At 35.8% G+C, this 72,089-nt stretch overlaps 1 long non-coding RNA gene across 1 annotated transcript; it reads right to left on the bottom strand.

The window, feature by feature from the left end:
- Window positions 1-13,674: 13,674 nt before the first annotated feature.
- On the bottom strand, window positions 13,675-31,152 carry LOC138843379 (uncharacterized). The gene is made up of 2 exons (XR_011378038.1): window positions 30,983-31,152; window positions 13,675-13,969 (listed from the first exon to the last, which is right to left on the bottom strand). It is a non-coding gene; the product is annotated as an uncharacterized lncRNA (long non-coding RNA).
- Between the last annotated feature and the right edge of the window lie 40,937 nt (window positions 31,153-72,089).

Here is a 72,089-nt window from a genome sequence, read left to right on the forward strand (position 1 = left end):
TCTCTCCATCTTTCCCTCCCTCTTACCCACTTTCCTTCTTCTTTCCTTTATTGTTTTCTTTCAATTTTTGTGATGAAATACTATCACTTTACTTCATAATCACAAGCTTAATCATCCACTGAGTAACAAATTCAACAAATACTAAGTAAAGGTCACTGTTCCTCAAGAATATAGACAGAAAATATAAACAACAATCAAATCTTAAGGTTTCAATTTCACTCATATGCATTACATTTCAAAAATTATATAGTAGTTTAAAATACATATATTAGTTATCACAAATATGAGAAAAACACGATAATTTTCTTGTGGATAGGCTTATTTTACTAATTATAATGGTCTCCAATTACATCCATTTTGTTGTGAAATACATGATTTCATTCTTTTTCGTGTCTGAGTAGTATTCCATTGTATATTTATAGCACATTTCTTTATACAGTTTTGTAAAGTCGGTGTTGAGAGTTTGAGTGGAATTTGTTCATAAGTACATACCAATTGAGAACTAGTTTTAACAATATAAAGTTTTTGATTCATGAATATGTTGTATCTCTTTATTTATTTAGATCTATCTAATTTTTTCACATAAACAATTTATCACTTATAAAGCATAGAGTTTTTACATCTTTTGATATGTTTATGTATAAGCAGATCATATGTTTTGATGCTGTTATACATGCTGTTGAGCCTAATTTTAATTTCAGATTAATCATTGACATAATTTGGAAATGCAGTTGATTGTTGTATGACCATATTATTTTTGTCACTCCCTTATAGTTTTAGCATTCAATGAACTTATTGTTTCACCAATAAGTTCCATGGAACCAGTGCTTATGCCTTGTGTACAAAAAGACACGTAAAATTATCAGACAGAAAAAAAAAAAAACACTTTCTTTTATATTGAAGGCATTTTCTTTATTTTTTTTACCTTATTGTATTGACTCAACTCTCTAGTAAACATGAATGGATTTGATAAGAACAGCTAAGCTTGTTTTCTTTCACATGTTACTGTTAGGTATGATATTGTGTTTAGATTTTTGAGCGGATACTCTTTATCAAGTTGTAAACACTATTTTATTTTAGTCTCATATTTGATATTTTGGGAATTTCTGTGTGCATTGTATATATACTTGTGTTAAATGTTTTATAAGCATTTATTGAGATTATCATATGATCTTATTTAATTTTTTATATGGAATTAATTTATTTTACAATTGGTAAATAAATTTGAAAAAGCCCACACATGGTAATTATGTGCTATATTATTTGTAGTGGTGGATTTCATTAAGAAAAATTTTGTTTCAGGTTTTTACAGTATTGTTCATGAAAGATATTGTAACTGAATTGGTATTACTTGTGATATAATCTGGTTTGGATGTCATGATAATTCTGGTTTTCTCCAGTGACCTGAGGCACGGTCCACATGATTAACTTTATGGGAGAGTTTGCATAGCATTCACATTACTTCTTATACATGTTTGGTTGAATTCATGAGTGAGGCTACCTATGGCTAGAGTTTTCTTCGTGGATGTTTTGTAACCATTAGAGGCAATGTCCCTTACTGGTTAGTCGGTGACACTTCACTTTTAAGCTTTAAAAGATTCTTTAGAACAGAATGTCCTTTTTCAGCTCTGAAAATTCTGAAACATGGAACTCCTTGACCAGGAACCAAGTTTCACAGAATAAATCCAGCAGCAGGATGTCAGCACAATGTCCCAGTGACACAGCTAAAACATATGAGGGGGCTGGTACCTAGAAATGATAGTACAGGAAGACCAGCAGGAGTCTGAAACTGTGGCAAATACAGAGCAAAATCTTCTTCTGCCGTACTACTAGTTTTGGAAACTTGACTGTTTCCAAAACAAATGTGGACTGAGTGAGACTATGGAGTTCATGCTGTCAGATACAATCACACTCAGTTCTCATTTTGAGGTGATGGATGTGTAACACAGGGCCAAGAGTAAGAGACTGAAGTAGATACACGGAAGATACTGCAGGGAAGAACAGTGAAGGGAAAATCATTGATAAAATTTGTTTACGAGCTGCTAGGACTGCAGAAAATTCTGACATGTGGTAGAACCCTAAAATGTTTCAAATTCTGTTAAGTTTAAAAGCAACAACTAACATGGTTATACTCCTCTGATGCTAGAAATATGATCAAGTAAACTCCTAATGAGCAATTTCTTTAAATTGCTTATATTTACAGATTCTGAGTTCTGAAAAACTGGCAGATGCTATTGAAACATTGGCAAAGTTGAAACCAATAATATTATATTTTTGTCATGTCTAGCAATGGCCACTTTTCCTTGTGTAACATAAACTCTCTACTATTTTCCTTAGTTACCATTTACCAATATCTGGTCTTCTCTACATGACTCTTTGATGTTAGAAACCTAAAAGAGAACGAAAATTTGTCTCTGCTTCTTAAATGTTTGTGTCTTGGAGTTAATGTACATAAAGTTTACTACATGAATGAAGAGAAATAGAAGAGTAGGTTTTTATTTTCTTGCATGCAAGCAGGTAGAGTGAGACTGATTAAAAACAGACACATTAGATAAAGATGGACATCAGTCCACTCTCTAATATTTAAAGAAATGTATTCATTCAAAAGACAAACTTAATATCTACTCATTCTTTTATTTATATATTTATATGACAGGTAGAGTTATAGACAGAGAGAGAGAGAGAGACAGAGAGAAAGGTCTTCCCTCCGTTGGTTCACTCCCCAAATGGCTGCTACGGCCCTAACTATGCCAAAGCAAGGCCAGGAGCCAGGTGCCTCCTCCTGGTCTCCCATGCAGGTGCAGGGGCCCAAGCACTTGGGCCATCCTCCACTGCCTTCCCCGGGCCGCAGCAGAGAGCTGGACTGGAAGAGGAGTAACCGGGACTAGATCGGTGCCCATATGGGATGCTGGTGCCGCAGGTGGAGGATTAACCAAGTGAACCATGGCACTGGCCCCGATATCGGCTCATTATTTTCAAAAATTACATTTTGAGAATTCTATGTTTTTTTCTCAAATAATAAAAAGAATTGGAATTCTAATTTATCTAATATTGCTTTTGTAAAATCATATTTTTCAATAAAACAGGTTAATATGTAGAACAAGTTTAAGTACTGCTTATTTTAAAACAACAGAGTTGTACAGCAGAAAAAAAATGGTAAAGGGACCAATATTGTGGCACAGCATTTTAAGCCACTTGTTGAAATATCTGCATTCCATAGAGCAGTGTTTATTTAGAATCCCTTCTGGTCCAGTTCCAAACCAGCTCCCTGTTCATGCATCTGTGAAGACGGCAGAAGACGGCTCAAGTACTTGTGCTCCTGCTACCCGTATGGGAGACCAGAATGGAGCTCCTAGCTCCTGGCTTCAGCCTGGCCCAGATCTGGATTTGTGGCCATTTGGAATGATATCTCTGTCTCTCTGTCTCTGTCTCTCTCTCTCTCCCTTTCTTCCCTTTTCCCTACCCCTCCATAATTCTGCCCTACTAGTAGATAAATAAATATTTCAAAAAAAATTTTTTTAACTTTTATTTAATGAATATACGTTTCCAAAGTACGAATAATGGATTACTATGGCTTCCCCCCCATACCGTCCCTCCCACCCACAACCCTCCCCTTTCCCACTCCCTCTCCCCTTCCATTCACATCAAGATTCATTTTCGATTATCTTAATATACAGAAGATCAGCTTAGTATACATTAAGTAAGGATTTCAACAGTTTGCTCCCACACAGAAACATAAAGTGAAAAATAATAGATGATTTTTTTTTAATGATGATGAAATCAGATCAGACCTATTGTCATGTTTAATCCCAGTGAGAGTCAAGTTGGGAGTTGATAGTTTCTTTTCTTTTCTTTTCTTTCTTTCTTTTTTTTTTTTTTTTACAGAGGATCAGTTTAGTATGCATTAAGTAAAGATTTCAACAGTTTGCACCCCCATAGAAACACAAAGTGAAATATATTATTTGAGTACTCATTATAGCATTAAATCTCAATGCACAGCACATTAAGGACAGAGATCCTACATGAGGAGTAAGTGCACAGTGACTCCTGTTGTTGACTTTACCAATTGACACTCCTGTCTATGGCATCAGTAATCTCCCTATGCTCCAGTCATTAAAAGAATAGTGCATGTCTTACTCATTTGATGCAGTACATCTGAGTGGAAAACATAAAGACAAGAATAGCAGACACTTGCTGATTCTTTAATTGCCAAACAGTCTTGCAGCATAAATTATTGGCTATTTCATTAAATAGCTCTTATAAATGTATAGTATTACAATAGTCCTGCTATTGACTGAGTGTTTATGTCATTACAAAATTTTATGTTGAAACCTAACCTCCAAGGTGATGATGTCATGAGGAAGGGGCTTTGGAAAGTGATTAGGTAATGAGGATGGAACCCTCCAATGGGATTAGTGCCCCTGTAAGAAGAAACATGAGAGGGTTGATTTTTCTCTTGACTGTGTGAGGGCATAAGACAGATAACCAATGGCAAACCAGGAAGAGTGTCCTCATTTCATGACTTGCTGGCAGAAGCCTTGGTCTTAGAATTTTGAGAAATAGATTTATATTGTTTAAGACATTCAGTCTATGGAATTTTGCTAAAAATCCAAAAATGACCAAGAAAATCACTCAGGGATAAATTATCACAATATATTGAATATTTAATATACATATTAAGTATGTATTAATATATGTATATAGATATTTAATATGTGTTGCATTTAAATATAAATATATTATATTAAATATTTTTGAAAGGCAGTTACATAAAAAGTGAGGGAGAGATACATACAGAAAGGGCTTGGCTTCTGTTGCTTCATTCCCTGAATGGCCACAATGGCCAAGGCTGTGCCAGGCCAAAACCAGGAGCCAGAAGCTTCTCCTGTGTCTCCCACCTGGGTGCAGGTGCCCAAGGACGTGAGCCAGATCCTACTGCTTCTCAAGTCCATTATCAGGGAGCTGGATCACAACTGGAGCACCCAGGACTCAAACTGGCACCCACATGAAATGCTGGCATTACAAGTGGTAGCTTAACCCATTACGCACAATTCCAACCCTACTGCTTTATTTTAAAAACCTGTTTCTTTTTTTGAGAGAGAGACAGCGAGATAGAGATCTGCCAATGCACTAGTCCACTCCCAAGCGTTTGCTAAGTCCTCAGCCTTGGCCAAAATCAGAAGCTGGGGACTTAACCCAGGTTTCTCCTTCTGGTGGGCAGGGATCCCTCTACCTGAGTCATTATCACTGCCTCTCAGTGTCTACAATAGCAGGAAGTTGAAATCAGGAAATAGAGTAAGATATCAAAGTCAGATATTCTGAGTGGGGTACAAGTGTTTTAACCAACATCTTAACAACTAAACAGCCACCCTCTATTCGTAATAGCATAGAAAAATCAGAGTTTTGTGATGTTAAGTAAATTGTTGGGATCACAAGCTGGTCAGTTGTGGTTTGAATGTTCCATTTGCTCTGCATCTTGAAACTTCACATACACCATGAATCTATGTCATTCCACATAAAATTTGGAAGCTTATTTGCATAAATTCTATTGGTTCTAAAATAGTATAGGGGAAGTAAAATATGTATTCTCCTTCTGACAATAACTGGAAAATAAAGTTCAAACCTTTAAAAATAGCATTGAAGTCACAGTGTGATGCATCAGGGTTATTGAATCATTTATTATCCTTTATTACCTCTCACATGTGCTAAAATACTCCACTCAAGGCTTTGACATTCAAATCAGCTATGATAATATATACCTGAGCCTTCCTTACATGTTTTTATCATTTATCTTGTAAATATCAGAAAAAGCAGAGTTTGAAACTAAAATAATTCAAGGCACCAAGAGGGTAATTCTAAAATGATGAGAGATATAATTCAGCTTGTGGCTGTAATTGTCATAATTGTATTTACAAAATTCTTTACTAACAACATTGTACCAAACCAGTAGAAATCCATGAAAAACTTTGTTCAATTTTATGAAGAGATAGAGTATTCACTTAATGCAATCCAGTACATTTTAAATAGCCCATTCAGTAGGTATAAGATAATTTTTAAAAATTCTAAGTGATGTGAAAACACTTTGACAATTTAATTGTTTTTGGTAACATATAGAAAATAATCTTCAAGGAGAGGACACTTAATCAATCCAGTAGTGTAAGAATGTCCCACGCTGCAGTGCCTGGCTTCCATGCCTGGATCTACTCCTGACTCCAGCTCCTCACCTATGCAGAACCTGGGAAATAGCCATAATGGCTAAAGTAATTAGGCACCTGTCATACATGTGAAGACCTGAACTCCATTCCCAATTTCTCCAGCCTGGTTCTGGCTGTGGTGGACGTTTGGAAATGAACCAATGGGTAGGTATTCTCTTTGTGTCTATGTCTATCCTTCAAATAGATAAAAATTTCTTTAAGAAAAGGATGAGTTTATAAAAATGTCATATGCAGGGGTCAGCACCATGGCATAGTGGGCTAAACTTTTGCCTGTGATGCTGGCATACCATATGGGTGGCGATTGGAGAAGTGGCTGCTCCTCTTGTGATCCAGCTCCCTATTATGGCCTGGGAAAGCAATATAAGAGGGGTCAAGTGCTTGGACCCCTAAACCTTGTGGGAGACCCAGAAGAAGCTCCTGAACCTGGCTTTGGATTGGCCCAGCTCTGGCCCTTGCCGTCATTTGAGGAATGAACCAGCATATGGAAGATGTTTCTTTCTGTCTCTCCCTCTCTGTGTCTGTACTTTACCTCTCAAATAAATAAATAAAATATTTTAAAAATGTCATATGCAGTTTAACAATTTAAATCACCATTCTAATATGCTATACTACATAGGTAATAACTATAATATGTGGGTTTGGAAAAGAAAGGTAGGAATAAAATTGACTCCCTTACCATCATTCTAAATAACCCTTGTGTATGATTATATGCTACTCATTTCACTCCAAAAAACAGATAAAAAGTCCAAAGTCATAGGGGGTGGGGGGAAGTAGGTTCTCACAGAGGGAACATCCTGCTGAATGTGAGGTTGCCACATTCTGGTTTCGATAATCCTGGCTCCAAGCAGGCTAAGGAAAGACTAGGTAAAATGGCAGTGGTAACGAATCCCAAATATGATGAGAGCTGTAATTGCTGTTATACAATTGAGGCAGAAGGGAAATATCTGGAACCTTGAAGACTGATTGAACATCTCTGAGAGCATCTATGTCCAATGATAGTAAGCAATGTAGCCACAGAAACTGGGGTCTAGTTTCTGCAAGCAAGGATTTCTGACTTGCTTTACAATATAAGCAATGCTGACTGACCAAAGTACTGCCCAGGGGTAATAGAAATATAGAACATGTAATGGAGAAGGGAGATACTGAACATAATTTTCAGACACAAGAGTTGTTGCAGCAGCAAGAATACAACTTGTTTTTTAAAGCCACTGTGTTGAAGAGGACTGTGTGACTGATTGCATCTGCTATCTCAAAGATGGAATAAGAGCGTCTTGTACACATACAATGTGTCCCATCTTGTAGCATTAGAAAGGGTACTATGACAATACAATGATATATGGGCTGTGGAGTGGACTGTTTCAGACATTTCTGTTTTAGAAAGTTAACCCTGTTTTAGCTTTCTTTCGTTGTATCCAATGACTCAACTGTGCTGTGTTATTATAGACCATGCTGATACTAGACCCTAATAATCATCAGATGAACAAAGTGATCTGACTTTTCCTTAATCATACATATTCATTTCTGAATTAGTGTTAGCATACCTTTATTTGTAAGCAGGAATTATATCCATGTAAGCATTAATTTGAATCACATAAAATCATACAAAATCTAATGTATTTTAGCATTTAAATACAGGTGTATTTTAAGTTATTTACTTACTTCAAAAAGAGAGAGCTAGAGTGAAAGTGAGAGTGAGAGGGGAGAGAGAGTTTCCATCTGCTGCTTCTCTTCCCAAATGCCTGCAACTGCCAGAGCTGGACCAGGCTGAAGCCAGAAACCAGGAACTCCACCCAGATCGCTCACATGGGTTGGGTGGCTGAGGCTCAAATACTCAGGACATCTTCTACTCCTTCCCAGGGACATTGGCAGGGAACTAGATTGGAAGCAAAGTAGCCAGGACTGGACGTGACACTGATTTGGGATACCGGCAACACAAGTGATTGCTTAAGCAATGTGCTGCTGTGTACACCAGCCTAGAAATGGCAGTTGCCATGGAAATACCCTGGAATCAAGAGTGAAATAGAAAAAGAGAGGTCAGGAACTTAAAGTTGACATCCACTGCAGCAATAATTATAACCAATCATTTCATCAGTTTTAAGAAATGTTTAAAACTATATACATAAGAAATGCTGTTTGCAATCCTGTATCCATTAACAAATAAATAGATTTACTGGATATGTATAGATGTATTGCAAATGTGTCCTATTTAACTCTGTCAAGGTTAGGGCAACAATAAAGCTAGACAGAGCAAGGCAAGACATGATATTTTACAAAGCTATATTTCCCCCGTATTTATATGTTAATGGACTGTTTTAAATTGAAGGTAAATTCGTATATCACATGTTGTATGTGACATGAACTTTATAAAAGTTATTTGCTTTATAATTCCTGTAAATAAGTAAAATAGTTTGAGAAATTTAAAATTGTACATTAGGTCAATTATTTTTTAAGTTGTTTCCAGAGTATGTGTTAAGTTCTTGAGTATTTACAAAATTATCTTTCATACATATATGTAGTATAGGTGAAGCTTGATTATTTCGTATTCATCCACTACTTGTGTTCATATATAAAATGACTGAAACACATAAAACATTATTTTAAAAGATTTATTAATTTATTTTATTTGAAAGTTGGAGCTACAGAGATGGAGAGGCAGGGGCAGGAAGAGAGGTCTCCCATCTCCTGGTTCACTCCCCAAATGGTTGCAATGGCCAAGGCTGGGCCAAGCTGATAGCCAGGAGCCAGAAGCCTCCTCCAGGTCACCCACATGGGTGCAGATACCCAAGCACTTGGACCATCTTCTCCTGCTTTCTCAGGTACATTAGTAGGGAACTGGATCAGAAGAAGAGCAGCCAGGACATGAACTTACACCCATACAGGGTGCCAGAGCTGCAGGCAGCGACTTTACCAGATATGCCACAATGCCTAACCCAATAAATTTTTATTACAATAGACAGACACATAATAATTTCATCATTTCAGTCAACAAAGTATAGTATAAGAAGAAACATTTTGGGGCTCACGCTGTGGCACAGTGAGTTAATCCTACTCCTGTGATGCCCACATCCCATATGGGCACCAGTTCTAGTTCTGGCTGCTCTTCTTCCGATCCGGCTCTCTGCTGTGACTTGGGAAAGCAGTAGATGATGGCCCAAGTAGTTGAGCCCCTGCACCCATGTGGGAGACCTATAAGAAGCTCCTGGCTCCTGGTTTCAGACCGGCCAGCTCCATCCGTTTTAGCCATTTGGAGAGTGAACCAGTGTATGGAAGACCTCTCTCTCCATCTCCCTCTCACTGTCTGTAACTCTGTCACATAAATAAATAAAATCTCAAAAAAAGAAACGTTTTTGTTCCTATAGGTAAAATGAGAAAGGAAATGATAGTTTTAAATTTTCTGGATTGTATACACAGTAAGAGACAATAAGATAGAACATCATTAATAAAAATAGGTTGGCTCAATTATTTTTAGATGTTAGTGCATCTTTATCTCACTTTCTACCCTTCCTTCCTTCCTTCCTTCCTTCCTTCCTTCCTTCCTTCCTTCCTTCCTTCCTTTCTTCCTTCCTCTTTCCTATCTTTCTCCTTCCTCGTTTTCTTACCAGATCACTGATGAATATTGCTTTCCCAGGACTGATGCTAACTTTTAGCTATATAAAAACAATTAATAAGAAGCCTCCTTTTGCAAAGAGGTAATCACATCCTAAATGGGAAGCAGACCTTTGTTTTGGTGCTCAGGGAAAGAGCCAGGCTTCACTAAGCAGGCAGTGCATTTAGGTTTCACTTTTCTTCTTTTTTTTGTTACTTCAACTCATTAAGAAGAACATGGGTACTCTTTTCTCAAAGCACCTGCATTTAATTGTAGGTTATTGCTTGTCCCACAGGAAGACATGAACAGCTGGATTAAAATACACTGTACTAGTATGAGAAGGAAAAAGAGAGAAGGGAGGGAGTGGGGGAGAACATTCTGATTTAGAGAATGATGTATATTGTTCAGGGGAATAAAGCAACCAAATTAAATAGAAGCCTTGAAGTGAAATTACTTAGGTGTTTAGGTTTGCTGGGATTTTATTTTTACCTCCTTTTTCCTTTGACTCCATCATGTTAACAGTCTGAACTAAAAGCACTATAATCTGAAAGTCAATATCCTGAAAAGTATCTATTAAAACCTCACCTTAGAGGAAAAATACTGTAGTTGACTGAGCTTTCAGGCTCCTGTTTGTTTATTAGTAGAAAGATTTCCCACACAGCCTTGGCTGCTATTCAAAGTCTACATTGAAATTCATATAATTCAATAGGATCAAGGCACTGTCTTTTCTCAGGATGGCTTACTTAGAATATAAATTTTGACTTAAGTTATGGCAATAAAATGTATTTTTTGTCTTGCTATCAATATGAAGTTTTAATTGGTTATATATGAAAGGTTATATGAAAAGCAGGAACATTTTAAATTTCATAATACTTTCTTTCAATCTTCAAAAGGAGTGTTTTATGGAATAGAAACTGCAACCAGAAACTTGTAAACACAATTATAGAAATACCTTTCTCCCACATTTTATGTTGAATATTCTCATTGACTATGTACCTGGAGGGCAAGGAAAGATAATAAAACTGAAAACATAGTCTGGTCTGAGACATGTATATTGGGTGTATCTTTCTTAGGCACATTAATCACAGTTCAAAAATAATACAGTATATGTTTTCCCAACATAGGACAGGGAAATTTGGAGTTATGAATGGTCCTTTTCACTGCCTCACTCTTACTGTTAGAGCAATGCTTACTGACAATATGAAATTATCTAATTTTACAACTCATAATATTCATAATAGTACATGAAACATCCAAACTACATGATTTAAATATTAAATAGCAGCAGGATAAAAAGAACAGTGAATGTGAGCCTACCAGAGTCATGTAAACACTGGCATGTCAGAGAGCACTTTCCTTTTTTTCGTGTTCCTCTTGGAGGGCAGTCTCCCCCATGCCATCATGCAAGAAGTACTAGGATTTGGAACCCTCTCAGTGTTAGTGCTACGATAAGATTATCTCTGCTTTCCCGAATAAAAAGAAACTACAGCACCTAGTGATGATGTCTTATGGATATTAAGAAAACCTGGAATGAATTGAGAAGGGAATGGAATGAATACTTAAAAAAGATTAATTTTTGAACATTTTTTGAACATTAACAATTTTTTTAGCCATGGTTACTAATTCTTTACTATTTTCAAAATATATATCATATTCTACATAATTGACTATTTTTTAAGTTAGCTTTACATGACAGTTAATAATTACTTCTCAATGTTACCCACAACATCATTTCCTAAAATTCATCTATAAAATTATATGAGTTCTCTGTATTTTTGATTTGTTTTTGTTCCTTTGTTATTATAGTTTTGTTCCTCTGTTGTTACAGTTATGATATTTAAAATTTTATTTTATTTGCATTTATTTTTTGTAGAATATGTATTTTACTTCCCCATTATTGTATGACAGTATTCGTATTATGTATACAATTTTAGAAAATCCGTTTACTTTAGGTATAATCTTATTTATGTGATTATTACTGGCATTTGCTCAGATTTATTTGCTATTAAATATATTCCATAATTTAATATTTTAATATTTTTATTTCATTTTATTTATTTTTTTGACAGGAAGAGTGGACAGTGAGAGAGAGAGAGAGAGAGAGAAAGGTCTTCTTTTTGTTGTTGGTTCACCCTCCAATGGCCACTGCAGCTGGTGCACTGCAGCCGGCGCATCGTGCTGATCCGAAGCCAGCAGCCAGGTGCTTCTCCTGGTCTCCCATGGGGTGCAGGGCCCAAGACTTGGGCCGTCCCCCACTGCACTCCCGGGCCACAGCAGAGAGCTGGCCTGGAAGAGGGGCAACCAGGACAGAATCCGGCGCCCTGACCAGGACTACAACCTGGTGTGCTGGCGCCGCAGGTAGAGGATTAGTCTATTGAGCCACGGCGCCAGACAATATATTCCATAATTAAAATTTTGTGTCCCACAATTAATTCAACACTACTGTTAAAAACTATTTAGTCAATATATGAATTCAGAAAATAATTTAGAAAATTTAAATTATCTAAATTCTTATATATATATTAATCAGATTTCTTAAGAGGTTTATATTTGCCAAAAAAACAACAGAAATTCAAAAAATGGAAAACATACATTAAATATTTGGCTAAGACAAAAATTTAAATTAGTTTTATTAATTTAGAACTGACCTTATTTGCCTTAAGTTTTTTGATACAGGAAATTAAATTAAACTTGGGTTGAAACAAGTGAAAGGATATTCTTCATTGAAGTTTTTATGGATTGGAATACATTGGGATTTTAATAAAATGTCAGTGAATTTTGGGGTAGAATTGCTTGGGTTGGAATCATACCTTTACTATTTAGTAGCTGTGAGGCCTCAGAGCAAGTAAAAACACATACCAATAGACAGGATGTGAGAAGCACCTGCATTCTTATACGTGATTTGCCTAGAATACTGATTATCACATGTATTTAGCCAAAATACGTGGTTGCTTTCATGATTGCTCTTATTCTTTGCCCAGGTGCTAGGCTAATTGAGAAATTAAGTGAAGCTAAAAGGTATAGCAGAAATTCAACAGTATCTTGGTTGGAGAATATGCTGATGTAGAATGTGGCTCATACTATAAGCAATTAAGTATAAAAAACTGAATCCTGGAATGAGACAGACTTCCTATTATCTCATAACTAATGATGCATTAGAACAACAACAGCGTTGGTAGCCAAAAAATATAAGACCTGATGGGGTGACAAGGCAAATGAGAGTAGCAGTCTGCTCAAGGAACTTCATTCTTGATTCTGTTTTATCTCCCTAATTCCCAAATCAGCAAACTCATTCCATAAGAGCAATATTTGGGCAAGTACAGCAGCAGAAAAAAAGGAGCTTTATACAAAAGATGCTCCTGTCACAAAGAGGTACAATTTGGGGGAAGGAAATACACCACTTTTCCCTTTATCACTAAAACAATGGATCATTAAATTCATCATATGATAAATCGTTGAAAAATACATTGAGGAACAGGTTTCAAATGAAACCTAATTCCAGGAGGGTCTGATTTTTTGTTATATGATGTTGTGGAACACTGAAGAATTTTGACTAGGAAGTAAATTATTTACTACATATAAGGAGCCAAGTAGTTTTTTCTCCATTAATTTATTTGATATTTAACGGACACTCATTGCATTAAAGATATGAAAATATCAGAACAGATTGCATGCTATTGAAGACTCTCAAAAGATATGAGAATAGGGATGCATATATTTAATAGGTATAGATAAGACAAAATAGGTATATATGTAGATACAGGAAAAAGATATAGACACATGAATGTCCGGTTTTATGAAAATTTGTTCACCAAGTTTTGAAGTGAAAGAATTTAACCAGCAGAACAAAACAGTATTTAATACAGTTAGAGATTGTATTCCTTCCTTCATTTTATTTATTTATTTGAATTTTAAAATACTTATTTTAATTAATTGAAAGGCAGACTTACAGAGAGAGGAGGGAAGCAGCGAGGGAAAGAGAGAGAGAGAGAGAGAGATCTTAATATTTGCTGTTTTACTCCTCAACTTCTCAAATGTATATAACAGCCAAGGCTGGGCCAAATCGAAGCCAGGAGCTAGGAACTCCATTTGGTTCTCCCAGGTGTGTGGCAGGGGCCCAAGCACTTGGGCTGTCTTCTGCTGCTTCCTCAGGCATATTAGCAGGGAGCTGGATCAGAAACACAAGAGGTGTGACTTGAACTCGAGCTCATATAGAATGTAGGCACAATCCCTACCCTTATTTATCTATATATTTATTTATATGTATTTATTTAATTTATTAATATATTATATTCTCAGGAGCAAAGAAAATACATGAATTACAACAGGATTTTCATGAACTATTATGTCATTGTCATATTAATACAAAGAGAACAGATTCAACGTAGTTCATAGACACAAATTTAATGTTACTTCCTTTATCCCTCACTCCATCTTTCCCTCCCTCTCCCCTTCCTTCTCTCTCCCTCCCTTCCTTCTTCCATCCCTCCCTTCCTTCTTGTCCATTTTACAAATATACAGTAAGTGCCGGCGCTGCGGCTCACTAGGCTAATCCTCCGCCTTGCGATGCCGGCACACCAGGTTCTAGTCCCGGTTGGGGCACCAGATTCTGTCCCGGTTGCCCCTCTTCCAGGCCAGCTGTCTGCTGTGGCCAGGGAGTGCAGTGGAGGATGGCCCAGGTGCTTGGGCCCTGCACCCCATGGGAGACCAGGAAAAGCACCTGGCTCCTGGCTCCTGCCATCGGATCAGCGCAGTGCGCCGGCCGCAGCGCGCCTGCCGCGGCGGCCATTGGAGGGTGAACCAACGGCAAAAGGAAGACCTTTCTCTCTGTCTCTCTCTCTCACTGTCCACTCTGCCTGTCAAAAAAAAAAATAAATAAATAAAAATAAAAATAAAAAATAAAAACAAATATACAGTAAGTTTTCAATTAACCTCAGATAATTAAAACTATAGTAGTGTATCACTCTTAACCATAGGATTGACAAAGACATAAAACAAAATTTGACAAAATTATGTTTGAAACAATATGGATACACAGAGGCAATTTTTTTGGTTTTATTTTTTGATTTTTTTAGAACTTTATTGCCTATGGGGACACTACAAAGATAAAAAGCAAATTCCTATGTTCATCAACCCCTGCATACACATGGGTATATCTATATCAAATCTAGCATCAACATAATGTACCTAATTATTCTAAGTGCTACTTGTAAAGGTTAATTGCTAATGAATATTTTGTTTAGATTTTGAAATGTATAATGTCTCTTAATTAACTAAATTTTTTTAAGGGATAGAATTCTGAACAATAGTTAATTATTAATGAAAACTTTTTTAGCTTTCTAAGAAATTATAATCTCAGTATCATTTTTGTAAATTAAAAATAAGCCAATTTTGCATGATTATCTTTATATCCTTAAATTTCAAAAAAAGAACACACAATTGTAAAAATTATTTAATATTTGTTTATTTTCTGTTTTTATTTGCATATAATCATTTAAATTACTATTCTCAGAGTTTTGAATTTGTTGTCCTGATTGTTTTTATAAATGTTAAAATAATTATGGAAATTTGAGATCAAAATTTGTATTCTAAAATCAGTCTGAAATACTGGAAAATCTGACAGAGCTCCAAGTTTTGCTAAGTGGTTGAAACATTTGCATATTTGGGGCAATAAAATATCTTTTGGTAAAATATCATTTACTTAAAGTAAAAATATCAGACTAGTCTGAATTCTTTCTTATTTTTTTTCTTTAACAGGCAGACTTAGAGAGAGAGATAGACAGAAAGGTCTTCCTTCCGTTGGTTCACCCCCCAAAATGGTCACTACGGCCAGTGCTGCGCCTGTCCGAAGCCAGGAGCCGGGTGCTTCCTCCTGGTCTCCCATGCGGGTGCAGGGCCCAAGCACTTGGGCCATCCTCCACTGCCTTCCCGGGCCACAGCAGAGAGCTGGACTGGATAAGGGGCAACCGGGACAGAATCCGGCACCCCAACAGGGACTAGAACCCAGAGTGCCTGCGCCACAGGTGGAGGATTAGCCTAGTGAGCCATGGCACCAGCCATAGTCTGAATTGTTTATTCCTTCTTGAAGAAGACAAGACATTACTTGTCAAGTCTTAAATATTTAAAAATATTTAAAATATTTCATAGCTTTATTCAAAGGTCAAGAAATGTCTGAAATCATATAAATTATTGAAGGCAATTGCAATAAAATTAAAGTGCATTATTTATGATCCTTGGTCAATCATTTTGAATTTCCAGCTCCTGCTGGAAAGAATTTAAAGTATAATATCTAAACATTTGTACATACAAAATGAAATGCATTTTGAAATCTATAAAAATATGAATTGTCGGAAATAATAATTCCATTATTTTGATATTATAACACTTATGTGTATATGTTTGAGAATATTTAAATACTTGTACATCATTTAAAGTTTATAGTATAAGGATTCATAAAATTAGAAAATGTCAGCCGGTGCCATGGCTCACTAGGCTAATCCTCTGCCTGCAGCAACGGTACCTCAGGTTCTAGTCCCTTTTGGGGCGCCAGATTCTGTCCTGGTTGCTCCTCTTCCAGTCCAGCTCTCTACTGTAGTCCAGGAGTGTAGTGGAGGATGGCCCAAGTACTTGGGCCCTGCATCCCATGGGAGACCAGGAGGAAGCACCTGGCTCCTGGCTTTGGATCGGCACAGCTCGCCAGCTGTAGTGGCCATTTGGGGATGAACCAATGGAAGGAAGGATGACCTTTCTGTCTCTCTCTCACTGCCTAACTCTGACTATTCAAAAAAAAAAAAAAAAAAGAAAAGAAAATGTCTAGATTTTCTAGTTTTTTTCAACCATTAACCACTAATTTTGAGTTCAATAGTTATCAAGTATATTTAGATCTCATTGTTTCTCAATTTTTTTAAAAACTGTGTGCATTTATTTTTATTTATTTGAGAGAGACAAGAAGCAAGGAACAGAGACACCACAGACACAGACAGGTACTGAGACTGGCAGAGATCTCCTATCAAACTGGTCCTCTCCTCAAATGCCCGCAAAGCCAGCACCTTTGCAGACAACACCTGGGTGCCCACATCAGTGTCAGGGATTGAAGTATTTGACTCATCATCTCCTATCTCTCAGACAACAAGGGAGCAGGAAGCTAGAATCAGAAGTGGGGCCAGAACTTGAACCCAGGTACTCAAATATTGGGTCTAAATGTTCCAAGGAGTTTCTCAAGTGCAATGCTCTATGTCCAACTGCCTCAATTTTTTAATCTGTGAAATGGTAGAGTTGACATGAGTTGCTATTCACTCAATAGATTAAAATCTTCAGTGTCTGACGTAGTTAAGGACTCTAGTTATTAAGACTACTATTATTAACAATGCTATTGTAAACTAATTTGAAGATATGAGAAAAATTTAAGGAAACTACTCCAGAGCCTTTCATTGCACAGGCAGAAAAAGGAATGCTTAAAGAGGCTTAGCAAATTACACAGTCACTAAGAAATTTCTAAGTAAAATTAACCCTGAAGTAAGGTAAGGTTTCTAGACTAAAACTTGTTCTCTCCATCACATTTTATTGTGTTCCTAGCTCACTGCTTTTTTAAAGATTTATTTTATTAATTAGAAAAGCAGAGTGATATATATATATATATATATATATATAGAGAGAGAGAGAGAGAGAGAGAGAGAGATCTTCCAAATGACTTGACTCCAAATGACAGCAACAGACTGGGGTTGGCCAGGCTGAAAACAGGAGCCTAGAACTCCCTCTATATCACCCATGTAGGTGGCAAGGTGGCAGGGTTTTAAGTGCTTGGGTAATCTCTTGCTGCTTTCCCAGCACATTAGCAGGGAGCTGGATCAGAAGCAGAGCAGCCGGGACTCGAATCTATGTACCCATATGGGATGCAGATATTGCAAGTGGCAGCCTAACCCTCTGTACCACAATACTGTGACCTCCACCACATTGTTTTTGTTTTGTTTTAATATTTATTCATTTATTTGAAAATCAGTTATAGAGGGAGAGGGAAAGACAGACAGACAGACACACACACACACACACGGTGGGGGGGGCAGAGAGAGAGAGAGAGAGATCTCACGTGGGTACTTGGGCAATTTTCTGGGGCTTTCTAAGGCCATTAGCAGGGAGCTGGGTCAGAAATGGGACAACCAGGACATGAACCAGTGCTATAATATTGGATGATGGCATTGCAGGCAATGGCTTTACCCACTATACCACAACACTGTCCTCTTCTACATGTTTTTAATCAAAGCATACCTGAAAGACATAATTTTTACTAACAGTGATCTTCAAAAAAGCATAAAATGTGTATTGTGGATTTTTCTTTATTCTTTACTACCATTTGAGCAAACCAATTGCAAACAAATCAATAACAGAATTCTATTTAGTATATATAATTCTAGCTACAATGTAGTAATATTAACTTTACTTGGAGTTATTTTGACATCATAAATCAGTAAATATATTTATATGCTTAAAACTACAATTTGGGACCGTGTGTTTGCATGTGTGGTTTATGTACGTACAATAGCGTTTATAGTGACAAAATACCCCCAAAATGTTTAAAATTGTATTCAGTTCACCCCACAAATATTTACTAGGTGATAATTTCAATGTTAATTTAAGCATAATATATTATTATATTCCTACAATAGCACATAATGATAGCTTTGTTATGTCATTTAAACTTTAGTATGATAAAGTCAAATCAGGAAACAATAAACTGAACTTTTTTCTATTATATATCTAGAAATACTCAGATCTCTCTTAATAATTTTATGTGTATCATAAAATTTTCTATCAGAATTTTAAATGTTTAACATAGTAGAAAATTGATATGCTGGCAGATAAAAAACAGTTACAAATTTTTAAAAATATCTCATTATGTAAAAGATCAAAACCAAATTTAATTTCTCCTTGTCATTTCTGCATCATCCTATTCATATAAGGAATTGGGAAGTTTAGAGAGTGATAATACATTTTGTGATGAATGCTATAAGAAAAACAAAATTATTCAAAAAGACCCCACAATATAGTTTAGTTATCCACATTCAGAAAAGCCCTGATGAATCTCTTTATTTTTGGAAACAGTATGTATTGCAGGATTCTGGGCAGAGGTGTAGTTCACATGAATGCCTGTGCAATGTGTAGACTAGAATGGGGAAATTAAGATTATCATTGGTCAGACCCCTAGGGGCATGGCTTTACTGCTATTGTTATCAAAGCTAACACAAAACAAAAATCATATAGTTAATGGTAGAGATTACTATCAGCCTTGGTTAGGAAAAATATTTGTTGGCAATATTTATATCATCATTTTAATTCAACTTAGTTGACATTCCCACAATACTCTAAGTCTGCCTAATCTATTCCCCATAAAAATGAAGAAAGTCATCATGAAACTAAAGTATAATTTTATTAATTGGTTTATTTTCAGTGGAACTTTTCACAAAAGTATGAGTTCAATTTTCCGTTCAAAGGAAATGTTAATCAGATTTTTGCCATTCTCCAAAAACTCATGAAATTTCATTCCAACTTTCTGCAAAAGGAATCTAATTTTAGGTAAGTCCGAAATTAATAAAATCCAATCCTAATTTAGAAATCATTGAGCATAGCTGCATCTGAGAAAAGGAAGCATGCTACATGCCCCACAGAAAAGAGGCAGCTGTCTAAACACGGACACTGCTGTTCATCACATAAAGAACACCTGTTACTTCATGGCTTCCCATCGATAGTGGCTGCAGTAAGGAACCCTACAACAGACTGTTCTGTACGTTACTTTTGCCAATACAGGAATAATTCAAACACAGAAGGCCTACTTCCTAAGGACTTAGTAGAAAAATGCTACTTATAAACTTAGCGTTCTCATTCTTTTTTTTTTTTTTTCAAGATGAAAGGTGTATTTTTCTTTTTTTTTTTTTTTTCTTTAAGATTTTTTATTAATTTATTTCACAGGTAGAGTTACACACAGTGAGATGCAGAGAGAAAGGTGTTCCTTCCGTTCGTTCACTCCCTAAATTGCCGCCACGGCCAGCACTGCGCCAATCAGAAGCCAGGAGTCAGGTGCCTTTTCCTGGTCTCCCACATGGGTGCAGGGCCCAAGCACTTGGGCCATCCTCCACTGCCCTCCCGGGCCACAACAGAGAGCTGGACTGGAAGAGGAGGAGCCGGGACCAGCTTGTCGCCGGCCCTTCTCATTCTTTTTAAACTGGAAAAATTACACAAACAGTGTAAGTGAAAAAAAAAAAATAAGTTTTTAAATACACCAGTCTTTCAGTCTTTTTTTTTTTTTTCTCATTTTCTTTCCTCAGATCATCCTTCAAAAACCTGAGCTTTTTTCCCCTAAAGCCTGTTTAATTTTACTTGGCAAATAAATGATGTTTGGTACAAAAGGAAAAAAAAATAAGAAAGTTAAAGCAGAAGAAAGTTAATCGCACAGCTATACCATCTGCTTTAGTTTTTGTTGTCCACATTCCGACTGAGCAATTGAAGCGGGTATTGACATATTCCCTTACATTGAGAGCTGCAGTGTAGAGAATAGTTTGCTTAGATTAAATCCTCTTTCAACAACGTAAGAATTTGGAATTTACATATAATGAGTTAGCTAGGAGATATATCTAAAATTAGATTAAAATATGTTTACATTGAGGCTCTGCTACATTGTAGAGGTAACATTTGGCAAATTGCTTAATGTGAATCTTCAACTCAAAAAATAGGCTAGTAATATCTACCTTTTTTTATAAAATTTTGTAAAATTATGGAAGAAAAACATTGAGCACTGCAAGAGTGGTTTTGATGGGGCCGATTTTTTTGCTGTTAAGGCTGTCAGCATCCTTCATGTGTGCTGGTTTGTGTCCCACTGGCTCCACTTAAAATGCAGCTCCCTGCCTGGGAAAGAAGCAGAGGATGGCCCAAGTGCTTGTGACCCTGTCATCTGCGTGAGAGGCCTGGATGAAGGTTCCAACATGACCCAGTACTGGCCTTTGCGGCCATCTGTGAGGGAATCAGTGGATAGCAATCAATCTCTCTCTCTCTCTGTCTCTCGCACTCTCTCTCCAATTCTGATTTTTAATAAATAAATAAATTTTTAAATTTTGTCAAAATATTTATGTATTTTCAATTCTTTGGCAGCTTTTATTCAGAAAAGAGAGTTTTAAATATCCCAAACTTTTGAGTACCTGAGTGAATATCAGAGATAACACATGTGTAGATTATGGTCATTCATGAAATAGTTAAAACTTGGATTCTTATCTTTTACTTTAGCTTAGTCTTCTTATGAACTTTGTGTTCAAACACCCGATAACTGCTGATTCTCCAGCTGAAATTCAGAACTGTCCTTTTGGACAATTTTATATAATCTTTGACTTAGAACCACAGAGGCTTAAAATATGTTGAGAGGAGACTAGGCAATAAATAGTGGAAATAGAGAAGAAATTTCATTAATACAAGCAATTAGGGATGGTATGCATTCCCCTTGCTTCAGTGCAACAACACCATTGCTTCTCAGATTCACACAGGATTTTTTTTAAATTTATTTTATTTATTTGAAAGGCAGAGATACAGAGAGAGAAGGAGAGAAGGGGGAGAAATCTTCCATTTGCTATTTAACTTCCCAAATGATCACAATGGCCAGGTCGAATCTAGGAGCCAGGAGCTTCTTCTAGGTCTCCAGGTGGGTGCAGGGGCCAAAGTATTTGGGTCATTCTCTGCTGTTTTTCCAGGCTCATCAGCAGGGAGCTGGATCAGAAGGGGAGCATCTAGAATTCAATCCAGCACCCATATGGGATGCTGGCATTGCAATCAGTGACTTTACCTGCTATGATACAACAGCAGCCCCTAAAGTATTTTTGATGTTATTTTATTAAAAATTGTGCATGCATTTGCTTTCCACCCACCGTTATATTTTATACATCTTATTTATTAAGCTATCTGTGAATTTTTTCTTTAGTTTTCAGAAATAATTGAAATTTCATGACATTTGCCAACTGTTAATTTGAGGAAATTATATAGCTTACATTGTTTTTTACAGTTACTTTAATCTTTAAAAAGATTTATTTAATCAAAAGACAGAGTACCAGAGAAAAAAGGATAGTCAGTGATTCAGAAAGGGAAACAAAGATTTCCATCACTAGTTCACTCCCCTAATGACCGCAAACAGCTAGAAAGTGACCTGGCTAGAGTCAGCACCTCCATTTGAGTCTCCCATATGGGTAACAGGGGCCCAGGTATTTGGGTCACCATATGCTGCCTCTCATGTACATTAGCAAGTTATTGGATCGGAAGCTGAGTAACTGGGAATGAACAGCTGTTCAGATGTAGGATGCCAGTGTCACAAGAGGTGGCTTAACCCACTGCACCACAATACTGAACCCTAACTTTAATTTTTGAATCATGGCATTTAATTATTTGTAGCACAATTGGGAATAACAAACATTTGGTAACTCCCATCAAGTGAGAACACAGGTATAAGCAGTATACAAGTTTAACTATCCCCTAAATATATATATATCAATCATGTTCATAACATTTTAGAATGCCTTTTCTCAAATTCTCTTTTCTCAGTGATGTAACACTACCTGAAAAGTTGGTAGATTTTCATGAATAAACAATTAATTTGCGTTTTTTCTTTCTGCTTATCTATATTACTTCAAGTAAATTAATCTGTAAGCATTGTTTCTGTTTTTTACTCTTTTATTTTCACATGGTTAGTGATTTTTAAATTAGTAGATAAATATAAATCATCCTCTTCATTAATGTAAGCTGCTGGCATATGATTTCCTTTCACTTTTGAAAATCTGTTTCCATGTCTATCTTGGCACTTGTGTCTGATCCGGCTCTCGGGAGCTGAGTAAGTGGGCAGGGGATATTTAAACAAAGCTTCTCATTAGATAGTTTGTAAAGAAAGTAGCTAGAAACCCATGTATCCATGTGAACAAAAACAGAAAAGATTTTACCTGGTGATGTGCACTATAAATTTAATTTTATAATTTTCTCTCTTCTGTTGCATGCTTTGTACACATTTCCTGGCAAGTTTCATAGCAACCGTGACCTGTTTTTCTTCTACGACCACACATGGAAAATGCAGAGTAATATCCCTACTTAATTTATTTAGCTATTAGTGACATAAAGAGGAATGGGCTGAGCACTAAGTGCAATCCAAGTCGAGGTTTCCATATTTGTTCAGTTAACTCGTCTAAGTTCTTCCCATGCCTGTCTCTGCTTTCCAGCTCTGGCCAACTTCTGAGAATCCTTAGAGAAGCAGTGTCCTCCCTATTGCTCTCATCAGCCCCCGTGGTGCTAGGGCTTGCAGTGTCACCTGGGTGAATACTCCTCTAGTCTTTGGTGGAGATTTGCGCTCTTAAAGACAGGGTATTGGCAATGTGCTTTCCTACTTGCAGGGAGCTTATGGTTCATCAGTCGTTTCTTTTGTTCTTTCCATTTAAGTGTGTTTTAGGACAGATGGAAGTGAAAGCTTTGGGTCAGTACAGTTTGAGCCAGAAATTTGAGTTGAGCTTTTGAAGGGGGTTGAGTTTCTAGCAAATTCCTATGATGCTGTTAAATGGCAAGGCTTTTGGATTATATATCCTGTTGAAAAGAAACTTGTATGTAACTTAAACAGCAGGAGAATTGGCTATACATACATATATATATATATATATATATACACATATATATATATATATATATCACCAAAATAACATTTGATTATTTCAATTATTCTACAAAACAATTTAATAAAAAATAACTCAGTGTTCATTGGAATTTAACTGGACTTTAGTCCTTCATATCTTCAATATCTTAATTTGCTGAAATCAACTTTCTTGTAAAATCACCACCTAGACTCACCTGGAAGTCTGAATTTTTAAAGAAGTATCAGTGACTAAGATCTGTCTACTTTAGGAAGTGGGTGTTTTTCAGAAATGTCTTCCAGGCATTCTATTTTCTTTGTCATTTCTTTTACTTGTCTTATTTTCTTTGTTGGAGCCCATTACTTTGTTCACTTAAATAGCAAGATGCTAGTTAATGCTTATTAAGGAATCTTGTTATTTTCTTTAAACTACTTTTCTTTTTATGTTTGATTTCTCTTCTCTGTGTATTGCAGAGGAGAAATTAAACTGATTGGCTAGGAACGCCATGTGAGAGTAGCAGCATCCTTAGCTACTAACTAGGAATGAATTATTTCTACTTAATTTTTTTTAGGTGATAAAACTGAATGTCTGCACACCTGCATGATTCTCTGTGAATACAAAATGAATCACAGGTTATTTTGGTTAGAGGGAAATTTACCACTACCTTCCTGATTGCTGGAATCAAATGCTTGCTATTGGGGAGCCAGTGCCTTGTCCAGTCATACAGTGCATCACTGAATACATGTTGTTCTGAAATGTCAAAGTCTCTGGGCCTTTAACAAGAAAACCTATGTACTTTTAGTTGTTTGCATAATTTCATTTAGACCTGAATGATAACAGCATCTATCCTTTATCCACTGATCAAAATTACCATTATTATACAGAAAATTGGACATGAAAGTATCTCTAAATAGAAGTATTTCATCATAACTTTGCTTCTTTCCCTTAAATTTTAATTTTCCATACTTGTTATACAGAACTTATGGAACACAACATGACTTTCCATGAAAGACAGATGGGGGGGCGGAAATTACAGGAGTTGGGGAAAGATGGAGGAAGGGAAAGAAAGGAGAGGAAGGAGGAATGAAGGAAAGAAAAAAAGGAAGGGGAGAAGAAAGAAAATACATGGTTTCTTTGTTCGTTTCATCATGTGTTCCCAAATACTTTTAATTCTCAAACATGGCATATTTACATTAAAATGCTGAAATCCAAGCACGTGTCTCATGCAAATCCATGCAAGGCACAAAAACAACGTGCACATGGTAATGTGAAAATTGCAGCCCAAGATGAACACAACTACTGAAAAAAAAAACTTTTAACATCAAAGCCATGTTAGTTTTGTCCCCACCACTTATTTTAAGCAATTTTGTTACAGGATATAAGTATCATACACATTCACTTCTGGATGTCGGTGAGTCAAGTAGATTCTGAGTTTATCTCTTTTCTTATTTGGTTAAAGAAACATAACAATAAAGACAAAATTACTTTTGTTCCCATCTGGCTTTTCGTTAGCAATTAAATATAAACTTTTCAAATACTACGAGTACATTGATGGATGGCTACTTGCTTTATGGGTTGCATTTAAGACACTGGGGTGCAATCTGTTTCAAAATATAAATCAAGCATGAGGGCAGATATGAATATTGAATCTGTAGTGAAAATTCTCAGGAGATGGCTTTTAGAAACACACAGGTAAGACTATTTCTCTAGTGAAGTATCACTGAGCATTTATTGATCTGTGGCTAAATAGAGATATAAATAGTGGGATGTACTTTTCACTAATGCCAATGTAACTGAATTACACCTTTCAGGTATAAAATTTTAGAAATTAATAATAATACAAATAGCTATGTGTGTTTATAGTTGAGCTCAATAGAAGTCATTGTTGCTGTATATAAAATCACTAATATCTTTTTAAAATGCCAGTGACCCAAGAAGAATGCCTGAAAAAATAATTGCATTGTAAACAAAGAGATGATAGTGAAGAGAAAACAGCACAATGATATTGTTTTAGTACTTCACAATGGGTGAAATTGGAGCTATGAGTTGATGTGATATCTTTTTATCTAGTTCACAGTCCCTAAGAAATAAGAAATCCACAGTAACAATGACAGTAAAATATGAATAATTACACAGAAATATTGCTACCTCTTCTGTAAATTTTGGCTGCTTTTCTTATAGCTTCTGTTAAAGCTAAGAATTTCATGACAAGAAAAATATGAGCACACAGGGGAGATTTGCTAAATTAACAAACATTAATTTCACTTTATTAAAAGACTTCTAATTCTGTAACATTTAACTTTATCTACTTCAAATACATGCATTTGTAAAACTAATTATTTTTTTAATTTTTTATTTGAGAGGCAGAGAGAGAAAGAAAAAGAGATTCTATTGGAACTGCAACAGAAGGAGTCGAAATGTAATCAACCTAGACATTCAGATATGGCATGTGTGGGCATCTTAACAGCTAAAGCAAACACCTGACATGAGTCTATAGTTTGTTAGTTTTTTAATGGTGATGACGACATAATAACAATAGCCAATGCTAAAATAATGTTTATTCCCGTTTTCTCTTCAGCTTATATTTAGGAGAACTTCCAGAATCATCCTTTTAAAAGGTTTATCACATAATGCCTTTCCTTGACTTTTTAAGAGTTTCTAATGACTAATCATAGCTTTCTTCATGAAACTGCTCCAGAGAATGGCCCACAAGGCTGGACGAAGCCCTAATAGCAATGTGATTTAATATCTTACTCTCTCTCTTTGCTCATCTATATCCCAGGCACTTTTTTTTTTTTTTCTGGACACGGAGCAAGTATTTTATTTTCCTCTCTCAGGGGCCTGATTCCTCCTTAATAAAGGATTTCCTGACCACCACCTAGAAAATAGAATCTAGCACATACTAATTACAAACACACACACACAAAATTCTGCAGTCAGCTTTACCTATTCCCCTTATACAGCCTTCTTTTTGCCCACCATGTTTCTGATCATTGAGCTTATTACATATTTAGTTGTTTATTTTAAATTTATTCCATTCCACCCAATGCAATGCAACCCCACCAAAAGAATTTGTCTATTTCGTTTACTCTGTAAAACTAAGTCCTAGAACACTGATGTTTCAATAAATACTGTTACAAGTATAAGCACAAGTACTATATACAAAACACTAACATTTTCTAGACTTATTTAATTTAAGCTTTATAGCAACTTCATTTGGGAGGCATTTTTATGAGAGGCAAGCATTTGACATAGTAGGCGAGATACCATTTGGGATGCCCATAAACCATATCGGAGTGCCTCATTCTAACTGTGGCTCCTCTACTTCCAGTCCAGCTTCCTGCTGATGTTCACCTTGGGAGTTACGAGGTAAGCATGCAGATCCCTGCTACCCACATGGGTACCAGGATTGAATTCTCAGATTCTGAGTGCAGCCTAGTTCAAGCCCTAAGTGTTACAGGAATTTGGTGAGTAAACCAGTCATCAGAAGATCTCTGTCTCTGAACCACTGCTTTCCAATAAAATGAAAACAAATAAAAAAGTAAGTGTCATAAAACATATTCCACAAACAAGAAATCTGAATGTTAGTTAAATTATGTGAATACCCAGATGTCGCTCATGTTTTAATTATTAAGCAGTGTTTCTACACACTGAGGATTGCTATATTAGTTGATGCATTTGTTTCTTTATCCTCTGTGTTGAATTTTTGAGCTTGCTAGTGATTTAGTAATTCAAAATATATTCTAATGGTCAGTATAATAATTCAAAACAAAAATAACATTGGCCATTACCTTCTTAATCCCGATCCATGGCCAGAAAAAGTGAGGTAGCTAATGCAATGAAGTTTATTTAAATTCAAAGCTGAAGTAGTGCCATTTAGTTTTGTTTTCTCTATTTCACGGAAAGAAAAAGTCGTCCTACTCTTACAGATTCAAGGAATTCCTTACAGGATTGCTATAGGGCAAATTCAAAAAACAGTGTGTTTACTTCAGTACCATCATCTTCAAAGTCCTGTGCTCACTGCTGTTAGTAAACAATGTTTCAATAGTACAGAAAAGTGTGAGGTTCTGCCCACCACACATCTGTGACTGCATACAGCTGTAACAGGATGGCCTCCTTTTTTATTGAGTCTCTTTCTTTCCTAGCCAGCAGGGGAGGTAATCTTTTGTCTGTTGAAGATATTCTGTGTGAACCATGCTCCAGTGATACAAGCTGCTCTGTCTTGCATCAAAACCCATGCTCTCTTTATAATTACTAAATGTGATCACTATTTTTCATAGTCCTTTGTATCTTTACGGTTTATTTATTTGAAAGAGAAGTAGAGACAGAGAAATAAAGAGATGGAGATGGAGAGGGGGAGAGAGAGAGAGAGAGAGAGAGGCAGCCCTAAATATCTGTCATAGCTAGAGATTGGTCAGGACAAAGAAAGGAGCAAAAACTCTATCCAAGTCTTGCATGTGGATTCCAGAGGCCCAAACACTTAGGGGCACTTACATTGCTTTCCAGGTGCATTAGCAGACGGTTGGATTGGAAGTGGAGCAGCAAGGACTTTAACCGGTGCTTACATGGAATGCCTGTGTCACAGGCAATGGCTTAACACTGTGAAACAATGTCAGTTACATTCTTTTCCACTTTGAAAGCAATAATTGCAGTTGACTATTTTAAAAATTATTATTCAGGTGATAGACATATGGAGGCATCTAATAATCAGGAGAAAGAACATGCTTACAGAAAGTTAGATATCCACAGCACCACAAAAGTATATTCAAATAAACTTCTCAATTTTACTTTCCGATTATCTGTAACAGGGTAACATGATTAGAAACAGGATGGAATTACCTACATCTTAGACTGTACAAATTTATCCAAATTATTTCTCTTCTTGTCAAAGTATTATTTGAGGAATAGTTCACCAACTTCTACCATAATCAAAATGAGTTAAAAGTGAATGGCAACACACAGTTTATCTAGGAAGAGAAATAAGAGTTGGCTGGAGTTTGTGTGATAAAGCAACTTACATAAGCATAAGAAGTTGCACTAAAAACTAGGCAATAATGACTATTACCTAAGTGTACTTTATCTAATCTTTTTTTTTGCACTTCGTAAGTTTTAAAAAGAACTTACATATGCTATCTCGCATGAAATGAGAGATAAGCTACATCTACATTATGTTGTATGGAAAAATAGGAACAATTATAGCAGTTTATTATTTCTAATCTACCTCACATTTCTTACAACTAATGAATACATTGGTTGCTACAGTCATTTTCCTTTAGTACAAATAAAATATACAAATGTATTTGTAAAAGTAATCTCTTGTGTATATGTCAACATGGCTAGGACACAGAGTCCAGATATTTGATCAAATATCATTCTTGATTTTCTGTAAGGGTGTCTTTTTCTGCAGGTTCACCCCACACATTTCAGACTTGTCAACGTGCTTAATCTTGTGTACCACTTCTTTAATAAACATATCTATATATATCTCTCTATATATGTATATATGTATGTATAAACACACACACACACACATGATTGAATCTTTCTGTGGAGAACACTAACACAGTGCTTTCCAGGAAAGAGGTGAAGGAAGCTGATCATAGATATGAGAAAATTTCTAGACTACTTTAAATTAAGTATGCTAAAACATTATAGTTAATTTATACAACAATAATGTATTTCAAAGAATATCGTTCAGAAATTTAGGGTATTTTGAAGTGAAGTTTTTGGAACAAAATGCAGAAGCAATGACTGTTAGTGGAATTTTGCCAGATAGACTACTTCAGTTCCTCTCACACATAGCTGTTAATACAGTGTGTAGCATGACACAATGCAATATGACACTAATTCAGACTTCAAATGAATTTGTTTTATTGTCTCAGATGATTAAATGTGTTTTTTCTAGAAACCAACACCTTATGAAACTAAGTATTTTCTAAGAATTTCCTTAGTACTGACTACCAACATAGAAACAAGTATTTGTTGTAATGGAAAATGTAAGCTATGTGTATAAAGATAAAAAGTATACATGTGATGAGTCAAAAGCAGCATTAATTAATTAAAAAGATCTCTAAACTTTGTGATGTTTCTACCTTGGTTAACACAATGATGCTCAATTCCTTCTCAACCAAGTATGTCGTATTAATTCACATCATATCTGACATGCTTATTTAATCCATGTAATTGATCTATAGGAGCTGAGAATTTGAAAATAGTTATATTTTTATGACAAAATGTCCTCTTAGATTACTTTCTGCATATTTTTATTTATCTTACCTATAAGCGAACAACTGGATGTGCATGTTTGTTTTTCTTTGCATTATTAATGTACAACATTATTTGAACAACAGCATTCTATGTGTGTCTAGTGCAATATGCTATTAACCTTATCCACTGTTATTTCTTGCTGACTGTATTTTCTTATTTGGCTATCATGCACAAATAGAAATCCTTGCAGTAAATAGAAATCCTTTCATAAAAGCTTTCTACTTTTCTGGAGTCAGACTGTCTGGATCTTACTATCCAATTCATGACCCATGGAGACATTCAACCACAAAAAAGAATATTAAGGGTGACAATGCACCACAATCTATCATGAAAAACAATGACTGAACTCAATGATATCATAGTCAAAGACATTTAACGAAAAGCAGAGATCTCTAGCTATGGTGTATCATCCAACTCTTCCACTGTATCTCAGAGAGTTTTCCTGAACATTAGTAAGAATGCTTGGCAAAAAACTGAGCGCAGATGTCCACATTACAGGGACATTTATGCTTTAAAGTAGAGAATTGTCTTTTCAAAGTTCCTGAAAAAAATAGTCACATGGGACAAGAAGGAATAGCAATAAATTTAAACTTGGAACAAACTATATTTTATATGATAAATGGGGTGGGTCTTTAATTTAATGCTGCTTGAGTGAAAAGATCAAACCATTTCAAATGTAATACTTTATTTTAATTGAAAGCATTATTTTTCAAGTAAGGAAACCAAGCCATTCTTTTTAATGGTCATACTTTAAGTTTCCAGGAGAAAAGGGAATCAGTTGCCAAATTTGAAATTCCAAATTTCAAGAAGATAAACCACAGACACCTGAACACATCAAAGAATAAAATGTTTACTGGCTACAGTGTTCATATTTAGAAACGCAGAAAATAGTTTCTGGAACTTCTTGCCGAGAAGAGTTGCAGCAGATGTAGAAAACTATCACTTTCATTTCTACAAAATTCTTTGTAACAGAAAGTACTCTTAGAAAATATGTCCCAGAGATCTAATAATTAATCCTTTGTGTAAGTATTATTTCATTCCCTGAATATTTTAAACCACATGTAATAAAAGCCATTCTTTCACAGCATCAGAAAAGCAATTTTTAACTATCTCAAGAGTAAAAATTGATTGCTATAATTATATTTGAATATTTAGTGATAATAAATAACGAACATATAAAAGACTCAAACATGCTAAGTTATAAATTTTCTGTAGAAGGAAGCTAACAATATCCCACATTGAAGTGACTTTTATGTTATTTAACGCAATAGTCTTACCTTGTGTTTTGATTTATTTCTAATTTGGTTTTGATGTCTTCCAGAGTGGCTATGAACTTTAGCCTTCTCCTGAGAGAGCTACAGGGAAGGCGGTTATGGATGGCAAGCATGTGCCTTTCCTGGTGTACTTCATTTCGCTCTTGAACAGCATGATGTTAAGTACTTGGTCCATAGCCAGGTGTCCCCTTTCACTGAGAACATATTTCTACTAATAGATGTTCTTTGGACTCTTGCTTGATTGTTGTTCTGATTATTCTTACAAAATAGCTACCATCCTGAAGGGTGTTGACTTGGAGATTAGGTTCAGATGTGTCAGTCAGGTGAGATACAGAGCAGCCAACATCACAAAGCACAAGAAATCATGGAAATAAATTGTATAACTCATAAATTCAGGAGAGAACAGGGCAGCCTGCCTCACAGGGTCATCAGGAAATATGGGTGCGTGGGGTGGGGAGGACGCTGTCCAACAAATGCATAATCAATCAGAGAAATTAAAGAACCTAAAAACCAGTCTTCACTGAGGTCCAGAGTGTTACTTAAGCAACTTCTCTGGGGTGTTCCGATTGATGAGTGTAAAATAGCTCTGAGCTACATGTAGGCACAATGCAACAGAGATGGATCACTGCAGTGCAGGGTGATGGGTTCAGTGGGGCAAGTCAGATAGGTTATAGCTAGCTGTAAAGGCCTGGACTAGTCACCAGTGGCGGTGTAAGACAAGTACCTGATGCATTACAAGGAGCAACCAGGAATAGGCATGTAAGTAGAAACAGCCAGAGGTGACTAAGTCCTGCTTTTATAATGACCAAGTCATAAAATGATAACATTGCCCTACACCAAGTTATTGAAGTTAAGTCTTTCCAAAGTTAAAGTTCACATTCATACATAATGGTACAACTCATACTTCAAAAAACATATGATGAAAACTAAAGTATTCTCCATTCATCCACAGCAATATCTCAGTCAACCTGTCACAAGTTGTGATATTTCTGGGAGGAGGTCTTACTTACAAACAGATAAAGCTGAGCCTCTGCACAAATTGCACGCTTCCCCACAAATCAAAAGAGAAAGGCAAATGAAAATGTTCACAACTAAGATCTACTTCCTTAGAGCAAATGCTACTGATCCATAAATTGGTATTAAAATTAATATGATAGTTTTGGCAAATTGTCAGAAGATAAATGTAGAATAACTTGAGAATGAAAAATACCTTGGTGCTACAGCTTTACGGGTGGGAACACATTCCTGTGTAACCACAGAATACCATTAAATCCTCACAATGAAGAGTCAGGAAAGATCCGTGTCCGGTAGAGATAGGTGTGGAAGAACCTTGACCACAACAAAAAATATTCAGAATGTTTCAAAGTAAGAGTCTACTCCACAAGGTGGAAGACTTTCACAGAGTATTAGACTTCTTAGGGAAAGGGAATTTCTTAAACTACAATCCCTTCAATACTTACCGTTTCATTTCAAAGGAAAGGAGCTAACAAAATTCTTGTGAAATCATAGCCAAAGGATATGGGTCCACAAAAAGACTGATTTTTAATTATAAGGTTAGCTAAAGTTTCCCTTTCTCCACAACTTACCTCCACAGAAAGGAACTCCAATATGATAGGATTAAGACTGAAAGACTTGGGGCCCGCGCTGTGACATAGCAGGTAAAGCTGTCGCTGGCAGTGTTGACATCCCATATGGGCCCTGGTTAGAGTCCCAGCTGCCCCACTTCCCATTGAGCTCTCTGCTATGGCCTGGGAAAGCAGTAGAAGATGGCCCACGTTCTTGGGCTCCCGCACCCATGTGGGAGACCCAGAAGAAGCTCCTGGCTCCTGGCTTCAGATCAGCGCAGCTCCGGCCATTGCAGCCTTCTGGGGAGTGAACCAGCAGATGGAAGACTTTCTCTCTCTCTCTCTCTCTCTCTCTCTCTCTCTCTTTCTTCCTTTCTTTCTCTCTCTCTCGCTCTGTGTGTGTGTGTGTGTGTGCGTGTAACTCCGACTTTCAAATAAATAAATAAATCTTAACAAAAAAGACTGAAAGAGTTGAAAGGATAAACACTATTTAAGACACCGTTTGATAGATCTAGACAACAAGGGAGATATTAGAGAAATTTAATTTTCTCAGCTAAAACTGCAGTATTAAACAGAGCCACCTGTTAGCCTGATCATTATAAAACTGACACTAAAGTTATATTTAACACATTTTCTATTTCTTAATGAATTTGCCTAGCTTTTAGCAAAAATTACACGTATGTTATCGAGGTAAGAAAAATATAACTGAAAGAAAACAAGCATTAAATCATACCAGTAGGGGTCAGCGCTGTGGCATAGTGGGTAAAGCCGCCGCCTGCAGTGCTGGCATCCCATATGGGCGCTGGTTCAAGTCCCAGCTGCTCCACTTCTGATCCAGCTCTCTGCTATGGTCAGTAGAAGCTCCTGGCTTCAGATCAGTGCAGCTCTGGCCATTGCAGCCAGTTGGAGAGTGAACCAGTGGATAAAAAACCTCTTTCCCTCTCTCTCCCTCTGCCTCTCCTCTCTCTGTGTAACTCTGACTTTCAAATAAATAAATAAATCTTAAAAAAAAAGAATCACACCAATAAATGAGATATTTTGGAATCATCAGATTAGGATTTAAAATATGATGAATGCATTAACAGCTAAAGAAACAAAGTTTAGAAGTACGTATTGTGCAAGACTAGATGGGCAGTTTAAAGAGAGAGCTGGTAGTTATAAAAGAAAATCAAAGCACACGTTTTAAATGGAAAACGTTGTAACAAAAATGAATAATGTGTTTGATGGCATCCTCAAAAGAATAACTGCTACTGAGGTAAAAAAAAAATGAACTTGAAGTTAAGCTGATGGAAACTTTGGAATTTTTAAAGGGGGGAGTATTTTAATTAGCAGAATTACCATAGACTGAGATGCAATTTTAAAGGGTGCTACTTATAACATATTTATGTTTTGAAACACTTGCATACTTGGAGAAAACAAAAAGACAAAAGAGAACATAAGAAATATCTAAACTAATGATAGCCAATGTTTTCCCAAAATTAATAAAAATTGTCTGTTAGAAATAATATGTGGTGCTGACAGACTCAGAAGAGGAGAGAAACAACTCAAGAGCTGGGACAGGTTTATCAGAGAGGAATCCTCAGACACGGAGGCGACAGACCTCTCTCACAGGCTGACAGTGTGTAGGGCAAGTTTGGGAAGGACTTTCCAGTTCTGTTAGCTCTGCAGCTGCTGCAAGCTGCAGATCAGAGGATGACTGAGTATTGCAGGTGGGTCAGGCGGGACGTAGTGCAGATTTATCAGCTCATACTTGTGGCAGAATGCACTCTGTGCTTTTGCCTTTCCCCATTACTGCCATATCACAGAACTCAGACCTACCACAAAAAGGGAGAATTCCTAAAATGTATGGAACTAAGAATATCACATTCAGATTACAGAAAGCCAAAGAAAGCTAGAAATCTAGGAAAGAAGCTAGAGAAAGCCAGCACCATACCTATGCAAGATTAAGGATAAGAATTCCAGCAATCTTTTGTCAGAAACTACAGAAGGCAGAAGAAACTGGAGTGAAATATTTGAAGTACTAACAGAAAAAAAAAATAGGCTAAACTAGAATTCTATATGCAACCAGATTATTTTTCAAAAGTAGAGAAATTCTCTCTGTTACACATGCAAAGCAATAAGATCACCTAGTGCTGTCATACCTGTCTAACAAGAAATGACAAAGAATGTAGAAAGAAGGAAAATAGCATAGATCAGAAAACCACATTTACATGAAGAGAATTCGCTTTGGAATAAAGACAAAATAAATTTTTATTTTCATTCTCTTAATACTATGTACATAAAGTCATAATAGTAACAATGTACTAGGGATTTATGATATATAAAATTAATTACAGCAAAATAATAACAGGCCAAAACATTCTGAGAATACTCTATTATAAACTACTTTTATTAATTATGAAGCAGCATAGTGTTATTTGAAGCTTGATCTATATTACTTTAATTTTTTAAGATTTATTTTTATTTTTCTGAAAGACAGAGTTACAGAGAGAGGTAGAGACAGAGATAGAGCGGTCTTTTACCCACTGTTTCACTCCCCAAATGGCTGCAACAGCTGGAGCTGTGCTGATCCGAAATCAGAAGCCAGGAGCTTCTTCTAGTCTCCCATGTGGGTGCAGAGACCCAAGGACTTGGGCCATCTTCTACTGCTTTCTCAGGCCATAGCAGAGAACTGGAGCAGAAGTAGAGCAGCCAGGACTAGAACCGGTACCCACCTGGGATGCCGACACTTCAGGCCAGGGCTTTAACCCCTTGTGCCACAGTGCTGGCCTCAGTTTAAAATATTTTTGTAAATGAGAGCACCCACTAAAAGGTTAAAAGTACACTAATACTAACAGAAAAGATGAAATGCAATAATTTTAACTGCACAATTTAAATGTTAGAAATAAACATACATTTAAAAATCAACATGGTAGATATTATTCAACTGTATCAATAACATTTAAATGGAATTGTCTGAATTCACTAATTGAGATTAGATACTGTCAGAGTGAATTTTTTAAAGATTTATTGATTTTGTTTGAAAGGCAGAATGAGAGAGAGAGAGAGAGAGAGAGAGAGAGAGAGAAATCTTCCATCTGCTGGTTCACTCACCAAATGATTTCAATAGCCAGAGCTGGGCCGGGTGGAAGCCAGGAGACAAGAGCTTCATCCTGGTCTCCCATATGGGTGCAGTGACCCAAGCACTTGGGCCATTTTCTCCTACTCTCCCATGCACATTAGCAGGGACTGGATCAGAAGTGGAGCATGCAGGGGTTGAAACTACACCTACATCAGATGCTAGTGCCACAGGCAGCGGTTTAACCCACTGTGCTGGCCCAGAGTGAATATTTATAGAAGGTCCAATTACATGTGGTTTGATATTGAATGAAATATTTGAATGTAACTGATTTTGAATGTAAATATTAGATTGGTTAAATGAAAAAAGATGGAAAGATTTGTATCATGCTAAGCTCAACCAAATGAAAGTTGGAATGCATATTAATTTCAGAGAAAGAAAATCAAGAACAAGAAAAATTATGAGATTAAAAGAGATATTACATAAGGATAAATAGGCCTATTTTCCAAAAAGATATAAAGTTACATATGTATATGCATCTAACAATGGGAGTCAAAATACGTGAGATGAACTGAGAAAATTTCAAGAAATTATAAAAAAACATGTTATTACCTGAGCACCAAAAAGGAAACCTGTTAAAGTGAAATGAACACTAGGAGAAACGGTGACTTGATCAGCCCTCACCCTGACTGTTGATGAAAAACTTAATATGTTATCCCGCTTAGTATTTTTGTTTGTTTGTTCAACTTAATACTTTTGGTTGAATACTGTAATCAATACACAATTATTCTCAAGTGCTGAAACTTAACTGAAAAGTGATCGCTGTTAAATACAAGAGTGGGGATAAGAGAAGGAAGAGATGTGCTATTCAGGACATGCTCAAGCTGACTTACCTCAAACGGTAGAGTTAGAAACATACCAGGGGATTTCAATTCAATCCCATCAAGGTGGCATGTACCAATGCCATCTCACTAGTTCCAGTGATCAATTTCTGTTCGCAATTGATCATAATGACAGGACTAAGAACCAAAGGGATCACATAAACAAGAATAGTGTCTCCAAATACTAGCTGATAGAATCAAAAAGGGAGAGAATGATCCAACATGGGAAGTGAGATACACAGCAGACCCATAGAATGGCAGATGTCCTAAACAGCACTCTGGCCTCATAATCAGCCCTTAAGGCATGCAGATCTGGCTGAAAAGCCCATGAGAGTATTACAGGCATAGAAAGCCAAAACACTCTGGCAAAAAAAAAAAAAACAAAAAAATAAACACACCTAAATGAAAGATCTCCGTGAGTAAGATCCCAGTGAAAAGAACAGGTCATCAAATAAGGAGGTACCTTTTCTGAAGGGAGGAGAGAACTTCCACTTTGCCTACGACCTTGTCTAAATATGATCAGAGTTGGTGAACTCAAAAGGCTCCCATAGCCTTGGCAACTCATGACAAGAGCCTAGGGTGGTTGCTGATGCCATAAACAAGAGTGTCAAATTGTTAAGTCAACAACAGGAGTCACTGTGCATTTACTCCTTATGTAGGATCTTTGTCCTTAGTGTGCTGTACATTGAGATTTAATGCTATAACTAGTACTCAAACAGTATTTTTCACTTTATGTTTCTGTGTGGGAGCAAACTGTTGAAATACTTACTTAATGTATGCTAAACTGATCTTCTGTATATAAAGAGAATTGAAAATGAATCTTGATGTGAATGGAAGGTGGAAGGGAGAGAGAAATGGGAGGGTTGTATTTCATTAAATAAAAGTTAAAAAAAATGTTATTATCATTGAATAGTTCAGAGCTCTCCCCAAAATTGATGGAACAAGCATATGTATATGTCAAGAAATACCTAGTCTACCTAAACAACACTAACAAACTTATACAGTAAACTTCTGTAGAAAATTACAGCTAAGAACAACAATATGACTTCTCATGTTCACATGCAATATTTTTAAAGAAAACACATCCTGAGCCAGGAAATACATTTAAAATATCATGAGAAAAAGAAGTACATAAAATATGATCTAAGACTACAAAGATGGGGCCTGCACTGTGGTATAGTGGGTTAAGCCACAGCCTGCAGCACTAGCATCACATATGGGTGCAGGGTCTAGTCTAGTCTAGCCTACTCCAATCTACTTCCAATCCACTTCTTGATGGTATGCCTGAGAAAGCAGTGGATGCTGGCCCAAGTCCTTGGGACCCTATACTCACGTGTGTGACCCAGAGGAAGCTCCTGGACCTGGCTTCTGATCGGCTTAGATCTGGCCATTTGAAGCCATTTGGGAAGTGAACCAGAGTATGGAAGATTCTCTCTCTCTCTCTCTCTCTCTCTCTATCTCTCCCCTCTATCCCCTCCTCCCTCTCCCTCTCTCTCCCCCTCTTTGTAATTCAGCATTTCAAGTAAAATAAATAAAAATAAATATTCAAAAAAGATCATAAAAATATTAAATTAGAAATTAAAAACAGAAAGATTAATTGAAATTCCAACTGTTTAGAGTTCAAATAACAGCCTTCTAAATATTACATGAGTTAAGGAAGAGTTTTTAAAAATAAATATCTTCTTCTTTGAACAAAGTAAGAAATCAAAAGTTATGGGAAATCAGTCTTGAGACATCTTATTAGAACTTAATGTGCATATAGGAATGCAGAAAGATATAAAATCAACAGTCAAAGCTCCTTGCTCAAAAAATTACGGAAGAGAAATTCAGACCTAAAGCAAATAGAATAGAAGAAGTAAGAAAAATTAGAAATGAATGAATTTGTGCTGGTTCTAATTCAGCCCCTTGCTGTCATGCTCAGGATAGCAACAGAAGATGTCCCAAGCCTCTGGGCCCCTGCACCCACATTGGAGACCCAGAAGAGACACCAGGCTCTTGGCTTTGGATCAGACCAAATGGGGACATTGCAGCCATTTGGGGAGTGAACCAGCGGATGGAAGATCTTTCTTTCTCTGTCTCTCTTTCATTCTCCCTCTCCATAACTCTGCCTTTCAAATAAATAAATAAATCTTTTTTAAAAAATAAATAATAATAGCACAGAAAAAAACGAAACATCTGCAATTCAATAAAATATGCACAGCAACAGTATACACGAAACTACAAAATTCTCTTGGTTGCAAACAAAAAGTAAAAAGAGCTAAAGACATATTCTATGTCCATGAATTTCGAGATGTGATACTAATAAGTATTGTATTTTTTATAAATTCTTACAAGAAAATAGGAAACAGTGTAGATGGCCTTCGTTTTGACAATGCATTTTTGAAACTAAAACATCAAAAACAATCCATGTGGAGGAAAATAGTTGATAAGTAGGACTTAATTAAAACTACAAACTTCTGTTCTGTGAAAGACACTGATATTAATATCAAAAGGTGAGCCTCACTCTAAAAGAAAATATTCTCAAAAGTCATATTTGACAAATGTTCTGGATTCTCAATATTCAAAGAATTGTTAATACAAGAAGAAATCAAGGAATCAATTAAAAACAGGTGAAACAGCATTTCAGACAACTCATCGAAAACATTTTACAGATGGCTATGAAATACCTAAAAAATGCTAAACATAATGTGTAATTAGAGAATTGTGAATCGAAGCAATAATGAGATTTTAGTACTTAAAGATCTAAAGATTTACTACCTGTGTATGAAGAGAATGTAGAGCAACAGCAACTATCAATTATTTGCACAGGGAATACGCAATGATAGACTTTTATAATATAGTCTGGCAATTATTTATAAACTAAAACTAATGTACAATATGATCCCACAATTGAGACTCTGGGTATTTACCCAACAGATTTAAAAAACTATACTGTAAATAAAAGAAAATCTGTAAGTGAATACTTACAGGAATTTTCAATCTCTAAGCCACCAAGACATCTATCAACAGTGGTAAATGCATTTCATGTTGCAATATCAGCACTGAAAATGTGTTAAAAGCCATAAGAGGCATATATATCATCTATGAATGCATATTGGTAAGCAAAATAAATGAAACTCATAAAGCTAAATATTAAATGCTTCTATTTACATATCATAAGGAAGGCAGGAAGGCAATGCTGTAGAGACAATAAAAATAGTTTTTTTTTTTTTTTTTTTTTTTTTGAGGGGGGTGGCTGATTAGGGATCAGAACACTATGCAGGACTAGGAAGAAGAAGTGTGGAGAATAAGGTAGGAGGTACCTGCTTGGTGGAGAAGAGGAGGAAACCGCCTGGGGAGCCTCACAGGAATCCCAATTCTACTCTTTTGAATTTGTTTTGTTTTCTGATATTAAAAAAAAAGTCTATTTAAAAGACATTCACTTTTTTTTTTCAGTCAGTGTAAAAAGGCCTCATTGACATGATTGAATTCCTGGGGTCTTCAGTTCTGTAGTGATTAATTAAGTGGCTAGTGTGTTGAAGTTGATGGAGTTTCTGGTGATAGGTGAAGTTTATATGCTTTATTTTTATATCTGCATTCCATTTTTCCACACTGAGTTTGAAATTCCAATGTATATCTTACATTTTAATGACCTAACATCCAATCATTTTGAGAAATTCATGAGATTTTTCAGTTTTAAAAACTTTTGGGGCTGGCGCTATGGCATATCTGGTAAAGCCGCGCCTGCAGTGTCGGCATCCCATATGGGCGCTGGTTCCAGTCCCGGCTGCTCCACTTCCAATCCAGCTTTCTGTTGTGGCCTGAGAAAGCAACGGAAGATGACCCAAGTCCTCGGGCCCCTGCACCTGAGTGGGAGATTCAGAGGAATTCCTGACACCTGGCTTCGGATCAGCGCAGCTCTGGCCGTTGTGGCCTTCTGGGGAGTGAACCACCAGATAGAAGACCTCTCTCTCTCTGCCTCTTCTCTCTCTGTGTAACTCTGACTTTCAAATGAATAAATAAATCTTTTTAAAAACTTGTATATAAAGAAAAAAGATTTCATTGATACAATTATAAGATTGCCATACTTCCATCCCTCTCTCCCTCCCTTCCATTAATTTGTACAGTAGCGTATTTGAGGAATATGTCCTGAGAGAATAGTTTATAATGTTTACTCATTATTTATCCCAAGTATATTTTTGAAGCCTACTACCAGTCTCATTTTATTATCAGAATTATTGAAACTGATAAACTGATGATTATGCTTGTCTTCCAACATTATCTAATTCTTGAATCTAGTTAAATTTCTCATGATATAGTTCAAGATTCAAACTGCATTTTTGTGATTTATATTGAAATATTTGAAAGACTTGTGATTGACTATTGTTATAATAAATATTATTATTTATTATTGTTATTTAGCAATGCCAGTAATTTATTTTTATTTATTTAACATTTATTCATTTACTAAATAAAAATTTGTTGTTCCTAAAATGGTGATAAATCATTTTTGGTAAGAAATATGTGTATTGTTTTATATGAGACAGTGTCTGTGCTACTTATATACTGTGGCAACATATGCCTTTGTTAAGTTCTGCATTTAAGTCTATTTTTCTCTAAGTTGATAAAATTGAATTATCTGTCACAATGAGAACTCCAAACACAAGATTTGATTCTTTCTTATTTAAGCAATAGTGGGAATGCTCTTTTGATAATTCAGTGTTTCTGTTTTAAGTACAAATAGAATTTTACTCCCCTTTGTGAAGGTGTTAAATTAGTTTGTTTGAGGAATGACTAATTGGGAGGTACTGTGTTCATTGCTATTGAGAAAACAAAGCAAATTCATGATATCAAAACCCACTATATTTTACATGTAAATATTAGCCAATTCATGTTCTAGTCATTTGAAGTTGACATTTTGATGGTGTTATTTGCTAATTTAGTTATATAAAACTGTATCCTTGCTGCTCTGTATGCCTAGAAAGCAATCCTAGCACTAAGCAAACACAGAGCTCATGACAAAGGGAAGACAGAGAGCACACAATGCTTGGTGCAGCTAAGTGTGAATGCCAAGAGCAGGAAATCAAACCATAGAAGACATTTAAAGGGTGACAGAGGGGGAATAATTGCTTGGGTTTGAAATGATGGATGGTATATAAACTCAGTATGTAATCCATGAAAATTCAATGAAACATTATTAAATTACACAAACATAACTGAATGAGAATACAAAGAAATAGGATGCCGGCATTCTGAGTAGGACTACAAAAATCAATCAACAGAACATTCTTGGAATGAATGTTGTGAGACAATGTCTCTTTTCAAAGGCAGAAGAGAAATTTCCCCTACTTGGAAGTTCATGGAAACAGAGCCTGCATGGACCATGATGCAACCATATTTGAAGAAGATACTGGAATTATTAATTTTCCAATAGATTCTGTGAAGTGAAGTAGTCAACAAAATTCTCTTAATTTTTGGTGCACAGCCAGGTCTAATTCCTAGATGAATCTGGGGCTTGAGAATAGAATTTACCAGAGAAATACAACTTTAGTTCCACCTGTGCTGTTGTCCTTGCCAGTACTGAGAATAGAAAATTAAATAGTTAGAGTTTTCAAAGACTGTAAACTTCAAAAGAGAAATAAAAGTATGGCTTTCACTATAAGAGCAAGTAGTTTCAAAGTAGATTAAAAAATTTTAAATGAAAGACTAAGTTAGCTAAAAATTAATCTATATATTTCAATGAAAAAAAAAGCCTATAGAGCTTCCTCTGGAACCCAAATGATTTCATAATTTTTCTGACATAATCAAAATCTACTGACTGTACCTAACTCCCACCACAAGCACTAGAAACCTTATCCTGTTAATTTACACTAATACCCATCCCTCATATGTGCAGTACTACCTTGCTCTATGCTTCAGTCTTGGGAATGACTTATGGAGATGCTCAGTTGCAGTTATCTTAACAATTAATTTTAACTGGAAATCCTACTCTTGTGTCAATCATTTTGCTTTGGAATTTTTCATTCTTTATACAGCCTGGTTAAACTAATTTCACATCAGTATTACTTGGATCAATCTTTAAATGGTTTTCCCTGAATTTTAACCTACATTATTAAATTGACGTGTTAATTGACTTATTAAATCTCTTAATGTCCAGTGGGTTTCACTTCTATCCATTACATTGATGCCTAAAGATGTTAACATAGTTAACAAACATAATACATACATATCTGTTCACATGGGCCATAATATTATAAAGTTTTCAGCAGATATGCTTAAACAGCCTTATTAAATCAACAAGTCCTATCCTACATGAGTAAATTGCTTTCCAATACATGAAATGCAGTTTGACATGTAGTAAACTAAGCATGCTACACAGAAGATCCAAGACTACTGAATAGAAATGCTGTACAATCCTCTCTATCAAACAGAAGACACAGAACAACAAAGGAAAGACCACATTTTCAAAAGATTGACTGAGGGAAAACTTCAGGAATGAAGGGACAATTCTGTATACATCACAGCCATTTTGAAATCCAGCAGTGATAGAGTAACAAAGCATTCCACAACTCCTACCCTGGCTGAGTGCCCAGGGCGAGGCCATCTTGCTAGAGAAATGTAAGCAAAAAGCTCTACAATGCCCACCATTGTCACAGCCTGAAAGCTCTATGGAAAGGAAAAATCTACAGTCCTCACGTGCTTGCAATCAGTCTGGAAAGCTGAGTGGGATCAGAGTGACCACTTTGCTTCAAAAGGAGTTAAATAGCCTGTCTTGGTCCCCACTCCCAGAACCCATTAACAGCTGCTGCTGAACTCCATTCTTTCGTAGAGGGCAACAGGCAGCCCTGCTGTTACTAGAAGCACCCAAAACCGGAGCAAGGGCTCGCTGTCTCTCTCTCTCTCTCTCTCTCTCTTTCTCTTTCAATCTTTCTCTGTCACTCTGCCTTTTGAATGGATAAAGAAATACATCCTTAAAAAGGTTTTCAACAAACAAAAACGAAAATGCAAGATATAAAAATCTGTGGGATACAGTAAAGGCAGTATTAAGAGGGAAGTTTATAGCAGTGACTATCTGCACTAAAAATATAAAGATCTCAGATAAATAATTTAACGATACATTTCCTGGACTTGGAAAAGCAAAAGCAAATCAAACTCTATCTTGGCAGGTGTCAATAAATAATAAGGATCAGAATAGAAATAAATTACATTGAAACAAAAAGACCAAAAATGCAAAAAATGCTTTTGAAAAGGTAAACTAATACACAAACTTATTGACTAACAAAAAAATAGAAAGCTCAAAAAATACAGTTAGAAATGTAAATGAAGACATTATTACAATTACTACAGAAATGTAAAGGCACATAAGAAACTTGATGAACAACTATCTATGCTAGCAAATTGTAAGACCTAGAAGAAATGAATAAATTTTTCATAAATCTAGAAGATATAAAAAATATAAACATATCCATAAAAGGTAATGAAATTGAAACAATAATTAAAATTCTCTTCAAAGAAAAGTCCAGGCAGGATCTGGTGGTTTTACAATACATTTAGAAAAGAACCAACTCCAAAGGGTTTCAAGCTTTCTAAAACATTAAAAAGCATGATAAACATTTTTATGAGGCAAATATTACTCTACTATCAAAATGAAACAGACACAATAACTAAAAAAATTACACACCTTGGTTAACATAGATACAAACATTCTCAAGAAGATATTAGGGGCCCAGCACTGTGGCATAGCGGGTAAAACCGCTGCCTGCAGTGCGGGCATCCCATATTGGGGCTGGTTCAAGGTCCAGCTGCTCCACTTCTGATCCAGTTCTCTGCTTTGTCCTGGGAAACAGTAGAAGATGGCCCAAGTCCTTGGGCCCCTGCACCCACATGGGAGACTCGGAAGAAGCTCCTGGCTCCTGGCTTCAGATCAGTGCAGCTCTCACCATTGTGGCCATTTGGGGAGTGAACCAATGGATGGAAGACTTTTCTCTCTCTCTTTCTCTCGGCTTCTCCTTCTATCTGTGTAACTGTGACTTTCAAATAAATAAATAAATAAATATTTTAAAAAATATTAGCAAATTGATTCAACATTATATCAAACTAGTCATACATCATGGTTAAATGGGATTTTCCCCAGGGATGTAAGATAGTTTAACATCTGTAAATCAATAAATATAAATCGCATCAACAGAATGAGGAATAAAAGCCATAGACCATTTCAGTAGACACAGTAAAAACATTTGATAAAGTCAATATCCATGCGTGTTTAAAAACCTCCAAAAAATTACAGATAGAAGGAACACATCTCAAAATTATAAAGGATGTCTACAACAAATGGATACCTAATGTCATACTTAATGGGAAAAACATGAAGGTATTTCCCCTCTGATCTGGAGCAAGATATTCAATTCTACTTCTACCATTCTTATTAAATATAGTACTGGAAGTATAAGCAAGAGCAATTGGGGAAGAGAAATACATAAAGAACAAAAAAACTGGAAAGTAGGATGTCAAAATAACCATTTTGTGTATAGGAAAACCTAACCACTCTACAAAAAAAAAAAAAAAAAACTTTTAAAAATGAAAACCAATTCAATACTGTCACAGAACACAAAATCAACATTAAAAAGCAGCATTTTTATACAGCAGTAGTGATCTCACTGAAAGAAATATCAAGAAACAGATATCAATCACAATAGCTTCAAAAATTTAGATATTTAAATATAAATGTAACCGAAGATGTGAAAACATCCCTACAATAAAAATTGTAAGAACCTGGGGAAAGAAATCATTAAGGACACAAAAGATCAAGATTGTTTATAGATTGAAAGACTTAATGTCACCAAAACATCTGTAACACTTGAAGCAATCTACATAGTCAATGTAATCTCTATCAAAATAGCAATAACATTTTTCACAGATTTAGAAAAAAATTCTAAAGTTCATATGAAATCACAAAAAACATAGAATAGGAAAAGTGATTCTGGGGGGTGGGAATCAAGCTAGAAGTATTGTAATATGTGCTATCAAAGCATATTATAAATCTACAATAATTGAAACAGAATGGTGCTGGTAGAAAACTGAAACATAGGTTCAAGGAACAGAATAGAGAGCCCAGAAGGTAATCTACATGTCAACAAACAACTGAGTTTGACAATGTTGCCAAGAACATAAACTGAAGAAAGATATTCTTTTCAATATATCATCTTAATAACACTGGACATACACATGTAGAAAAATTAAATTAGTTGTCTGTTTCTAACCATATACAAAAATCAACTTGAGACTGATCAAAGGCCTAAATGTGAGACAAGATACGATGAAATTATTAATTGAAAATGCAAAGGAAAAACAAAAATATGTTGGTTTAGGTAATCATTTACTAAAATAAGACCCCAAGAGTACAAGCAACAAACGCATAAACAGACTAATGAGATTCTATCTAACAGCTTCTAGGGCACCTGTCAACTACATGGAAGAAGTAGTGGATAGAGTTTCCTGGCTCCTGGATTCAGCTTGGCCCAGCCCCAGGTGTTGTGGCCATTGGGGAGTGAACAGCAGATGGAAGATTCTCTCTCCCTCTCTCTCTCTCTCTTTTTCTCTTTGTCTCTCCTGCATCCTCATCATTTTTGCCTCTCAAAGAAACAAATGAACAGACAATAAAAAAATAAATAAAATGTATCTGTGGGCCTTGACATTTTGGCACAGTGGTTAAGCTGCTGCCTATGATGCTGGCTTCCCAAACTGGAGTACTAGTTTGAATTGTGGCTGTTCCACTTTCCGAATATCTCCACGCTAATGCCCTTGAAAAGGCAACAGAAAATGGCTCCAGTACTTGGACTCCTGGACCCATGTGGGAGACCAGGCTGGAATTCCTGACTCCTCCCATCAGCCTGACAGTTCCAAGTGTCGCAGTCATATGTGAGAGTGAACCAGTGGAAGAGAGATCTCTTTCTCTCTCTCTCCCTTTCTGCCACTCTTTCAAATAAGCAAAATATTTAGAAAATAATAATAAATAAAAATTCCTTTGTGAAGCACACAGCATTCTGCTTTTTATATAAGAAGGCTTTAAAAGTACTGCTACTGTAACTAAAAAAATATGTTCATTCTTCTGAGCATTTAGTTTTGGTGATGTGAAAACACATCTACAGGGACAGATGTTAGGTGCAGTAGTTAAAATGCTGTTGTTTGGGATGCCTAAATGTCACATTGGAGTACCTTGATTTGAGTTCCTATTCAGCTTCGGATCCCAGCTTCCTGCCAATGCACTCCGTGGGAGGCAGCAGATGATGGCTCAAGTACCTGCCAGCCACTTAAATACCCAGATGGTTTTGGACTCCTTGATTTGGTCTAGATCAGCCCTGGCTGTTGTAGGCAGTAGAGGAGTGAGCCTGCAGATGAAAATCTCTCTTCTCTATCTCTGTCTTTATCTCCAGCTCTGTCATCTCTAATATCTCTCCCTTTAAAATAAATTTAAAAATAAATACATAAAAATAGTAAAATTCTAAAAAATAAAGGAGAGAACATCCCCTAATGAAGTCAGTTACCACAAGAGAATATCCAAAAGTAGCTACATTACTAAAACCAAATTATTTTATTAATGTCATTTAGAAACACTGGATTCTCATTTCAAAATTGGCAACAGGGGTAAAAAAGCTTTGAATTACTTACAAAATATAGATAAAATTGATCTGAAATGTGAAAATAGGACCAGAGAGTTTTTTATTCTCCCTTATTTAGTTTTTCAGTTGCATCAAACATTCATTCTAGAAGGGAGAAAGGGAAGGTTACAGTCAAAATTCAAATTATTAGTAAAGTACATGCCTGGAGCTCTAGATATATTAAAGCACATTAGCTAATCATATTTTTAAAAGGATAGAAAGAGATGAATAATGTAAAATCAGCTTCCCTATGTAAGATTGGATAAAATAGATATATTGTACCCATTTAAAGATGATATTTATGGCCTTCATGCTCTGCTGTCACTCTCATTTGAAAGATCACAGCTGGCAGATCTGGCAGACTTTAAGCTGCCAATCATTTAGAGAGCTGCATTTGTCTCGATTAAATAAGCACCAGTTATTAAAGTTTGGCCTTGACATCCAAGAAAGCCTGTGGCTGTAAGCAGACTGCAAGCATGATCTGTCTGCAGGAGAGTGGTGCATCATTCCTGTAGATACCGTGTTAAAAGTTAAGAGGTCAGTGACAGAATTCAGTTCAATGTTAAATACCTTTTCTTCACTAGAAATACTTTGGATGATATTTCCACCTGAAAGTAAAGCATAAAATATCCCTTATGCATTAAAAATGTTGACCTATTTTGTTAGTGAATTCACTTTATTCAAAAAAGAACTTAATGTCAAATTTAGCTAGAAACAATGTATTGGGGTCATTTTTATTTTTTGCAAAATAAATTATACTGTTGTTCCGAGTTTGCATATCTCTCTCGGGCAAGGTATGTACCATAGGTTAACATATAAAAAAAAAAGAATATTTCATTTAAAATACTTTGATGAGAATGCTGTGATTGTACAAATAGTGTAGCTACAATATAAATGTATCCAATTCTACAAGAAAGGACACTAATCTCCGCATGAAACATGATATCATTTCTTTGCAATTTTTATCTAGTTAAAACAACATGTGCCATTACTATCAGTAATCTATACTAATGTTAAAATTTCTATTTTTCTAAGCTAATTTATATATTTGTCACCTGGACATCACATCTTATAGAATACTTTCATCTTATAGAAACACTATTTCAAAATGTAAGTCTTCTTAATTTCTGGTTATTGCTCAGAATGTGCTGCTTTGAATCAGAATATTCTGGAAATAAATCATATATTGTGATAGGACAGCGGTTACTCATGAAATTTCTAAAGGTCATTTTAAGAAGCACAGCTCTATGGATCTCTCTTTTCAAAGTACAATAAGGAAGACAATTTATAAAGGAAAAATATAGTTGAGCTTGTTTTTGTGTGGCTCCTTCTTATTTCTTAGTAACATACAGCCTATGTCAATGTATGTATATTTTCTAAATTATTATTCAAAGTATCTTCAGTGGTAAAGAAATAAGGAGGCAATAAGATATGCCAAAGTAGTTTTGATGAACAATATTTGGTGAATTGAGCAGTTAATATCCCTATGCGGTATTCACTGTTTGAAACTATATAATTAAATATTTTATAGGAACTAATCAGACCTTTAAAATGCACTACTTCTATGCAGATTTCTATTCCTATATAGAGCTTTTTTATTCCATCATGCAGATACCAGTAATATATAATGTGAAAGTTGTTATCAATGTTTCAATAGGTATATTTTGCTAAATGTTTTTACTCTTTTAAGTCATTAGTGCATGAATGAAAATTAATTCATTTACACAGATAACAAAATTCAAAGAAAGATTTTCACCTGAACTTATTTAAGTTAAAATGTGTGTTTCCCAAAATAACTCAATAATTGTACTTTTAAAAAGGTGTAATACTAATAATTTTATATTTTACACTTCTAACTTCATTATGAACTTTGATCTAAAAAATATCAAGGTTTAATGAAAATTCCACACAAAATAGTTACATCTAAATATTAAAACATTATTTTAGGCCGGTGCCATGGCTCACTAGGCTAATCCTCCGCCTTGCGGCGCCGGCACACTGGGTTCTAGTCCCGGTCAGGGCGCCGGATTCTGTCCCGGTTGCCCCTCTTCCAGGCCAGCTCTCTGCTATGGCCAGGGAGTGCAGTGGAGGATGGCCCAGGTGCTTGGGCCCTGCACCCCATGGGAGACCAGGAAAAGCACCTGGATCCTGGCTCCTGCCAGGATCAGCGCGGTGCGCCGGCTGCAGCGGCGGCCATTGGAGGGTGAACCAGCGGCAAAGGAAGACCTTTCTCTCTCTGTCTCTCTCTCTCACTGTCCACTCTGCCTGTCAAAAAAAAAAAAAAAAAAAGTACAAATCAGGCTTTAAAGATTAGTTTAAATTACATATTCAACTATTTCCACTTAGTATTTATCGGAATGAACTAAATATGAGATGATTTTTAAGTATTTTATATTCTAAACAAAATATTTTAATATGTATTTAGTAATACAATTGGAAAATGTTATAATTGTGGCCTCATAAAGTCTAATACTTCAAATTATAAAGAGACATTTATATGCAATGCCTGAATACTTTATTTTTTTAATTATACAATCTTGATATGCTTTGCATTTAAAATAATCATCTAAGTATATTCACATTTCCAATACCCTTATAAAGGAAAATAAATTTGTAGAGCAGAATCAAGGCAAACTTCATAGACAACAAATAGTATCACATATATTATTGAGGCCCAATGTAATTCATATTGTAAATTTCTGGAAATAATAGTTAAATTTCAATTATCCATGAAACATATAAACTACTGATACAGACAATGTCATGCATGAATTTCAGAAATATTATGTTGTGGAAAATAAGTGATACTGCATGAGTTCATTTATCTGAATTTCTAATTCAGGTAAACCATATAGAGTGAAATAACCTCAAACGGTGGGTGCATCAGTGTCCCAGGGAAAGGTGGGAGGCAATGAACTGGCATGGAGTCATTAACTCAACTTCTGAGGTGAGAGAGGTGATCTGAATCTTATTCTGCATGATGGTTTCATGGTTGTACACATGAGTTAATATTAATCATGTTGGCATATTTAACAAATTGCCTTTCACTATGTGTATTTTATACTGTAATTTCAAAAATGCTAACTACAAAATGCTCTTTTAAAGCACAGTGTATCACAAATAATTGTGCATTCACAATAGGCATATCTATGCTTTATTTATATATTTATTTGTACTTCACAAAATTGTTTTACCATTCCTTTCGCCAATTTTTTGCAAATAATTAAGTGTATTAATGGTGCCACATACTACAGAGGAAAATCATTTTCCAAACATGTCTTCCAGTCATCTATTCCAATTGCCACAGCATAAAATCATTATGATTTCTCCTCACCCATACAACTGAAATATTTTGAAATTCATTCTTTCATATTAATATTTTTATTGATTCTATGTATGATATTTTTGTGCAAGTGAATCCATTTGCATTCTTTTATTTTATAACAGTAATTGGTACAATCCCTTAAATGTTCTAGATGCATACATCTACAGAATAGAAAATTTAAAAAGCATTATTCCTACTCACATGTTGTATTTCCAAAATCCCTATTCTAAATAAAATAGATAGCAATATCAATATAATGTTATTTATTTGGTGATAATGTCCATTTTTGTCTTGCTATGACTGTTGGAAATGATGCTATGTTCACTCACTTGATTTTTGTATAACAATATTTATTTTTAAAGTTCTGGAAGAATTCATACATTCCTACTTTAATGAAGGTTTCTGCCTGTGTGTGAGTGTGTGTGTGTGTGTGTGTGTTAAAGTCACTATTACTCTTTCTAGTAGACAAAGAATTTTTATAATTGTATGTTCTAAATAGTAGATTGTGGACACTATATTAGTGTCAAGCTTAATAATCGGGTAATTAATTAGCCTTCTCCACAATTCTTGATTGATTAAAATTCTTAAATTATCAATCTGTCACTACGTCTCATATTAGTCTCCTTTTATTTATTTATTTATTTATTTTTTAACAGGCAGAGTGGACAGTGAGAGAAAGAGACAGAGAGAAAGGTCTTCCTTTGCCGTTGGGTCACCCTCCAATGGCCGCGGCGGCCAGCGTGCTGTGGCCGGCACACCACGCTGATCCGAAGCCAGGAGCCAGGTGCTTCTCTTGGTCTCCCATGGGATGCAGGGCCCAAGCACTTGGGCCATCCTCCACTGCACTCCCTGGCCATAGCAGAGAGCTGGCCTGGAAGAGGGGCAACCGGGACAGAATCCGGCGCCCTGACCGGGACTAGAACCCAGTGTGCCAGCGTCGCTAGGTGGAGGATTAGCCTACTGAGCCGCGGCGCCGGCCTTAGTCTCCTTTTTTATTACTTAACTAAAATACCTAAGCCAAGCATCTTGGAAAAGAAAACATCTATTTATAGTTTGGAGATTATAGTTCAATGTTCTTCATACCCATAATCTGGTGTCATAGAGTGTGGAGGGAGGATCAAATGCTAAGCCAGGAATTAGAGAGAGAGAAAGATACAGCAACACAGAATTTGAACTCAAATTATAACAACCACTCTAAAGAACCATGCTGTGAAAGTACATGCTCCAGTGACATAAAGAATTCCCACAGGCCACAGGTCCTAGTTGCCTCAATTAGATAAAGTCTCCATCCTTAATCCAACAACCAGTATCTGCATGAGTTTGGGGGTGATAAGTCATACTCAACCCACAACATCTGGTTATTATAATTCTATGCTCCAATTATTCTGAAGGTCATGTTAACAATTGATTTCTACTGCTCAAAAGCTCAATTCCATTTCCATTTATCTCATAATCATCTCTTAGAAAGAACAAAAATCAGAGATTTCCAAATGTGTGAATACACATTCCTCTTTTCATTCTTCAATGCATTTCTTAAGTATTTCTTCATGTTGAAGGGAGTGTATTCTAGTCCCTGTTGTGGAGACTTGTTGAATGGAGAATGGCTAAATACAAATTGGTCCCATATTGTAACTATTACTTTAGGACCATGCTGATTCTTACCACTGTGCCCACCCTCCCACCCATACTCCTAAACCCTCTTCCTCCTCCCTCTCTTATTCTCACTCTTATTTTTTACTGATATATTTTCAATTGAATTCATACTCATATGTTTGTCTATGTGAATTAATGAATTTAACAAACGACATATTAAAAAACTGTTCCTCAACAGTTAATACAAGGGCTGTTAAAGTCATTGCTTCTCAAAGTGTCAATTACTCTTCTAAAGATTGCCTCTTAGGTGCTCTGTTAGTTATCACAGGTCAGGGAAGAACAGATGGTACTTGTCCCATTGAGACTAGCTCCTTTCACTAAATATGTTTTCCAGATTCAACCATTAGGTTGTAAATAACCAGATTTAAATTTTTTTTACTGTATGTGGTATTCCATAGTGTACATATCTCATAATTTCTTTTTTAAAATATTTTTATTTATTTATTTGACTGGTAGAGTTACAGACAGTGAGAGAGAGAGACAGAGAGCTTTTCCATCCGCTGGTTCACTCCCCAGATGGGCAAGAGCTACGCCGATCCAAAGCCAGGAGCCAGGTGCCTCCTCCTGGTCTCCCATGTGTGTGCAGGGGCCCAAGCACTTGGGCCATCCTCCACTGCCTTCCCAGGCCACAGCAGAAAGCTGGACTGGAAAAGGAGCAACAGGGACCAGAACCCGGTGCCTACTCACAATTTCTTTGTCTAGTCTTCAGTTGACAGGCATTTGGGTTAATTCCATGTCTTAGCCTATGTGAACTGGGCTGCAATAAACATTGGGGTGCAGATAATGCTTTCATATGCTGATTTCATTTTCCTTGAGTAAATTCCCAGAAGGAGGATGACTGGATCATATGGGTAGGTCAATATTCAGATTTTTGAGGAATCTCCACATGGTCTTCCTTACTGACTTTACCAATGTACTTTTCCATCAGCAGTGGATTAGGGTACCTTTTTCCACACATACTCACAATCATTTGTGGTTAGTTGATTTCTGTAGGAAAGCTATTCTAACTGGGGTGAAGTGAAACCACATTGTGGTTTTGATTTGCATTTCCCTCACAGTGATCCTGAACATATTTTCCTGTGTCTGTTGCCCATTTGGATTTCCTCTTTTGAAATATGTATGTTTAAGTCTTTTGCCCACTTCTTAATTGGGTTGTTTGTTTTGTTGTTGTTGAGTTTCTTGATCTTTATATATATTCTGGTTATTAATCCTTTATCAGTTGAATAGTTTGCAAATAATTTATCCCATTCTGTCAGTTCCCTATTCATTTTCTTGAGTGTTTCTTTTGCACTACAGAAGCTTCTCAATTTGATGTAATCCCATTTGTGAATTTTGGCTTTGATAGCTGGTGCCTCTGGGGTCTTTTCCAAGAAGTCTTTGCCTATGCCAATATCTTGCAGTGTTTCCCTAACATTCTCTAAAAATGTCATGGTGTTGGGTCATAGATTTAGGTCTTTAATCCATTTTGAGTGGATTTTTGTGTAAGGTGTAAGGTAAGGGTCTTACTTCATATTACTGCATGTGGAAATTCATTTTTCCCAGCACCGTTTGTTGAACAGAATGTCCTTGCTCCAGGGATAATTTTAGCTCCTTTTTCAAATATAAGTTGGTTATAGATGCTTGGATTGATTTCTGGCATTTCTATTCTGTTCCATTGGCCTATCCATTTGTTTTTGTACCAGTACCAGGCTGTTTGATTATAACTTCCCTGTAGTATGATTTGAAATCTGATATTTTGATGCCTCAACCTTTATTATTTTGTATATGATTGCTTTAGCTATCCGAAGTCTGCTGTGATTCCATATGAATTTCAAAATCATTTTTTCTATATCTGAGAAGAATATCCTTAGTATTTTGATTGGTATTACATTGAATCTATAAATTGATTTTCGAAGTATTGAAATTTTTATGATATTGATTCTTTCAATCAATTAACTTAGAAGATTTTTCCATTTTTTGATATTTTATTCCATTTCTTTCTTTAATGTTTTGTAATTCTTATCATAGAAATTTTTGACTGTCTTGGTCAAATTTATTCCAAGGTATTTGATTTTTTGGTAGCTATTGTGAATGGGATTGATCTTAAAGTTCTTTCTCAGTTGTGGCATTGTCTGCATATACAAAGGCTGTTGATTTTAGTGTACTGATTTTATATCAAGCTACTTTACCAAACTCTTCTATGAGTTTCAGTAGTCTCTTAGTGGAGTTTTTTGGATCCCCTACATATAGACACATGTCATCTGCAAATAGTAGTAGTTTGACTTTCTCCTTCCAAATTTGTATCCCTTTGATTTCTTTTTCTTGGCTAATGGCTCTTTCCAGGACTTCACTGAATATCAATGGTGAGAGTGGGCATCTTTCTGTGGTTCTATATCTCAGTGTGAATGCTTCCAAATTTACCCTATTCTATAGGATACTGGCTGTGGATTTGTCATAAATTACCTTGATTGTGTTGAGCAATGTTCCTTCTAAACCCAATTTGCTTGGTTTTCAACATGAAAGGGTATTGTATTTTGTCAAATGCTTTTTCTGCATCTGTTGAGATAATCATATGGCTTTTTGTTCTTCAGCTTGTTGCTGTGATGTGTCACATTGATTGATTTGCAAATGTTGAACCATCCTTGCATATCAGGGATAAATCTCACTTGGTCCAGGTGAATGATCTTTCTGATGTGTTGTTAAATTTGATTGGCTAGAATTTTGTTGAGGATTTTTGCATCTATGTACATCAAGGAAATTGGTCCTGAGTTCTCTTTCTCAGGTGCATATTTTTCAGGTTTAGGAATTAAATCGATGCTAGTTTCATGGAAAGATTTTGGGAGGATTCCCTCCCTTTCAAGGTTCTTTAAATGCATGGTAGAATTCAGTGGAGAAGCCTTCTGGTCCTGGGCTTTTCTTTGTTGAGAGGGTCATTATTACTGACTCAGTTTCCATTGTGGTTATGCCACTGTTTAGGTTTTCTCATCTTCATGTCTCAATTTAGGTAGCTTTTATGTGTTCAGGTGTCTATCCATTTCTCCTAGGTTTCCCAGTTTGTTGGCATGCAGCTCATTGTAGTATTTTCTGATGATTTCTTTTTATGTCTGTGGTGTCTATTGTTTCATTTCCCTTTTCATCTCTGATTTTATCAATTTGATTCTTCTCTCTGCTTTTTTTTTTTTTTTTTTTTTGGATAATTGGGCCAATAGTGTGTCACTTTTGTTTATTTAAAAAAAAGGTCTTTTTTTGCTGATCTTTTGTATTTTCTTTTCGGTTTCCATTTTGTTGATTTCTTTTATAATTTTAATTATTTCTTTTTTCCTAGTAGTTTTGGATTTGTTTTGCTGTTTTTATGCATCTTTGAGATTCAGTGATTGCTCATTTATTTAGTACCTTTCCAATTTCTTTATTTAGGCAATAATTTCTATAAACTTTCCTCATAACACTGGTTCTGCTGTAATTCATACATTTTGATTGTTGTATTGTATCTTCATTTCCAAATAATTTTTGATTTATCTTTTGATTTCTTCAATGACCCACTGTTCATTCAGAAGCATGTTATTCATTCTCCATATGTTTGCATATGTTCTAGAGATTCTCGAGTTGTTCATTTCCAGATTCATTCCATTGTGCTCTGAGGAATTGCATCACATGTTTTCAATTATTTTGTATTTGCTGAGACTGCTTTATGGGCTACCATGTGATCAATCCTAGAGAAATTTCCATGTACTGATGAGAAAAATGTGTATTCTGCTATTGTAGGATGGCAATTTCTGTAGATATCTGTTAGGTCCACCTGCTCCATAGTGCCAATTAATTCCATTATTTTCTTGCTAATTTTCTGTCTGGTTGATTGGTCCATTGCTGAAAGTGGGGTATTGAAGTCCCCCATTACTATTGAATTGGAGGTTATGTCTCCTTTTAGATCCCTTAACGTTTCTTTTATATAGTCAGGTGCCTGTAATTAGGTGTATATATGTTTATAATAGTTAAATTGTCCTGTTGAATTGATACCTTAATCATTACATAATACCTTTCTTTGTCTCGTTTAACAGTTTTTATGCTAAAATCTATTTATTTTTTTTTTTGACAGGCAGAGTGGACAGTGAGAGAGTGAGAGAGTGAGAGAGTGAGAGAGAGAGAGAGAAAGGTCTTCCTTTTCCATTGGTTCATACCCCAATGGCCGCTGCGGCCGGTGCACTGCGGCTGGCGCATTGCGCTGATCTGAAGCCAGGAGCCAGGTGCTTCTCCAGGTCTCCCATGTGGGTGCAGGACCCAAGCACTTGGGCCATCCTCCACTGCACTCCCTGGCCACAGCAGAGAGCTGGGCTGGAAGAGGGGCAACCAGGACCGAATCCGGCGCCCCAACCGGGGCTAGAACCCGGTGTGCCGGCACCGCAGGCAGAGAATTAGCCTAATGAGCTGTGGCACCGGCCTATACTTCTTCTGATATTAGGTTGGCTACACCAGTTCTTTTTTGGTTTCTGTTAGCATTAAATATCTTTTTCCATCTTTTTTACTTTCAGTCTATGTGCATCTTTGTTGGTGATATTTGTTTCCTGTAGGCAGAAAATATATGGGTTTTGTTTTGTTGTTTTTTAGGCCATTCACCCAGTGTGTCTTTTAACTGAAAGTTTGAGACACTTTACATTCAAAATGACTATTGATAAGTAAAAATTTGCCCTTCCATTTTTGCAAAAATATTCCTATTTTTTTTAATTTGGATGTCCTTTGCACTTTCATTGGGTGATTTTCTTCCTTAATCTTTTTTCCTATGTGATGACATGTTTCTGTGGTTCTGTGTGAAGCACATTTTTAAGAATCTTTCACAAGGCTGGACAGTGGTGACAAATTCTTTCAATTTCTGTTTTTTAGGGAAGGTCTTTATTTTACCTTCGTGCATAAATGAGACCTTTGTGGGCACGGTATTCTGGGTTGACAGTTTTTTTTTTTTTTTTTCCTCTTAAGACTTGGAATATATCTCACCATTCTTGCCAAGCTTATAGGGTTTCTGATGAGAAGTCTGTTGTGAGTCTTATGGGAGATCCTCTGAAATTAATCTGGCATTTCTCTTATGCACATTTTAGAATCCTTTTTTTATGTTTTACTGTGGGGAGTTTGATTACAATGTGTCGTGGTAAAAATCTTTTCGGGTCATTTCTATTAAGAGTTCTTTGTGCTTCCTGTACTTGGATGTCCCTTTCTTTCTCCAAATTAGGAAATTTTTCTTTTATTACTTCGCTAAAAAGGCCTTCTAATCCTTTCTTCCTTTCCATGCCTTCTGGAGCTTCTAGAACCCATATGTTGGGTTGTTTGATAGTATTCTGTAGATTCCCAACAGTGTTTTTTAGTTTTCTAAATTCTTCATGTTTGTTCGTCTGACTGAATAATTTTCTGTGATTTTCCTTCTAAGTCAGACATTCTTTCTTCTGTGTCGCTGATTGTTATTAAGGCTTTCTATTGCATTTTTTATTCATTCAATTCAATTCTTTATTTCCAAGATTTTATTTTGTTTTCTCTCTCTTTTTGTTTTTATTTGACAGGTAGAGTTATAGACAATGAGAGAGAGAGACAGAAAGGATTGGCCAGCCAATCCGAAGCCAGGAGCCAGGAGCTTCTTCCTGGTCTCCCATGTGGGTGCAGGGGCCCAAGCACCTGGGCCATCCTCCTCTGCACTCCCCGGCCACAGCAGAGAGCTGGACTGGAAGAGGAATAACCATTGACTAGCAGAGTCACATTCCTTTTTCTGCAAATGAGGAATTTTTTTTTCTGGATCATAATGTGCTACTCATTAGTAACAAATATAATGACTCTTCCAATATGTGAATCATCTGTATAATTTCTGTGTGGTTGCTCTACTTCTCTTCTGTTCAGCACTATCTGTTTCAGCTTCATGGACAGCCAACTTTCTCTTTGAAGTTCTGGGTTCTACGCACTTCCCAAGTTTGTTTCTCTTTTTTTTTTTTTTTTTGTTCCTATCAAATGGAGACAGCAATATTTATTCCATTGTCTTCCAGCTGGATGTGTTTGCATCAAATGCCTTTCTAAACTTTATTAATGTAATTGTACAATAGTGATCTAGTTTTTTATCTACATTCTATATATGAAGAAGAAACAAAAAGATGAACTAGGAGTTAAGTTCATAAAATGATATTTCTAAGCTCAATCTGTTCATTTTACTAACCTCAATTATCTATCAAAACCTATTTATTGCCATCCTGTTTTGTTGTCAGCACCCTATACAACAGTCAATATACACTAGATGCATATCTGCATGTACTAATTAACTTAATCATTTTTAATTTTCTTTTTTTAACTTAAAGTAAGACTATTGACATTTATTTGAATATACTTCTAAGCAATAATTTCAAAATGAACAAAGTTAGTCAAAAGTTGAAGCCTACACAAAACATATTATATTTTAAAATTCTCACAATATTTCATAATAACATATAATTAAATTTACATTATATGTCACATGATGCTGTATTGGTAAATATGTTCAATTGAATTAGTATTAGAAGTTTTATTTCTTTGGACCATGTTGTTATTTAAGTGGCAACTCTTTATGAGATTTCAATTAAATCAGACTTTGTCAAGATAAAATGTACCAGATGAGCCAAGAGGCAATCATTAGGTAAGAGTAAGTCTTGGGGCCAGCATTTGGTGTAATGGGTGGCATCCCATATGGGCACCAGTTCAATTTCCAGCTGCTCCACTTCCTATCCCTCTCCCCGCTAATGGCCTGGGAAAAGCACCAGAAGCTGATCCAAGTACTTGGGTTTTGACACCGACATGGTAGACTTGGATGAAGCTTCTGGCTCCGGGCTTCAGCCTGACTCAGACCTTGCTGTTGGGGCCATTTGGGGAATGAAACAGTAGACAGACAATTCTCTCTCTCTCTCTCTCTCTCTCTGTGTGTGTGTGTGTGTGTGTGTACTCTTTCAAATAAATAAATAAATCTTTTAAAAAGGAATGAATCTACCTACTTCACATGCAAACATGCTACAATATCAAATACATTGTCAAGTATATTCCCAGAGAACATCAGTGTTGGAATAACTACACGTAGGTTTCCAAGGTCAGACGTTTTTCCCATTTACCTCTGGTTCTCAGTGACCGTAAGTCTTCTTAAAGAGTTCTTGCTCTGCACTACTGTCATGACTTTAGATGAGTAAGCACAATGCATTGCCGGAAGGCCTCTGAAAGCCATTCCTAAATCAGGACAGTTAGCAATGACTATATGCCTAAGTGACTACAAATTATGTGTTAAAACACCCACAAGTCAGTTTCTCTTTAGCTGAATCTAAACATGCTTCCAGTGATTCCAATGCCAGTCAAAGAGGTGAATTATGATGAAAAGGTACTGTGGCGGAGAGATTTGTATTCAAAATATCTTACTTCTGCAAAAGCACACATCCACTGAAAGCTTTGCTAGGTGCATTTCTCAGTCCTGAGAATAGGACCATGAATTACAAAGTTTAAGACGCACATATTCCCCTTACCTCGAGGTAAATAATTTGTGGTACTTGGATCAATTACTGAGTGTTCTTGGAGAGTGCCGTCCAGGGGAAGTAAGAAGTATTAGTTCTAGCCGGTGCTGCGGCTCACTAGGCTAATCCTCTGCCTTGCGGCGCCGGCACACCAGGTTCTAGTCCCGGTCTGGGCACCAGATTCTGTCCCGGTTGCCCCTCTTCCAGGCCAGCTCTCTGCTGTGGCCAGGGAGTGCAGTGGAGGATGGCCCAAGTCCTTGGGCCCTGCACCCCATGGGAGACCAGGAGAAGTACCTGGCTCCTGCCATCGGATCAGCGCGGTGCGCCGGCCGTGGCGGCCATTGGAGGGTGAACCAACGGCAAAGGAAGACCTTTCTCTCTCTCTCTCTCACTGTCCACTCTGCTTGTCAAAAAAAAAAAAAAAAAAAAAAAAGTATTAATTCTGAACCGTTTCACATGGTGTGGCTATTGATAATAACAAAATGGGATACATAAGAACCAAGTAGATAGTAAAGTTAAAGTGATTTCATGTAAACATATATGCAGATATTACACTATTTTGTCTCTTTAGATTTACATTAAACACTATTTTCTAATTGTGTTCAATTGAAATCAAATGTGGTACATGTGAATATTCAGTTATTTTATCATAATATCATATCAGATGAATCATACACATTAAAATGAGTAACGGGTATATCTAATGGTATATCATGATTCTGCTGTATAAAGTTTTATCTACTTGGAAAGTAGCTACTGTATAAAAATCAAACTAGGTGACATTTCCAGAAAGAAGTGTGCTTTACTTTGTAGACATATTTGAAACACAGAATGCATTTTATTGCCTGATATATAAAATGTGGATAACTACTACCACTTAATAGGTGGTCATCTGATGCCAGGAAACATGCAGTGCTAGCATGATATGTTAATTTGTCAGGTCAGGGTGACTGTCACAACAAATTTGCAAAAACATCACCAACTTAATATTGGGAATATTATGACTCACTCACATCACAGCTTAATAGGATTGAGAGCAAAGATGGTAGAAAAGAGATTTCAACTTCAAGACCAAAGTCCCTTACACTTTTGACAGTTAACAATTTCATTGTACAGTCTGTAAGGTTTATATGAATGAAAACAGAACCTAGAGTAGGCACATCTTTCCCTAAATACCAGAGCCCAGGAGCAATGCCTTCACTTCTTAAAAGTGTCCATGGCAGAGCCAGTGCTGTGGCATAGTGGATAAAGTTGCCACCTGCAATGCTGGCATCCCATATGGGCATCGGTTCTTGTCCCAGCTGCTCCACTTCTGATCCAGCTCCCTGCTATGGCCTAGGAAAGCAGTAGAAGTGGGAGATCTGGAATAACTCCAAGATATTTGGGAAGTGAACCAGCAGATGGAAGACCTCTCTCTCTCTCTCTCTGCTTCTATAACTGTCTTTCAAGTAAATAAATAAATCTTTAAAAAAGGTCCATCACAAGAACTAATCATGTGACTTTATTTACATATAAAGAATGTGATGAACATGATGTAAAAGTTTTTCTAGGAAAAGGTATTGTGTTTGATCAGTCTCTAGCAATCACAAACATACATGTGTCATCACATGCAATATCTTTACAAAAGTACATTTAGGCACAGGCAGTAGATTTTTGTCAAAGACGACAGGGCTTATAAACCTTCAATAAAATTATAATTTACAAGAACAAGGTAACCAAAATGCAAGGTGTGTCAAAACAGAAAAAATGACTATCCAGCTGAAAACAATTGTGAAAGAAAATAAGTATTAACAAAGGTTTGCCTTGTTCTGATGGTTTGTCCCACAAAATATATTTCTCAAATTTTATTCAGAATCATTATTTTGGAATCCTCTTCCTTGCCAGTTGTAAAGGATATTCTAGATAAATTTCTAAAACTTCGTCAAACAAGTATAACAATATCTCCATAGCTCGTAACTAATAGAGAACCTAAAATGCAATGTATTAGAGTGAAATGGACATTTTGAGATTTGATGATTGTTTACAGCCCTCATCTATACAGTTAAGGAAGAGTGGACAGTGTTTTTTTTTTTTTCTTCATACCATGTGTTGAATTCTTTATTTAGTGTAGGGTTAACCTTATGAATATAATGTATACTGAAAATAGATCTTTATAAAAATTAACAGTGGGAATAGGAGAGAAAGGAGGAAGAATGGTAGGAGCCTCGGAAGAAGAAAGGTTAGGGTGGGAAGTATCACTATGTTCCTAAATATGTATATATGAAATGCATAAAAGGTGTATACCTTAATTTTTTTAAGTTTTATACACAGGAAAGTGAGGAATTTATTAAAGAGTGAAAGGAGTCCACAAGCATAAATTGGGTCCATAACAGACAAACAGCAAGCTGGGAGCCACACAGAGCAAAGCGTGCAGTTATGAGGATCAGACATTATCCTCCTAAATGTTTCAATGATAGTAAAATTAAATGTACCCCATGTTTATTGCTGCTCAGTTCACAATAGCTAAAATATCGAATCAACCCAGATGTCAGTCAACCACAGTGATAATAATGAAATCCTGTTATATGCAACAAAAAGGATGCAACTGGAAAACATTATACTTAGTGAAATAAGCCAGTCCCAAATCGACAAATACCATATGTTAGCCCTGATCTGAGGTAACTAGTAGAGTACCTGAAAGGCAATCTATAGAAGTGAAATAGACACTTTAGGAGATGCAATGACTTTGAACAACCCTTGTTTTGACATTGAAGAATAGTTTTTTTTTTTTTCATACAATTTGTTGAACTTCTTCCTTAGTGTAGAGTTAATCTTATGTGTATTAACTTAATTGAAAAAAATCTTAGTAAAAAATAAGAATGAGAGTAGGAGAGGGAGGAGGAAGAAGGGTGGGAATGCAGTGAGGAGGGAAGGGCAGGAAGAATCACTGTGTTCCTAAATTTGTATTTTTGAAATGCTCGAAGTTTGCATACATTAAATAAAAGGTTTCTGGGTAAAAAAAAGTTACAAGTGGATGTTTTTAAAATCTCAACTTGTAAATGAACATAAAGCCAAAAAGTCTCCATTATGTGGCTCTCACAGCAACTGTACACAAGTTTGCATGGAATTTTAAGAGTCAAAAACAAGTCAGCGATATACGTAGTGAAGTATGTTTCCCTTCCATTAAATTTCCTTGCTCCGATTTTCCGTTTCTGTGTACATTCATTTTCTTTTTTTTTTTTTTTTTTTTTTTTGGCTTGGCTAGATTTATTTTTTTTTTTTATCTTTTATTTAATGAATATAAATTTCCAAAGTACGACTCATGGGTTACAATGGCTTCCCCCCCCATACCGTCCCTCCCACCAACAACCCTCCCCTTTCCCACTCCCTCTCCCCTTCCATTCACATCAAGATTCATTTTCGATTATCTTAATATACAGAAGATCAGCTTACTATACCTTAAGTAAGTATTTCAACAGTTTGCTCCCACACAGAAACATAAAGTGAAAAATAATAGATGATTTTTTTAAAATGATGATGAAATCAGATCAGACCTATTGTCATGTTTAATCCCAGTGAGAGTCAAGTTGGGAATTGAAAATTTCTTTTTTTTTTTTTTTTTTACAGAAGATCAGTTTAGTGTACATTAAGTAAAGATTTCAGTCGTTTGCACCCCCATAGAAACACAAAGTGAAATATACTGTTTGAGTACTCGTTATAGCATTAAGCCTCAGTGTACAGCACATTAAGGACCGAGATCCTACATGAGGAGTAAGTGCACAGTGACTCCTGTTGTTGACTTTACCAATTGACACTCCTGTTTATGGCATCAGTAATCTCCCTATGCACCAGTTATGAGTTTCCAAGGCTATGGAAGCCCCTTGAGTTCTCCGACTCTTATCTTGTTTAGACACGGTCATAGTCAAAGTGGAGGTTCTCTCCTCCCTTCAGAGAAAGGCACCTCCCTCTTTGAAGACCTGTTCTTTCCACTGGGATCTCACTCACAGAGGTCTTTTTGCCAGAGTGTCTTGGCTTTCCATGCCTGAAATACTCTCATGGGCTTTTCAGCCAGATCCGAGTGCCTTTAGGGCTGATTCTGAGGCCAGAGTGCTATTTAGGACATCCGCCATTCTATGAGTCTGCTGAGTATCTCACTTCCCATGTTGGATCACTCTCCCCTTTATTTATTCTATCGGTTGGTGTTAGCAGATACTAGACTTGTTTATGTGCTCCCTTTGACTCTTAGTCCTTTCATTATGATCAATTGTGAACTGAAATTGATCACTTGGAGTAGTGAGATGGCATTGGCACATGCCACCTTGATGGGATTGAATTGGAATCCCCTGGTATGTTTCCAACTCTACCAATTGGGGCAAGTCAGCCTGAGCATGTCCCAAATTATACATCTCTTCCCTCTCTTATTCCCACTCTTATGTTTAACAGGGATCACATTTCGGTTAATTTTCAACACTTAAGAATAACTGTGTGATAATTACAGAATTAAACCAGTCATATTAAGTAGAACAGACAAAAAAAAATACTATGAGGGATAATTCTGTGTACATTCATTTTCAAACATCCCACCCAGTATTTCTACAATTTCCCAGGGGAAATAATACAGTCTTAAATTAAAGGCATACAACAATTCTCATATCTTGTAACTTTTTGGAGTTCACAGCAGAGAGGGAGGTATGATACTTTCAATTGCCTTGGGATAAAGAAAATAGAAAAAAAAAAAAAACAACTATGTCTAGCTTTCCTTTTCTTGACCATTAACAGTCTACCTAAAATCATACAATTTGATGGGAATTATAATCATACATCATAAGTTTTTCTGCATTTCTTCTTTCTTACCACCCTTATTCAAGAGGCCTCAATAAAATAGATTACATTTGCCAGCACTTTAGAGGAAAGAAATTTGCCTTCACAATTTCTACTTTAAAAGATCTATGCTCTGTTTCAGTGAGAAAAAATTGCTCATCGGTGTGTTATCATGCATTTGGGACCTTATGCAATTGCTATGTCCTAAATTGTATTCCAGAAAGATAAAAAGGGGAACATTTTAAAGGATCAATATACTTGCCCTCCTTGTGTTTCTTTATGAGGTGGAACTGACATGCATAGGAAAGTGTTTTAAAATTTGGTTGCCAACCATCTAAGGAAGAATCAACTTCATTATTCTTATAATTCTTCAATACATTCTAAACTATTCCCTGACCTTATAAGTATTGTTGCAAACAAAGTTGTTTAGTCAAGCTGCAGGATGAAAACCCTTTGTTCTCCCCCTCATCTATCAATGCCGGCATTAATTTATTCATTGCTTTTATACTTCTTGGATCTCTAATTTATCTAGCACTTTCTGTTACTCTTGTGCTAAAGATGAATAGAAAATTCTCAATTAGTGAATATTTATGCAAGGTTTGAGATAGCATATTTTGATTTAGAGCTAACAGCAAAGAAAGTATCTTTTAAAATAAAAAGATAAAGTAGTCTTTTCATTGTTTCAACTATTTCAATGAATGGATATACTGAACTTCAGCAAAAATGGTGTCTAATAATGGTTTATATAAATGGACTCAAAACTACTGCTTTCCTTATTTCACAAGATTTTTGTGAGAATTCTAAATTGTAATATATGTAAAAAGCTCTTTGCAAGTCATAAAACATTCTACAAAGGAAAGGCAAAGCCATTACTACTTTTATACCTATGATCCACTTTGAGTGTCAAATGAGAACAGGAGAAAGACAAGTGCTAAAATGAAATACAATGAATACACATCTACCCTTCAGAATGGACAATAATGTACTGTGCAATCTGGTTCTATAATAAGAAGTGCATTTTCCTTTCTCTGCCGATGGCATTTTAGTCTGTGTTCCACTACAAACAGAATTGTTAGCACTATTTATGTGTGTAGCTACTTTTCATTTGACTTACTTTCTATGGCATTACTATTACTGAAAATATAGCAAACACAAAAATGGCTGACATACACCTGGGGTTATCAAGGTACCAAAATGTTTTATAAATTGAGAAGCTTGTGCTTCTGGGGTCTTTTCCAAGTCTTTGCCTATACCAATGCATTGTAGAGTTCCCCCGATGTTTTTCTGTAGTGATTAGATGGTGTCTGGTCAAAGATTTAGATCCTTTAGCCTTTTAGAGTTGGTTTTCGTATAAGGTGTAACTTGATTCATACTTCTGCATGCAGAGATCCAATTTTCACAGCACCATTTTTTTTAAGAGGCTGCCCTTTCTCCAGGGATTGATTTTAACTCCTTTGTGAAACATTAGTTTGTTGCAGATGCATGGATTGGTTTATAAGGTTTGTATTCTATCCCATTGGTTGCCATGTAGATTATGTGCAAGTACCAGACTGTTTTGATTATAAATGCCCTGTAGTATATCTAGAAATCTGGTATTGTGATTGCCTCCAGCTTTGTTTTTGTTGTTTACGATTGCCAGGGTCAAACAATCCAGTAAAGAAATGCTCAAAGTATCTGTATAGACATTTTTCATAAAGAGGAATACAAATGATCAACAGACACATTTTTGAGGACTACTACTCATAAGAGAAATGCAAGTAAAAATCAAAATAAGTTATGTCACTCCTGTTTGAACTGCTATTATAGAAAAGTCAAAATAAAATACTGAACACTGGCGAGCTTATGGAAATACGGGTGCCCTAATACACTATTGGTGAGAATGCAAATTAGTACAACCATTAGGGAAAACAATATGGTATATAGATAGTGATCAATATTATTTATTGGATTATACATGTACATGACCATGTATCTTTCTTTTCTTATTTATGATCATTGACATGAATCCCCAATTATGTAATATTAATATCCAAATTTACCAGAAAAAGAGAGCATGTGTGCATTTTTATACTATCTACAAATGAAGTGAATAACAAAAAAATGTTAAAATTCTTTGTACCTTCAAATATGTTCTATAATTTTATAAGGGCACAAAGAATATAAAGCAATGTCAACTTCTACCCCATAAATGTGTATTACTGTTATTAATAAAATGTCTAATAATCAGTGTTCCTATAAAAATAAAATAAATTTTGCAGAAAAATTATTGGAACAAAGCAAATGAATATGCTTCTATATTTTGAAATAAAATAACAAAAATTAACTCATTTTTATTGTATGAATATGTAAGTATTGTTTGATAGTAGTTACACATATTTTTATATTTGAAATATACTTTTTATTTATTTATAAATATTATGTATTTATATTTATGTCATACATATTCTACATAAATGTTAAAATATATAGTATATCACAGAAGCTGCTAAATATAAGAAAAAGTACATATGATCAGTCCCATGGACCTGACAAAAATATAGAAAAATTGTTAATAGATTACAAGCATACAAATACACACAAATATACATACTAAAATATGTTTACTTAAGTCTGTATACAGCTTTGTTAATGTTCATATATATATTAAATATATGCAAGAACTTAATAAGTGGAAAATGGATGGCATCTAATTTTATTGGTAAAAGAGTAGCTGGTAACAATCAACATGTCTCAATCAATAAAAATGTAAGACACAATTTAAGATTTTTAAAATATAATATGAATATTTGAAGCAAGATCTTAAGCAAATAAGCTGACATAAAGATAGATTTTTATAGTCTAAATCTTAATTAGTTAAGAGAAAAATTGAATGATGTACATTTTCATATCTTCCCATTAATAAAAATCTGTAAAGATGACATCACTAGGGAAATATTTTAGTAAATATGACATATATTAAATTATAAGTACTGTACAAATAATTCTTACAATTATCTAATGAAATACTGAAAGATTGTCGAAAAACTGAATGCAATTTTTGAAGAATAGTATGCAGGAAAACCAATGACAGAACCTCTACTGAAAAAAATAATTCAGATTAATTGATAGGTGATAAACACTTTTTCATATTTGAGGGGAACCAAAAAGAGTGTAAACACTTCATCAGGGGACTGATAAGAATAAAAAAAATAGCACTCTGTATTTCTAGGAGTTGTGCATTGCTGGAGACTTTTGAGAAAACTGTTAGTAGTGATACAAATAAAAACTACTGGAATCTTTCATTCCCTATGTGAAGAATCAAGCAGATGAAATTAAAGGCACATTATTTTGACTATTTGTAAAATTATGTGTATCATAATTTTCGATTTGGAAAACATTGGAAACTACTTGAAAACTTATTAATAATATAATATTTAAGTAGCTTTGAAATATTAGGAAAACATTGAGTACAGTGGGATGCATTTATAGTTATTGTTTAATACAATGTTTCCATGGTACTAAAGCAAAATGCTGAAAATACATATATAAATATTCATTGACCATAATTATCTGTTATAATTTTCCATTTTTGATGGAATCTACAAACACAAAGTTCAATATACATGAAAGTTTGTATTTTTAATTTTACAAGTATGGAAAATATATAAATTATTACTGTTAATGGGTCTGGGGAATGATTTGTACAGCAAGAGAAAATAGATGGTTGACCAAGATGAAACAAACCTATAATAAAAATAGAAATTAGTCTTATGATTAAGTGAAAAATCAGCATGTAAAATTATCTATAAAAACAAAATTAAATATTAAAGTGAATGTGCACAAGAACTAAAATCCAAGGGCCAGCCAGTTGCACAGCAGATTAAGATACTGCTTGCAATGCCAGCATTCCATGTCAGAGTGCTCCTGGGAGTCCTGGCTAGTCTGCTTCCAATCCAGCCTCCTGCTAGTGCATCTGGAAAATCAGCAAATGTTGGCCCAAGTGCTTTCCCATGTCATTTTTTCTTTCACAGGAGAAGCTCAATTCAAAGTTTCTGATTAGGAAAAAAACTGTGAGATTTCCCTATACAGAAATATCCTTCCATGAAGAGAAGTCTCAAGTCAAGTATTTGGGCCCCTGACACCCACTTGGGAGATCCAGATGAAGTTCTGGGCTCCGGGCACAGTGTTGACTATTGTGACATTTGAGGAATGAATCAGCAATGGAAAATCAACTCTCTCTCTGTCTCTCTCTCTCTCCCTTTTAAATAAATAAATAAATCTAATAAAACAAATATATGATTTACCAACTGAAAACATAGATTCAAGTTCCTGATGGGAAATTGGATATTGATAGTTTTATATTTTTGTATTTATTGTAAACACACACCTGGGCAACTATGAAATTTTCATGTTTATGAATATACAGAATAAATTTGAATGGAATGTGTCTACTCTCCATGCCAACTTTCTTCTAGGATAAAAAGAATACAAGTAATATTTTTGCTACATTTTATGTAATTTTAAAAATGATTTATTTATTTTATTTGAATGCCAGAATTACAGACAAAGAGAGGGAGTGAAAGAGAGAGAGAGAAAGAGAGAGAGAGAGAGAGCAGACTTCCACCCTCTGGTTCACTCTCCAAATGGCCACAATGACCAGGGCTGGACCAAGCCAGAGCCAAAAGCCAGGACCTTCATCTAGGTCTCCCACATTGGTAATGGGGTCCTGGGACTTGGAACATCTTCCGCTGCTTACCCAGGCACATTAGCAGGGAGATAAACCAGAAGTGGAGCAGCCAGGTCTCTAATCAGCACCTATATAGGATGCCAGCACTGCAGACAGCAGCTTGACCTACTGTGCCACAGCGCTGGCCTCTGTAATTTTCTTTTTGTTGTTAAACTTATTTGTGAGACAGCAAATCTATACCTGCTTTATAACTGAGTTGAAGTCGGCAGGCAAGAACTAATTCCAGATCTCCCACATGGCTGTTAGGAGCCCTAACTGCTTGAATTATTACGTCTGCCTCACAGACCCTGCATCAGCAAGAAGCTGGAATCAGAAGCCTGAAATAGGAATCAAACCCAGGCACTGTGATATGCAGCACTGTCATCCTAATCAGTCTCTGAATTGTTAAGCCAAATTACAACTCGGTTCTATATTTTAAAATTATTTAAGATATATGTAGATGAACATGATATATTGATATATAGTTGAGTTTCCAAAACTAATCTATTTTCAAATGCACATGAACAAAAACTTTAAAACTTGATTAAATTTGGGCTATTGCATAAATGTGGGTTAAAGATACACCTTTTTTAGAACATTTCTTTAGAGAAAGATGTTGTATATAGCCTGTCTACAAATTATATGCAATGTTGGCCTGCAGTAGTTTTGTGGAATACAGTTTGGATATCTTTTGGAATACATCTAAGCATATATTTCTGGTAATGATTATGTAAATCCCTATGTATGTTACAGATTAAAGAGGATAAGAAAATTAATTGGGAATACCCATTTTTAAATTGATCAAGGCTAAATCTAAACAGAAAAAATAAAGAACACAAATCTAGTTTATAGAAAGATTGATCATGAAAATTCAACATATTAATTCATACCCTGGATGATCAACCTTTCTATACCACTCATTCCCATTCTCATTTTGTGCTTCTTATTAATAGCAATACTTCCATTTTGAAACTTTATTGAAGGAATAGACTTTTTTTTTAAAAAAAAAAAAGGAAAAATGCCCTCTTAGCACCAATATTTCCCTGGAGTCTCCCATATCACTTTTTCTCTCACAGGAGAAACTCAACTCAGAGTTTCTGATTAGGAAAAATGCTGTGAGATTTCCCTGTAGAGAAAGATTCTGCCTTGAAGAAAAGTCTCCAGTCAATGTGAAAAGCCACAAGGAAGAGAACGTTTTCTCTGGAAATTTAAATCAGCTTCTGAGGGGGGTGAGTGGCATGGAAAGGCTTACTGTATTTGACACAGAAATTCATAAGGAAAGTGAAAGCAGGTATTCTTTAGAGATTTAAAGATTTGTATGTTCATTTCTAGCTCTATTGAGGATGCTTTGATTCTCTAAGAGAAATAGAACAACTATGAAATTTTGGTTGTCCCTTTTAGAGTCTGTGGCTAAAGACAAATAAATAAATAAATAAATAAATAAATAAATAAATAAAAAGACACCATTTTTTCATCTGGGATAATTAAGTTGAAAAACAATCAAATCATAAAATTAGTGAAATCAGTTTCATTAAATGGAAACATATATTTTGAAAGTATTATTCATTTTTATTTCTAATTTCTACTCCTATAATCCATGAACATAATTAATAATTCTGTTTCTCGTGGGGTCTAATGCCTTGATCTGGTTAATGAATCATTTATAAAGAGAACCCCAGGGAAGTAAGCATAAATCGTTTTCTACTCTGTTGAAGAAGTTTTAGACAATTTACATTAGACTATATTCCTGATGGGTTATATAAATTCCTGTGAGTATTTTAGCCTCCAACTAGACTTGACTGAGTTTTAAGCTTGTTAATTGAAATGCTAAAATAAATTATGACAATTTTTAAATTTTTTAAAATCAGATGTCTACTACATATTTCGCAAGTATCCAGGAATAACATTTTGCCTTTATAAATCTTATTTGTTTCTTCACATTACTAGATAATAGTATCATTCAGAGATATTTTCATGCCATTAGTTGTTTATTTTCCTAAGACAGTAAGAAGAAAGGGGTAATTAAGGACCAAACAAGCACAGGATTACTGTGTGGGTGGTAAGATGATATGATACCATACCTGACTATGTGGTCTATATAAATATACCAGAGTTCTTTCCCAGAATGAATTCTGCAATTCTACTTCCATGTAACATAAATACCAATATGCCAGTGTGGTGGAATGAGAAGGCCATGCCAAGGTGGCCACTGGCAAGTGAGTGTCAGTTACTCAGGAATGAATGGCTTTGAAACCCACCTGGCAACGGAGCCTGCCTGGCAACAGGCTGTGATTGGTTGGGGCATAGACCACCCCTTGACCAGATTGGCTGGTCTTGACTATATAAGATGTTGTTCCAACTGTAATAAATGAGTCTGCGGGCTGCTCGCCTCAAGCCTGCTTTCACCCGACTCCCGGGGTCTGTGTGGTGACTCCGCACCTCTTGACCCCACCACGCTCCTCCTCTCAGAAATGAATCCACTGCAACATTGTTGAGAAATCAATGGCAATGCCGGCACTGTGGCTCACTAGGCTAATCCTTCACTTGGGCCCTGCACCCCATGGGAGACAGGATAAGTCCCTGGCTCCTGCCATTGGATCAGCATGGTGCGCCAGCCGCAGAGCGCTGCCGCGGCGGCCATTGGAGGGTGAACCAACGGCAAAGGAAGACCTTTCTCCCTGTCTCTCTCTCTCACTGTCCACTCTGCCTGTCAAAAAATAGAAATAAATAAATAAATAAAAATCAATGGCAACATGCCAGTGCCCAATACTGTATCAAAAACTAGGGGCATTCACTTTTGAAAGGAATGTTCCACTGGAAAGAGACAACGTGTTTTGCATTTGCTTTGGAAGATGTTGTAGCCATTTGGGGAGTGAACCAGAGCATGGAAAATTTTTCTCTCTCTGTCTCTACCTCTCTCAGTAACTATGTCTTTCAAATAAATAATAAATAAAATAATAAAAAAGAAAGTTTTAGTGATTAGATTATTGGTTTCAGAACCAATTTGAAATACT

This window comes from Oryctolagus cuniculus, chromosome 8, assembly GCF_964237555.1.
Source record: "Oryctolagus cuniculus chromosome 8, mOryCun1.1, whole genome shotgun sequence".
NCBI lineage: Eukaryota > Metazoa > Chordata > Mammalia > Lagomorpha > Leporidae > Oryctolagus > Oryctolagus cuniculus.